General features: G+C 42.7%; 1 protein-coding gene across 2 annotated transcripts; it reads right to left on the bottom strand.

Annotated features, from left to right (window-relative positions):
- Positions 1 to 29,618: 29,618 nt before the first annotated feature.
- On the bottom strand, positions 29,619 to 71,548 carry LOC311130609 (phospholipid phosphatase 2-like). Of its 2 annotated transcripts, none has more exons than XM_084163392.1 (6): positions 71,125 to 71,548; positions 35,791 to 35,942; positions 35,352 to 35,614; positions 35,056 to 35,113; positions 32,111 to 32,287; positions 29,619 to 31,750 (listed from the first exon to the last, which is right to left on the bottom strand). In XM_084163392.1, the coding sequence occupies exons 1-6, from the start codon at positions 71,180 to 71,182 to the stop codon at positions 31,601 to 31,603; spliced, it is 858 nt and encodes a 285-aa protein (XP_084019518.1). In that variant the 5' UTR covers positions 71,183 to 71,548; the 3' UTR covers positions 29,619 to 31,600. The 2 variants fall into 2 exon arrangements, with proteins under 2 accessions (XP_084019518.1, XP_084019519.1); XM_084163393.1 differs by having other exon boundaries at positions 71,441 to 71,477.
- Positions 71,549 to 72,089: the final 541 nt, after the last annotated feature.

Raw genomic sequence — 72,089 nt, 5'->3', positions numbered from 1 at the left:
ATATATTGGCACCCTTGCACTTTACAATGGACTGCAATGGAGCATAATGTTCCGTTTTGTATTATTTTCAAATGGATGAATGGCTATTTTTACCCTGTAGGCACATGTAACTTACCACAGGTTAGATAAATTACACAGTAAACGAGAATCATTGCCTCTAACCAAATTATTTTTATTTTTCTATAATTTAGTCCAGGCCAATTTTTTATTTTGAAGTGAAAATTTAAAAAAAATTGTTTTTATTTAATTATTGTTTGTCCTGTGCAGTTGTAAATAAAAAAATACACGTGTAAACACCAAAGGTGTGTTCAATTTCAACTTATTTTAGAATAAATAGTGAATTATGCAAGGGTGCCAATATATTTGACTGCATCTGTAGCTCACATCACGTTTTCAACATCAAACTAGGCTGTTTTAGTACATCCCTCTCAAATGAATACAAATGATAAAATGAGATATCATATTGAACCAATGGGTGCTGGGTACCCCCCAATGCCCGCCACCCCCTCCCTCTCCTATTGTAGGACAGCATGGGGATGGCTTCTGCCCAGCATGGGGGTGAGTGACAGAGAGACAAGGCCACAGTGTTGTTGTGAGCCTCCCCCCAGCAGACAAGCCTGGTGTCAGCACAGAGACGGCACAGTGATTTATTGGTCTCTCCTCCCCTGGGAACCTCCCCCCATCCCCCCCTCCTCTCTCTCCTCCTGACCTCTGGGGGGAAAGAAGGGGTAATTACCCACATCAGCAGCCACACACACACACACACACGTTCATGCTGACACACACATACAGAGACACACGTTCATGCACTCATTAACACAAATCACAAAACACACACACACCTGACACAGGCTCAGGCACATTAACACCCGCAGGCATGTGTATCTGGGAACTTAGGAATTACACTGCTCTCCTTTCATGTTGCAGTCCCCACTCAACAGTCCCTCACATTTCTGATGCAGTACTGTATGTCCATACTACACTAGCAATTGAAACAGTAAACCACATCCACATCAATGACTTAGTTACATAAAGTCTAATGGTATGTTAGAGTGATAGAATGTAGGCTTTTTTTAAATATACTTGTTCGTTGTTCTTTGTGGATGTGAACACAAACAGCAGACATTGCTCAACCAAAAACAAGCTACGCATTTTCTCTTTGGAATAAACCATGTGCCACCATAAAAATACGATTCCCTTAGCTTAACAACACAATATTTATGTAATATGACTATGAAAATGTAGGCCTATTAAGATCTTTGAAGTGGTCATTGTCAATATCTGACATACTGTATTGCTCTCTTGAGCTCTCATGATGGCAATATTCTCTGTTTCTCTTGTTCTCTGTATGAACAAGATACCAGTGTATTTTTTCACATTGTAGCTTACCTTAATACAGTCCAGTGCGAAACAGTACCTTGGCATGAGCAATTCATATTGAATTCTAACACACTCTGCAGGAGGAGGATAACATTGACTTGCAAATTACATCAGCTTCACCCTACTCTGTCATTCATTACACACAGTAGTAGGCTTAGAGTGGGACCTGTTCTTTTCACACACCTAGAAAAACCTGTTCATGGCCATTCCCACCAATTGTGGTTTTAGGCTTATATTTGTCAAACCAATACAGTATCTCTTTATCTATGCACGTAGGCTACATTTAATATGTTTTTTGTCTACTAGCTACAGTAACAAGCAGATGAAAACACATTTGAAGATATAACATTTTCATTGCATTACCATTTGTCAAAGCTCCCAAATCATTCTGTTTTCACCTTGGTCACCACATGAGCATTCTTAGAAAGGAAGTCTGTCTTTGATGATGAGCAAAGGTTGCCGCCTCCCGTTCATTTGTGGCATTGCAATTGCATTGAAATGGAGGGGAAATGGTTTGTCAGCCACCGATAAATATTGGTTGGCTGGGTCTAACTACCCGCGCCCGCGCTGGGTAAGCGAATATAATAATCCGAAACAGATTTTTACATCTACATCATGTCCACATTTGATCAATACTATCATAGATCATCTTTATATTTCCTAATTTCGGTACACATGCGCAGCAAGGTTCTATGGTGTAATGGTTAGCACTCTGGACTTTGAATCCAGCGATCCGAGTTCAAATCTCGGTAGAACCTTCTTTTATGGAAAACGGCAACTTTGAATTTCCATGTGACGTGAAATATTATTAGAAGGCTAAACCATTGTTTTAAATACTATCCAGTTAGTAGATATCAGTTTGGTGTATGGTACACTATCCAAACACTGAATTATTCGATTGCTTGTTTTATATCTGTAAAGTTGTCTTATTTGTGATGTATAGAACCAAAGTATAAAAGCAAATTAAGTATAGCAGCACAAGTTTTAAAATCCATGCAACAAGCAGAATACCCATTCATTCTAATATGAAAATGTGACAGTTTTGCCGTTTCTCTGCTTCCCCTGCCTCAACAATATAGTACTTCCTAGCCAATACACACGAATACAACGAAAACGTATTATTTACTGGTGCTCACTATTATGCAAACCACATTTCTCAAACTGGCACCATGGGAAAATAATATATAAAGTATTGCAGTTATATATAAGACTGCAGTTATAAAGGTTTCCCACAAGGAGTCAGTATATTACAGCTGATAGAGGATAGTCTTCATTAGGCACAGGGCTTTGTTCACGGTCATCATACACACACAGCAGTGAATGTAAGAGAATGAACGAGAGAGATTAATACCCCAACCCAACCTCCTCTTTTACGCTGCTGCTACTCTGTTTATTATTTATGCATAGTCACTTTAACTCTACCCACATGTACATATTACCTCAATTACCTCGAATAACCGGTGCCCCCCCACATTGACTCTGTACCGGTACCCCCTGTATATAACCTCCCTACTGTTATTTAATTTTACTGCTGCTCTTTAATTTTTTCTTAAAAATTGCATTGTTGGTTAAGGGCTTGTAAGTAAACATTGCACTGTAAGGTCTACACATGTTGTATTCGGAGCATGTGGCAAATACAATTTAATGTACTCACAGCAGTAACCCTTACCTTAGCCCTAACCCTAGCTTCATTCCCCCAGCTCCGTTCGAGACTATCCTATCAACAGGACCTGAAGAACTGTAATATCCTATGTTTCTCGGAAACTTGGCTGAACAAGTACATCGATAAAATACAACTAGCTGGTTTTGCTATGCATTGGCAGGACAGAATGGCAGCGTCCGGTAAGCTCAAGGGGGGTGGTGTGTGTCTCTTTGTTAACAACAGCTGGTGTGCGATCTCTAATATTAAGGAAGTCTCCAGGTTCTACATGCCTGAGTTAGAATACCTCATGATAAACTGTGTAGACCATACTATTTACCAAGAGAGCTTTCATCTATATTTTTCGTTGCTGTCCACCACAAACCGATGCTGGTACTAAGACCACACTCAACAAGCTGTATAGGGCCATAAGTGAACAAGAAAATGCGCAACCAGAGGCAGCGCTCCTAGGGGCCGGTGATTTTAATGCAGGAAACCTGAAATCCATTTTACCTAATTTCTACCAGCATGTCACCGGTGCAACAGAGGTGAAAAAACTCACCTTTACTCCACACACAGAGTCGCAAACAAAACTCTCCCTCGCCCTCCATTTGGCAAATCTGACCATAACTCTATCCTCCTGATTCCTGCTTACAAGCAAAAAATCACACAGGAAGTAACAGTGGTCCCATGAAGCGGATGCTAAGCTACGGGACTGTTTTGCTAGCTCAGACTGGAATATGTTCCGGGACTCATCCGATGGCATTGAGGAGTTTACCACATCAGTCACCGGCTTCATTAATAAGTGCATAGATGACCTCGTCCCCACAGTGATCGTATGTACATATCCCAACCAGAAACCATGGATTTACAGGCAACATCCTCACTGAGCTAAAGGCTAGAGCTGCCTCTTTCAAGGAGCGGGACACAAACCTGGGCGCGTATAAGAAATCCCAATATGCCCTCTGATGAACCATGAAACAGGCAAAGCATCAATACAGGACTAAGATCGAATCCTACTACACCGGCTTTGACACTCATTGGATGTGGCAGGGCTTGCAAACTATCATGGATTACAAAGGGGAACTCATCCGCAAGCTGCCCAGTGACGCGAGCCTACCAGATGAGCTAAATGCCTTCTATGCTCGCTTTGAGGCAAACAACACTGAACCCTGCGTAAGAGCACCAGCTGTTTCCCGGACGACTGTGTGATCACGCTCTCTGTAGCCGATGTGAGTAAGACCTTTAAACCTCAATTACCTCGTACCCCTGCATATAGACTCGGTACTGATACCCCGTGAATATAGCCAAGTTATCTTTACTCATTGTTATTTATTTATTATTTATTATGTTTTACTTTTCTATTATTTCTCTATTTTATTTGATATTTTCCGTGTACAGTTATCGCCACACAGGGAGGATTGTTGGAAGAAAACAATGTTGGTTTGTTGGAAGAAAACAATGTCCTAAACATGATTTCATCATGTCCATTCTTGCATATAAACATAATTAATTAGAGAGTGATCTAATGTATTCACATAGATTTGGGGTTTGTCGTTGCATTTTCCTTGCCATTCAGAAAAATCATTAACTAAACTATTACATCTTGACACTGGCATCCTGAGCCCAATTAGGGGGTCCTGCTGGCTGCTGCCTAGTAGTTCTCACCCAGTTGTCTCCTCCACAGTGTATCCATTCAGTGTGAATCCAACCTGGCACAGGAGCTGGACAATAAAGAACAACTACGTAGAAATATGGTAATGTCCTTTCACTCACTGTTTTCTGTTGTCTACTAAAACCAATAAATCCACACAGATACTAATAAATGAGCTGAGTCTTCTTGTCCCTCATCTTGATATCTAACTCCTCTCTGGACCCATGACGATCCTGGAGGTCAGGGGTGTCCCTTCTGACTGGACAAACCCAGTTCTGTGGACCCAAAGGGGCCCAAATATTAGTCCAAGTGAATCTGTATCAGTCAGCAATATTTCACATCCTTAATACGCAGAATGAATAATAACAAAAACAGACTAATGAAAATAATCAGTGGTAACCAGAGATTATCTGCTCGGCTGGGGAATGGATGGGGTCAGATCGGGTGATGAGAAAGTCAGTGTTATGATGTTGGACTAAACTCTTAAGTACAGTATCTCTCTCTGGCTGATGAAGGTCATTTTGACCTAAACGCCACCATCTTTATCTAAGGAGTACAGTATCTCTCTATTGAGAGAGTATCGTGTATCAAGCCTTTTGTTCACACTCAGCGGGCCTAGATGCGTACAATATTTTAGGAAGCACCTCTTCTCTATTATGGGAACTGGTCATGCTTAACAGAAACTGCAAACTACTTTGCTCTCTCAAGTATTTCTTCTTGGTGAGTTTGTAGTGTCTCGTTGAATATATACAGTTGAAGTCGGAAGTTTACATGCACATAGGTTGTAGTCATTAAAACTAGTTTTAAAACCACTCCATAAATGTCTTGTTAACAAACTATAGTTTTGGCAAGTCAGTTAGGACATATACTTTGTGCATGACACAAGTCATTTTTCAAAAAATTGTTTACAGACAGATTATTTCACTTATAATTCACTGTATCACAATTCCAGTGGGTCAGAAGTTTACATACACTAAGTTGACTGTGCCTTTAAACAGCTTGGAAAATTCCAGAAAATGATGTCATGGCTTTAGAAGCTTCTGATAGGCTAATTGACATCATTTGAGTCAATTGGAGGTGTACCTGTGGATGTATTTCAAGGCCTACCTTCAAACTCAGTGCCTCTTTGCTTGACATCATGGGAAAATCAAAAGAAATCAGCCAAGACCTCAGAAAAAATATTGTAGACCTCCACAAGTCTGGTTCATCCTTGGGAGCAATTTCCAAACACCTGAAGGTACCACGTTCATCTGTACAAACAATAGTACGCAAGTATAAACACCATGGGACCACGCAGCCGTCATACCGCTCAGGTTCTGTCTCCTAGAGATGAACGTACTTTGGTGCGAAAAGTGCAAATCAATCCCAGAACAACAGCAAAGGACCCTGTGAAGATGCTGGGTAAAACTATATCTATATCCACAGTAAAACGAGTCCTATATCGACATAACCTGAAAGGCCCTCAGCAAGGAAGAAGCCACTGCTCCAAAACCGCCATAAAAAAACCAGACTACGGTTTGCAACTGCACATGGGGACAAAGATCATACTTTTTGGAGAAATGTCCTCTGGTTTGATGAAACAAAAATAGAACTGTTTGGCCATAATGACCATCGTTATGTTTGGAGGAAAAAGGGGGTTGCTTGCAAGCCGAAGAACACCATCCCAAACATGAAGCATGGGGGTGGCAGCATCATGCTGTGGGGGTGCTTTGCTGCAGGAGGGACTGGTGCACTTCACAAAATAGATGGCATCATGAGGAAGGAAAATTATGTGGATATATTGAAGCAACATCTCAAGACATCAGTCAGGAAGTTAAAGATTGGTCGCAAATGGGTCTTCCAAATGGACAATGACCCCAAGCATACTTCCAAAGTTGTGGCAAAATGGCTTAAGGACAACAAAGTCAAGGTATTGGAGTGGCCATCACAAAGCCCTGACCTCAATTCTATAGATAATTTGTGGGCAGAACTGTAAAAGTGTGTGCGAGCAAGGAGGCCTACAAACCTGACTCAGTTACACCAGCTCTGCCAACTTATTGTGGGAAGCTTGTGGAAGGCTACCCAAAACGTTTGACCCAAGTTAAACAATTTAAAGGCAATTCTACCAAATACTAATTGAGTGTATGTAAACTTCTGATCCACTGGGAATGTGATGAAATAAATAAAAGCTGAAATAAATCATTCTCTCTACTATTATTCGGACATTTCACATTCTTAAAATAAAGTGGTGATCCTAACTGACCTAAGACAGGGCATTTTTACTAGGATTAAATGTCAGGAATTTTGAAAAACTGAGTTTTTGGCTAAGGTGTATGTAAACTTCTGACTTCAACTGTACTGCTGTTATTGACAAAGGAAGTCTGTTCACTCAATTGTCTTCCCAGTCTCTCTGTAACACTAGCCAGAACGTCTGCCTCAGGACAGCCACATAGAAAGCTATGATAACTATCCTTTCTGGCTCCATTCATCATCACTTTAATGAGGAAACAATCACTGTATTAAGTTACTCTACTCTTCCACTAATCCATCCTCTACCTTTTTCTATTCTTTAACTTCCATTTTCCTATGTGTTTTGTCTCCCAAATGTATTGTCTCCCTCTCCCTCTATGTGCCTCTCATCCTCTCTCCAAGCCTTTCTCCTTTTCCTCTGGGGTGCCAGAGCATGGGCACTGAACTACCCTACACTCTGCAGCCAACACACTCTGCAGCCAACACATTAGGTTTCCTCTCTCCCCTCCAGATTTCTGTCACAGGAAGGGACCTTGTATTTTCCAGGGGATCCCAGGTGGCTGTGCAGATTGCAGTAGACCCAGGCCTCCTGGTTCCCCATGTGGTCCCTCACTCACTCTGGAAGTGGAACAGGCCCACTGCACCAGCTCAATAGAAACCAATAGAAACCCAGTAGATGTGATCCAGGCCTTTGCTACATGGAATTAGTCAAATATGGACAGAAGTAGCTAGTAAAGTCAACCATGATTTTGCCTACTGAGTTGTGGGGTTTGTGATTCTGTCCAGGGGCATTTCCTGTTAAATCCAGGGCAAAGTGTGATACTGCACCACAACCCACTGGGATTGACTATGATGTGTTAAGCAATATGATTTAGAAACAAGTCATACCATGGACTTTGGATTGTATGCAAGTTGTTAAAAGCTGATATTTTTAGACAGATCACTACTTTACTGAATATTGAGTAAGTGCTGAGTTTGTGTATTTGAATGATGGCATTCAATGAATGCTTACCCGTATGTCATTCCTCTCACCTCTCCTGCCCCAAAAGATAATTCTTCATAAAGCCAATCTAAATATAGTGTGACTTAAAGATAAACACATCTACATGATAAAATCTAGGTGGGTAAGTTCTCCTTTTCACCCATTTGGCAGAGACATACATCATGTCCCCACAGGATGAGATGGCTGAGATATGTATCATTCCCATACTGTATATCATCAGTATATCATTCACATGATGTTTGTGTACATTATTCTACATATAAACACATAGACAGCAACAGATCTGCTCATCATCATGTGGGATCAACAAATTAGGTATTATCCCATTAACCTGTGTATCCTTCCCTGTGAAATGACATAATCCCATTTCGAAACAGGGCTCTCTGCTGTATCCCTGCAGAGCCCCTGGATGTCTGTCACACATGGCCCTCGCCGCCGCAGGTCTCAGGTGCTGAACGTCTGCTTACCTCTCTGTGTCTGAGACGGTTGTTCCCAGTGACCCCGTAAGTCATCCACAGCTTTATAGATTTACGGGTGACAGCACACCCCACTGTGAAATAATAGTGCTTGGAGCCGCAGTCGAAGCGACAGTAACAGAGTGTGTATAAATATATTGTCAGGGCTGGGATACCTAGTCAGTTGCACAACTGAATGCATTCAACCAAAATGTGTCTTCCGCATTTAGCCCAACCCCTCTGAAGCAGAGAGGTGCAGGGGGCTGCCTTAATCAACATCATCAGCACCCATGGAGCAGTTGTTGTGGGTTAACTGCCTTGCTCAAGTGCAGAACAGCAGCTTTTTCCACCTTGCCGGCTCGGGGATTCAAACCAACGACCTTTCAGTTACTGGCCCAAAGCGCTTAACTGCTAGGCTACCTGCCGCCCCTGGGTGCCAGACGTCAGTGCAGCATTGACCAGTCAGGCCCCGGGCCTGGAGCACAACGCCTGTCCAAAGAGAACATGAACCTAGACTGAGACTGCTGCAGAACCCCTCTCAGACTGTTTACACCCTCTCTCTCTCTCTCTCTCTCTCTCTCTCTCTCTCTCTCTCTCTCTCTCTCTCTCTCTCTCTCTCTCTCTCTCTCTCTCTCTCTCTCTCTCTCTCTCTCTCTCTCTCTCTCTCTCTCTCTCTCTCTCTCTCTCTCTCTCTCTCTCTCTCTCTCTCTCTCTCTCTCTCTCTCTCTCTCTCTCTCTCTCTCTCTCTCACACTAGGCCTGCTTGCTTGCCTGCAGACCGTTGCATGGTTTACTCTCCTTTCTCTGCTCTTCTCTTTTCCATTTTTGCTTCAGGGGAAGGAGAAAACTCTCGCTTGCTACATTAGGGGACAGTTTGTATCTGAAATGGATGGTTTGTAAAGGGAAAGTCTGCAAATGCAATGAATGCTTCTGTAAAGCCTAGATATGAATTGAAAATACAAATGGGTCCCATGAGAATCAAAACATGGGTTAGTTTGCCCTATAAACTATGGAATAGATGGCTCCTGAAGTTTGGATGCATTCAGCTGTTTTACAGTCAAACCCAACTGGACGTGATAATAGGCTAAAGGATGTGATTACGCTCCATCACAGATGACTGAAATTCATTGAAGCTTCCTGAAATAGATGCAGTGAAATGGTTCAAAACCTGTTAATTAACATACTTGATAAAGAGCCATGTGGCTTTTCTGTTATGATAGTACATTTCTACTCTATTTCACTGGAGGTTTGATCAACTACTATTTGAGAAGGTCCGGTCACACACATTTCCTAGGTGGCAAAGGTACGGATTGATATTGTCTTAATCGGCCCCTCCCACCACCTCGCGACCCATGTGACCACAAACTGTTCACATCCCTCTTGTTGGCGAAAATAACATTTTGCAGTTTTTAAGCAAATTTCCTACAATCCTACACATTTTGCCATGGGGTGGCAAGAACATTTTGCAGTTTTAAAGCTAATTTCCTGCAATTCTAGAAATTTTGACATGTCTTATGTGTGTTTATATGATACCTGAGTGAGTCAACAAAATCAATGGGGGCCCCCAATGGCACATAATCCGGCCGTGATGAGTACAAGATTTAGATAGCTGGTTAGCCTAATTTACCTACCTAGCTAACATGGGCTAGTTAATCAACTGGACATTTCTGACAGGTTATAAATAGCTCTCTAATCTGTCAGTGAATGACATAACAAGAGGAAAACTGCCCATGCAATACCAAATTTCAAAATTGCACCTTGAGCGTGCTACTATTTTATTTTAAATTAAGTCGGGACCCGTGGTCCGTATTGACCTCGTTCTGGGTCCGGATCCGGACTGTGGTCCTCCTGTTGAGTATGGCTGGTTTAGAGAGTTGCAGAATGGAGTTATATGACAAATCGGTTTAAGGTCCAATGCAGCCGTTTTTTAAAAATCTCAATCTCAAATTATTTCAACTAAAATGGTCAAAAATAAACAAAAATAGCTTTTTAGCAAAGAGCAATTTCTCAAGCAATAATTTTGCTAGGACTGTCTTGGAGTGGTCTGAGTGGGGAGGGGAAACCTGAAAACTATCTGTTATTGGCAGAGAGGTTTGGAACTCTCTTTCTTATTGGTCTATTAACTAATTTACCCCCTGGTAATGTCACCAGGCAGCCAAAACTCCATCCCACCAAAACATGCTGAAATTTCAGGCGGTCTTTTCAAACAGCTCGTACACTAAAGGGGCATTATTATAATTCTCACAATTTCACAGTATTATTACAACCTCATAATGTGGAAATATATATAAAACACAGGAAAATCACGTTTCTGACTGCACTGGGCCTGTAATAATTGGATGATGGACCTAAAACTTGGTCAAATGGTTTGGAGAGAGAATACCCTTACAAAAAAAGATTGCAGTTTTGAAACTGCAGTAAAAGTGCAGTAACTGCAGTCGACTGTGGTATTTTGGATGCAGTAATTTCAGAATAACTGCACTTATACTCCACTCTAACTACAGTTTTTACTACAGTGTACTGCAGTTATACTGCACTCTGACTGCAATCTTTTTTCATAAGGGTAATACAATTTTATTGGATTAGAATACAATTTCAAGAGGATTTAAAGTATTGCCATCCATTACCAATGAACACAGAACATAACATAACAGTGAAAGGCTGCTATGGGGACAAGGCCACATGAGGGTGATGTCTTAGTGAGAGCCAGCAGTGAGACAGAGAGCTGCCTATAATAGTAGGTGGAAAACAACAGTGACTCAAGCAGTGGCAGCTCATTTTGTGGAGACATTGTAATTGGTAGAATGTGGAGCCAAGCTAAAAATGCCTCTATTGGATACAGCTTGAGAGAAGAAAGGATTTAACCATGACACCTATTGTCTACAGTTGGTGGTACATTCATTCTTAAATTTTTTGTATGTATTTATTTTTCCCAATTTGACCCCTTTTTCTCAAATTTCGTGGTATCCAATCCATAGTTACGACCTTGTCTGATCGCAGAAACTTCCAACGGGCATGCCCCGTCAAGCTCTGCTGCTTCTTATCACACTGTTCGCTTTACTCTTTTCACACCACTTCGAAACTGAAGTGACTTTTTCGTAGCAGGTTAGGAGAACTTATGCTGCATGTTAGGATAATTAACATAGCAGGTTAGGAGACTGAGGTTAAGGTTAGAAAAAGGTTTAGGGTAAGGGTTAGCAAAAATGCTCTCCTTACCCACATGACAAAATATTACAATTTACTATAGAATGCTACAGTTCTTACTATAGAATTCTGTAGTAAACTGTAGTATACTGTAGAATACTATACTACACACTGTAGTATCCCTCGATAATGTGTAGTACTTACTATAGAATGTTGTAGTACACTGTAGAACGCTATCGTAAATACTACAGTATTATCCACACAAAAACCACTGTAGTAAATACTACAGTAATGTCCGCACAAACACTACAGTCCGCAAAAACACAACACTTTTCTAACCATAGTAAATACTACTGTATTTAATCTGCCCATTCCCCTCCCCCATATCGCAATTTGTGCCACCCATAAGTGAGAAACCCTACATGCCAAGTATAGACTATATACAGTGAGGGAAAAAAGTATTTGATCCCCTGCTGATTTTGTACGTTTGCCCACTGACAAAGAAATGACCAGTCTATAATTTTAATGGTAGGTTTATTTGAAAAGTGAGAGACAGAATAACAACAAGAAAATCCAGAAAAACGCATGTAAAAAAGTTATAAATTGATTTGCATTTTAATGAGGGAAATAAGTATTTGACCCCTCTGCAAAACATGACTTAGTACTTGGTGGCAAAACCCTTGTTGGCAATCACAGAGGTCAGACGTTTCTTGTAGTTGGCCACCAGGGTTGCACACATCTCAGGAGGGATTTTGTCCCACTCCTCTTTGCAGATCTTCTCCAAGTCATTAAGGTTTCGAGGCTGACGTTTGGCGACTCAAACCTTCAGCTCCCTCCACAGATTTTCTATGGGATTAAGGTCTGGAGACTAGGCCACTCCAGGACTTTAATGTGCTTCTTCTTGAGCCACTCCTTTGTTGCCTTGGCCGTGTGTTTTGGGTCATTGTCATGCTGGAATACCCATCCACGACCCATTTTCAATGCCCTGGCTGAGGGAAGGAGGTTCTCACCCAAGATTTGACGGTACATGGCCCCGTCCATCATCCCTTTGATGCGGTGAGGTTGTCCTGTCCCCTTAGCAGAGAAACACCCCCAAAGCATAATGTTTCCACCTCCATGTTTGACGGTGGTGATGGTGTTCTTGGGGTCATAGGCAGCATTCCTCCTCCTCCAAACACGGCGAGTTGAGTTGATGCTAAAGAGCTTGATTTTGGTCTCATCTGACCACAACACTTTCACCCAGTTCTCCACTGAATCATTCAGATGTTCATTGGCAAACTTCAGACAGGCATGTATATGTGCTTTCTTGAGCAGGGGGACCTTGCGGGCGCTGCAGGATTTCAGTCCTTCACGGCGTAGTGTGTTACCAATTGTTTTCTTGGTGACTATGGTCCCAGCTGCCTTGAGATCATTGACAAGATCCTCCCGTGTAGTTCTGGGATGATTCCTCACCGTTCTCATGATCATTGCAACTCCACGAGGTGAGATCTTGCATGGAGCCCCAGGCCGAGGGAGATTGACAGTTCTTTTGTGTGTCTTCCATTTGCGAATAATCACACCAACTGTTGTCACCTACTTACCAAGCTGTTTGGCGATGGTCTTGTAGCCCATTCCAGCCAAATAAACCTACCAATAAAATTATAGACTGATCATGTCTTTGTCAGTGGGCAAACGTACAAAATCAGCAGGGGATCAAATACTTTTTTCCCTCGCTGTATTGTGTTCCCTACGGGTTATAGGAAAGTGCTGAACTATCTGGTCAGACCCAGTCTTACGGAAAATGTGCTCTTTAGTATTTCTCCAGTCTGTTTCCTGAAGGAGAAGCCTCCACTTCTATGTCAAAGATAATAAAACAAAAACACTATAGTAAATACTACAGTAATGTCTGCAAAAACACTACAGTAAATACTATAGTATACTACAGTATATTACAGGTAGGTAAGTTAGGCTAACCAGCTATCTAAATCTTGTAGCTATCATGGTCGGATTATGTGCCCATGGGTGCCTCGACCCCCAGGGAGCCCCCATTGATTTTGTGGACTCTCTCAGGTATCATATAAACACACATAAAACATGTCAAAATGTTTAGAATTGTAGGAAATTTGCTTAAACAAGAGGAATGTGAACAGTTTGGGGTCGCATGAGTTGCGAGGTGGTGGTAGGGGCCGATAAAGACAATATCAATCCGTACCTTTGCCACCTAGGAAATGTGTGTGACCGTGTTAACCCTTGCAAGGCTGCCGGCCCAGACGGCATCCCTAGCCGCGTCCTCAGAGCATGCGCAGACCAGCTGGCTGGAGTGTTTACGGACATATTCAATCTCTCCCTATCCCAGTCTGCTGTCTCCACTTGCTTCAAGATGTCCACCATTGTTTCTGTACCCAAGAAAGCAAAGGTAACTTAACTAAATGACTATCGCTCCGTAGCACTCACTTCTGTCATCATGAAGTGCTTTGAGATCATTTCACCTCTACCTTACCTGACACCCTAGACCCACTTCAATTTGCTTACCGCCCCAATAGATCCACAGACGATGCAATCGCCAGCGCACTGCACACTGCCCTATCCCATCTGGACAAGAGGAATACCTATGTCAGAATGCTGTTCATTGACTATGGCTCAGCCTTCAACACCATAGTAACATCCAAGCTCATCATTAAGCTTGGGGCCCTGGGTCTGAACCCCGCCCTGAGCACCTGGGTCCTGGACTTCCTGACGGGCCGCCCCCAGGTGGTGAAGGTAGGAAACAACACCTCCACTTCGCTGATCCTCAACACAGGGGCCCCACAAGGGTGCGTGCTCAGCCCCCTCCTGTACTCCCTGTTCACCCATGACTGCGTGGCCACCCACGCTTCCAACTCAATCATCAAGTTTGCAGACGACACAACAGTAGTAGGCCTGATTACCAACAATGACTAGACACCCTACAGGGAGGAGGTGAGGGCCCTGGCAGAGTGGGGCCAGGAAATTAACCTCTCTCTCAACGTCAACAAAACGAAGGAGCTGATCGTGGACTTCAGGAAACAGTAGAGGGAGCACGCCCCTATCCACATCGACGGGACCGCAGTGGAGAAGGTGGAAGCTTCAAGTTCCTCGACGTACACATCACTGACAATCTGAAATGGTCTACCCACACAGAGAGTGTGGTGAAGCAGGCGCAACAGTGCCTCTTCAACCTCAGGAGGCTGAAGAAATTTGGCTTGGACCCTAAGACCCTCAGAAACTCTTACAGATGCACAATTGAGAGCATCCTGTCGGGCTGTATCACCGCAGGGCTCTCTAGAGGGTGGTACGGTCTGCCCAAAGCATCACCAGGGGCACATTGCCTGCCCTCCAGGACACCTACAGCACCCGATGTCACAGGAAGGCCAAAAAGATAATCAAGGACATCAACCACCCGAGCCACGGCCTGTTCACCCCGCTATCATCCAGAAGGCGAAGTCAGTACAGGTGCATCAAAGCTGGGACTGAGAGACTGAAAAACAGCTTCTATCTCAAGGCCATTAGACTCTTAAATAGCCATCACTAGCCGGCTACCACCCGGCTACTCAACCCTGCACGTAGAGTCTGCTGCCCTACTGTATATACATAGACATGGAATCACTGGCCACTTTAATAATGGAAGACTAGTCACTTTAATAATGTTGACATACTGCTTTACTCATCTCATATGTATACAGTGGGGGAAAAAGTATTTAGTCAGCCACCAATTGTGCAAGGGGGGTGTTCTTTGGATGCAACTCAGCATTCTTTGTCCTCCAAACACGACGAGTTGAGTTTTTACCAAAAAGTTCTATTTTGGTTTCATCTGACCATATGACATTCTCCCAATCCTCTTCTGGATCATCCAAATGCACTCTAGCAAACTTCAGACGGGCCTGGACATGTACTGGCTTAAGCAGGGGGACACATCTTGCACTGCAGGATTTGAGTCCCTGGCGGCATAGTGTGTTACTGATGGTAGGCTTTGTTACTTTGGTCCCAGCTCTCTGCAGGTCATTCACTAGGTCCCCCCGTGTGGTTCTGGGATTTTTGCTCACCGTTCTTGTGATCATTTTGACCCCACGGGGTGAGATCTTGCGTGGAGCCCCAGATCGAGGGAGATTATCAGTGGTCTTGTATGTCTTCCATTTCCTAATAATTGCTCCCACAGTTGATTTCTTCAAACCAAGCTGCTTACCTATTGCAGATTCAGTCTTCCCAGCCTGGTGCAGGTCTACAATTTTGTTTCTGGTGTCCTTTGACAGCTCTTTGGTCTTGGCCATAGTGGAGTTTGGAGTGTGACTGTTTGAGGTTGTGGACAGGTGTCTTTTATACTGATAACAAGTTCAAACAGGTGCCATTAATACAGGTAACGAGTGGAGGACAGAGGTGCCTCTTAAAGAAGAAGTTACAGGTCTGTGAGAGCCAGAAATCTTGCTTGTTTGTAGGTGACCAAATACTTATTTTCCACCATAATTTGCAAATAAATTCATTAAAAATCCTACAATGTGATTTTCTGGATTTTTTTCCCTCAATTTGTCTGTCATAGTTGACGTGTACCTATGATGAAAATTACAGGCCTCTCTCATCTTTTTAAGTGGGAGAACTTGCACAATTGGTGGCTGACTAAATAATTTTCCCCCCCACTGTATGTGTATGTGACCAATACAATTTGATTTCATTTGATTTGATTTTTGACCAGTCCTATAAAATATATATAAATACATTTAAAATATATTTTCCTTTATTATTTTCCCCTAACCCTACCACCCCTGCCCTAATTGGAGTAAACTAATGGACAACAAGACTTGTAAATATATACTATATACATTTGACAGACACAGTATATTTTACAATAGTTATCTTTTGTTTGTTTTTAGTCCCATCCTTCAGCTACCCTCAACCCCTCCCATCTATCTCTGAAGACCATCCAGTTTTGATTTCTATTTGCCATATATTTTTCTACTGTGCTGTTTCACAAAAGTTCTGAACCTATGTACATTTTACGGACACAGTATATTTTACATTAGTTATCTCATTTTATATTAGTTATCTACTATAGTATATATTACAGTTTTCTTTTACTACATTATTTATTTTATAGTTAACTGTAAATAAGACAGTAACTACAGTAAATACTACAGTATTCACTGTAGTGTTTCCACAAAAACACTACAGTGAATACTACAGTAATGTCCGCAAAAACACTAGTGAATACTACAGTATTTATACCATAGTATACTATAGTATTTTTTCATGTGGGACCCTGCTATGAAAATCACTTTGTATCGAAGTGGCGATATGAAAAGAGTGTTTCCCACGCCAACGCGTCGGAGGAAGCGCTCGCTCGACTGTCGACCTCAGCCTGCTTGCAGGCGCCTGACCCGCCACAAGGAGTCGCTAGAGCGCGATGAGACAAGGAAACCCTTGCCGGCTATCCCTCCCCCACCCCGGACGGCGATGGGCCAATGTGCGTCGCTCTATGGGACTACCGGCCACACTCCAGGACCTTGAGATGCTTCTTATGGAGCCACTCCTTAGTTGCCCTGGCTGTGTGTTTCGGGTCGTTGTCATGCTGGAAGACCCAGCCACGACCCAATAAAATGCAAATGAATTACTTAAAAATCATACAATGTGACTTTCTGGATTTTTGTTTTACATTCCGTCTCTCACAGTTGAAATGTACCTATGATAAAAATTACAGACCTCTACGTGCTTTGTAAGTAAGAAAACCTGCAAAATCGGCAGTGTATCAAATACTTGTTCTCCCCACTGTACCTTTCTAGCTAATAGGCCATGTTAGAGTTGACACCTCTTCCAATTATGTGGGAAAGTCAAAATACTAAATAAATTGACTCTGATCAGGGTAAACACTGAAATGTTTTATTGTTACCCTAATACAGTGGCCTGAAACGCCACATTATGCTGGCTTGTAAAGTGATGTTTAATTCCTATTGGAATCCAGCCACTCTGGCTATTAGGGTAACAATAAAACATTTCAGTGTTTACCCTACTCAGAGTCAATTTATTTAGTATTATGCTATGAGTCAGAATACATTTGTAATGACACTGGTAGGAGTAAACAACAATTGTAATTTTGATTCACCCGCAACCTGCATTCAGAATGACCGCCAGGGTTATTAGTAAGATTAATAAAAGAGACTACCTAAACCATCTAAACTGGAACAACCAGTGATGGGCATGGTTCTGAGTGATTTACTCTACACAGAGTGAAAATGACACAATCACCCTCAACTCTGGTAATTAACACCACCCCGGGGTTCTTATAAATTACTGTGTTAATTCCACTCTTTGCAGAGTTAATTTATCTCTTTCAGTAAAATAATAGAAAATCTGCTGTAATGACTCTCCATTATTTCATGTGTATCAGAAGTGAGGGAAGAAAGCAAGATCAGTAAGGAGTACTATAACTTCTATCAGTAAGTCAGACTACTGTCTGTGAAATGTTTGAAAGGGCACTGGTCTAACGGTCCTACTAAGATACCCTTTGAACTGGGCCATTTGATCAATACGGTCCTGTTTCAGTCTGATAGAAGCTAGTAGTTACTGAGTGTGTGTTGACAGTGTGAGAAGCACTCAATGACTTTCTCAAAAAGCAGTTTTCCTCGTCTTAAGCACTCAAACCATGAACTGCACGCATGGACATAAACAGAGACATAGCCCAATGAAAGCCGCAAAATAACAGCGTAGGCCAAGGCGAAGAGAGACAATATGAGGCTGCACTCTAACATGCTCCAGTGTTTGCCCATGCATTCCAGCTTGGGACCACATGGTCATCACAGTGTGTGTGAGTCTGACCAGAATGAGGTGTTCCGCAGGGTGCAGCCACAGTCCCAAACACTGCAGCCAGAGCCGATTCTCTATCTCAGATTTCTTTACTGCTTCCACAGCAGAGGTTTCTCTAACCCAGTGGTTCCCAAACTAGGGTTCATATGAAAATGGGGTTGAAGGGAGAATTTACTAAATCCTGAAAAAAATACATATACAGTGCATCGGAAAGTATTCAGACCCCTTGACTTTTTCCACAGTTTGTTACATTACAGCCTTATTCTAAAATTGATTAAATAAAAACATTTCCTTACCAATCTACACACAATACCCCATAATGACACAGCGAAAACAGGGTTTTAGAAATTCTTGCACATTTATTACAAATAAAAACAGAAATACCTTATTGACATAAGTATTCAGACCCATTGCTAGGAGACTCGAAATTGAGCTCAGGTGCATCCTGTTTCCATTGATCATCCTTGAGATGTTTCTACAACTTGATTGGAGTCCACCAATTGGTAAATTAAATTGATTGGACATGATTTGGAAAGGCACACACCTGTCTGTATAAGGTCCCACAGCTGACAGTGCATGTCAGAGCAAAAACCAAGCGATGAGGTCGAAGGAATTGTCCGTAGAGCTCAGAGACAGGATTGTGTCCAGACACAGATCTGGGGAAGGGTACCAAAACATTTCTGCAGCATTGAAGGTCCCCAAGAACATAGTGGCCTCCATCATTCTTAAATGGAAGAAGTTTGGAACCACCAAGACTCTTCCTAGAGCTGGTCGCCTGGCCAAACTGAGCATTCGGGGGAGAAGGGCCTTGGTCAGGGAGGTGACCAAGAACCCGATGGTCACTCTGATGGGATAACCTTCCAGAAAGACAACCATCTCTGCAGCAGTCCACCAATCAGGCCTTTATGGTAGATTGGCCAGACGGAAGCCACTACTCAGTAAAAGGCACATGACAGCCCGCTTGGAGTTTGCCAAAAGGCACCTAAAGACTCTCAGACCATGAGAAACAAGATTCTCTGGTCTGATGAAACTAAGATTGAACTCTTTGGCCTGAATGCCAAGCGTCATGTCTGGAGGAAACCTGACACCATCCCTATGGTGAAGCATGGTGGTGAGAGCATTGCTGTGGGAATGTTTTTCAGCGGCAGGGACTGGGAGACTAGTCAGGATCGAGGGAAAGATGAATGGAGCAAAGTACAGAGAGATCCTTGATGAAAACCTGCTCCAGAGTGCTCAGGACCTCAGACTGTGGTGACGGTTCACCTTCCAACAAGAAAACGACCCTAAGCATACAACATAGGAGTGGCTTCGGGACAAGTCTCTGAATGTTCTTGAGTGGACCAGCCAGAGCCCGGACTTGAACTTGATCGAACATCTCTGGAGAGACCTGAAAATAGCTGTACAGCAACGCTCCCCATCCAACCTGACAGAGCTTGAGAGGATCTGCAGAGAAGAATGGGAGAAACTCCCCAAATACAGGTGTGCCAAGCTTGTAGTGTCATACACAAGAAGACTCAATGCTGTAATCGCTGCCAAAGGTGCTTCAACAAAGTACTGAGTAAAGGGTCTGAATACTTATGTAAATGTGATATTTCAGTTTTTCTTTTTTATACATTAGCAAAAATTTCTAAAAACCTGTTTTTACTTCTCATTATGGGGTATTGTGTGTAGATTGATGAGGGGAAAAAACGATTTAATCAATTTTAGAATAAGGCTGTAATGTAACAAAATGTGGAAAAGTCAAGGAGTCTGAATACCTTCCGAATGCAGTACCAGCCCAAAGTTTGGACACACCTTCTCATTCACAGGTTTTTCTTTACTTTTACTATTTTCTACATTGTAGAATAATAGTGAAGACATCAAAATTATGAAATAACACATATGGAATCATGTAGTAACCAAAAAAAAGTGTTAAACAAAAGAAAACATATTTTATATTTGAGATTCTTCAAATAGCCACCCTTTGCCTTTATGACAGCTTTGCACACTCTTGGCATTCTCTCAAACAGCTTCACCTGGAATGCTTTTCCAACAGTCTTGAAGGAGTTCCCACATATGCTGAGCACTTGTTGGCTGCTTTTCCTTCACTCTGCGGTCCGACTCATCCCAAACCATCTCAATTGGGTTGAGGTCGGGGGATTGTGGAGGCCAGGTCATCTGATGCAGCATTCCATCAAATCAAATCAAATCACATTTTATTTGCCACATGTGCCGAATACAACAGGTGCAGACATTACAGTGAAATGCTTACTTACAAGCCTTTAACCAAGAATGCAGTTAAGAAAATAAAACATTAAAATAAAATAAAATAATTTAAAAAAGTGTTAAGAAAAAAAATATAAAAGCAAATAATTAAAGAGCAGAAGTGAAATAAAATAACAGTAGGGAGGCTATATACAGTGGGTACCGGTACAAAGTCAATGTGCGGGGGCACCGGTTAGTCGAGGTAATTGAGGTAATATGTACATGTGGGTAGAGTTAAAGTGACTATGCATAAATAATAAACAGAGTAGCAGCAGCGTAAAAGAGGGGGATGGGGTGGGTGTGGGGGGGGGGGGGGGGGGGGGGCAATGCAAATAGTCTGGGTAGCCATGATTAGCTGTTCAGGAGTCTTATGGCTTGAGGTTAGAAGCTGTTAAGAAGCCTTTTGGACCTAGACTTGGCGCTCCGGTACCGCTTGCCGTGCGGTAGCAGAGAGAACAGCCTATGACTAGGGTGGCTGGAGTCTTTGATAATTTTTAGGGCCTTCCTCTGACACCGCCTGGTATAGAGGTCCTGGATGGCAGGAAGCTTGGCCACAGGGATGTACTGGGCCGTACGCACTACCCTCTGTAGCGTCATACCCATATCACTTTCCTTCTTGGTAAAATAGCCCTTACACAGTCTGGAGGTGTGTTTGGTCATTGTCCTGTTGAAAAACAAATTAAAGTCACACTAAGCCCAAACCAGATGGGATGGCATATCGCTGCAGAATGCTGTGGCAGCCATGCTGGTTAAGTGTGCCTTGAATTCTAAATAAAGCACCCCCACACCATAACACCTCCTCCTCCATGCTTTATGGTGGGAACTACACATGCAGAGATCATCCGTTCACCCACACCGTGTCTCACAAAGACATCGCGGTTTGAACCAAAAATCTTCAATTTGGACTCCAGACCAAAGGACACATTTCCACCGGTCTAATGTCCATTGCTCGTGTTTCTTGGCCCAAGCAGATCTCTTCTTCTCATTAGTGTCCTTTAGTCGTGGTTTCTTTGCAGCAATTCGACCACGAAGGCCTGATTCAGGTCCTCTGTAGCTCAGCTGGTAGAGCACGGCGCTTGTAACGCCAAGGTAGTGGGTTCGATCCCCGGGACCACCCATACTCAAAAAATATATGCATGCATGACTGTAAGTCGCTTTGGATAAAAACGTCTGCTAAATGGCATATTATTATTATTATTCACACAGTCCCCTCTGAACAGCTGATGTTGAGATGTGTCTGTGACTTGAACTCTGTGAAGCATTTATTTGGGCTGCAATTTCTGAAGCTGGTAACTCTAATGAACTTATCCTCTGCAGCAGAGGTAACTCTGGGTCTTCCATTCCTGTGGCGGTCCTCATGAGAGCCAGTTTCATCATAGCGCTTGATGGTTTTTGCGACTGCACTTGAAGAAACGTTCAAAGTTTTTGAACTTTTCCGTATTGACTGACCTTCATGTCTTAAAGTAATGATGGACTGTCATTTTTCTTTGCTTATTTGAGCTGTTCTTGCTGTAATATGGACTTGGTCTTTTACCAAATAGGGCTATCTTCTAAAAGTGTACACAGAGAGACATTTGAGCGGCGAGAAAATGGAAGTTGTGCAAATTGCCCGGGATCTACTAGATTTGATGTACCTAGCAACACATAAAATAGGCGAGATACAGAGACAGAGAAGATGCCCGCTACAGGTTCACAATGGTGGATGTAGGGGCATACGGCCGAGAAAGCAATGCTGGAGGGTTTCAAGAGAGTTCTTTTGGGTCAAAACTGCTGCAGACGACCCTCGATTTACCACCACCAGCTGTCCTGCCAGGTACCACAAAGCTAAGTCCTTATGTTTTCCATGCTTCATGTGCCGAACAAGCCAGCAGCAACATTTCTGGAGTAGCCTTTCCACCGGCATCTCCACTGCAGCCCTTGTTTCTTTTCTTTGCCTTGACGAACTTTTCGTGAATCCTACCCCACTTTTTTTTTTAAGTGGTTGGGTCGGACCCCAGTGTCTCCGCAATCGCCCTCAATGAATGGGCATTTACATGCCAGTTTTTATATAATGCATGGCTAGAATTGTAGTGATGAAGGTACTTCTGTACCTCATCGGTCAATCGATGCTCGAAGTTGTCGTTCGCCATGTTGAGTTTCGGGCTGAATCAAAAATAAGAACAACTTGAGTCACCCCTACAGTTGACCAATCATGGACGAAGGCCAGCTGAACCTTGGCTGGCCTAGAGAAAAAATGCTGTGTGCCCGAACAGCCGACAAAGCCGAACACAAAAACGAACAAAAACGTCACAAAATGTCATCATAATGTGTGCACAAACTGTTTCGGTTGGGAAGCATGCGGCCGCCTTTATGCTCTCCCAATGTGCGTGAGCTGTGAGGTCCGAGATGCCCATGCATTGACTTTTGTTTGCTATACAGTGGCTTGCGAAAGTATTCACCCCCCTTGGCATTTTTCCTATTTTGTTGCCTTACAACCTGGAATTAAAATGGATTTTTGGGGGGTTTGTTTCATTTGATTTACACAACATGCCTACCACTTTGAAAATGCAAAATATTTGTTATTGTGAAAAAAAAAAAAAAAAAAACTTGAGCGTGCATAACTATTCACCCCCCCAAAGTCAATACTTTGTTGAGCCACCTTTTGCAGCAATTACAGCTGCAAATCTCTTGGGGTAAGTCTCTACAAGCTTGGCACATCTAGCCACAGGATTTTTCCCCATTCTTCAAGGCAAAACTCCTCCAGCTCCTTCAAGTTGGATAGGTTCCGCTGGTGTACAGCAATCTTTAAGTCATACCACAGATTCTCAATTGGATTGAGGTCTGGGCTTTGACTAGGCCATTCCAAGACATTTAAATGTTTCCTCTTAAACCACTTGAGTGTTGCTTTAGCAGTATGCTTAGGGTCATTGTCCTGCTGGAAGGTGAACCTCCGTCCTAGTCTCAAATCTCTGGAAGACTGAAACAGGTTTCCCTCAAGAATTTCCCTGTATTTAGCGCCATCCATCATTCGTTCAATTCTGACCAGTTTCCCAGTCCCTGCCGATGAAAAACATCCCAACAGCATGATGCTGCCACCACCGTGCTTCACTGTGGGGATGGTGTTCTCGGGGTGATGAGAGGTGTTGGGTTTGCGCCAGACATAGCGTTTCCCTTGATGGCCAAAAGCTCAATTTTAGTCTTCTTCCATATGTTTGGAGAGTCTCCCACATGCCTTTTGGCGAACACCAAACGTGTTTGCTTATTTCTTTCTTTAAGCAATGGCTTTTTTTCTGGCCACTCATCCATAAAGCCCAGCTCTGTGGAGTGTATGGCTTAAAGTGGTCCTATGGACAGATACCCCAATCTCCGCTGTGGAGCTTTGCAGGTCCTTCAGGGTTATCTTTGGTCTCTTTGTTGCCTCTGATTAATGCCCTCCTTGCCTGGTCTGTGAGTTTTGGTGGGCGGCCCTCTCTTGGTAGGTTTGTTGTGGTGCCATATTCTTTCTATTTTTTAATAATGGATTTAATGGTGCTCCGTGGGATGTTCAAAGTTTCTGATATTTTTTTAGAACCCAACCCTGATCTGTACTTCTCCACAACTTTGTCCCTGACCTGTTTGGAGCACTCCTTGGTCTTCATGGTGCCGCTTGCTTGGTGGTGCTCCTTGCTTAGTGGTGTTGCAGACTCTGGGGCCTTTCAGAACAGGTGTATATATACTGAGATCATGTGACACTTAGATTGCACACAGGTGGACTTTATTTAACTAATTATGTGATTCCTGAAGGTAATTGGTTGCACCAGATCTTATTTAGGGGCTTCATAGCAAAGGGGGTGAATACATATGCACGCACCACTTTTCCGTTATTTATTTTTTAGAATTTTTTGAAACAAGTTATTTTTTTCATTTCACTTCATGTCCATTACATGAAATCCAAATTAAATTCAATTTAAATTTGTCACGATCGTTTACGAACGAGAAGGACCAAGGCGCAGCGTGATATGCATTCATATTTATTTACAGCTAAACACACGACAAAACAACAAACGAAACGTGAAGTCCAAGGTAGCATACAAACAACATACCTTACACAGAACAAGATCCCACAACTAACAGGTGTCAAAAGGCTGCCTAAGTATGGTCCCCAATCAGAGACAACGAGCTACAGCTGCCTCTGATTGGGAACCACACCGGCCAACATAGATCTACACATTCTAGATCTCAACATAGACAATCAACATAGCACAACACGACACAGAAAATACACACCCTGACTCAACAAATGAGAGTCCTCAGAGTCAGGGCGTGACAGTACCCCCCCCCAAAGGTGCGGACTCCGACCGCGCCACCTAAACATAACAGGGTAGGGGCCGGGTGGGCCTTCCACCTCGGAGGCGGATCCGGCTCCGGTTGTGACCACCACTTACTCTCCACTTCCCCGTTGCGCCCCTGGTCTGGTCTGGACCTCGGCGCGCTGCTTCCCCTCTCCTTCCTCCCACGAAGTACCAAGCCCTGTCTGGACCCTGGTGTGGGAGACCCCGAACCTGGAGAGGGGCTGACGTCTGGGTCTGGACTGGAACTGCTGACTGGAGCTGGACCCGACGACGGTGGATCGAACTGCTCTGGCTCCGGAGTGGAGCCGCTGACCGGAGCTGGACTGGACCCCGGTGGAGCGGATTGCTCTGGCTCCGGAGTGGAGCAGCTGACCGGTGCCGGATCAGGCACCGGTGGAACAGGCACGGGCCATGCCGGACTGGACACACGCACCACTGGCTTGGTGCGGGGAGCAGGAACGGGCCGGACCTGGCTGATGACGCGCACCTCTGGCTTGGTGCGGGGAGCAGGAACGGGCCGGACTGGGCTGACGACGCGCACCACTGGCTTGGTGCGGGGAGCAGAAACGGGCCATACCGGACTGGCGACGCGCACCACTGGCCTGGTGCGGGGAGCAGGAACAGGCCGTGCCGGGCCGGGCTGGCGACGCGCACCACTGACTTGGTGCGAGGGACAGGAACAGGTCGGACCGGGCTGGCGACGCACACCACTGGCTTGGTGCGAGGGGCAGGAACAGGCCGGGCCGGGCTGGCGACGCGCACCACTGTCTTGGTGCGAGGGGCAGGAACAGGCCGGACCGGGCTGGCGACGCGCACCACTGGCTTGATGAGAGGAGCAGAAACGGGCCGAACCATACTGGGAACACGCACCACTGGCTTAGTGCGGGAAGCAGGAACGGGCCAGACCGGACTGGCGACACGCACCACTTGATTGGTGCGAGGAGCGGGACTGGGTTCCTTCATTAACCCCCGCTCCTTCTGCTGCCTAACCAGCTCCTCTCGCCGTGCCTCTACACTTTCCTTCTGCTCCCTCTGAACCAATGGCCCCCCTAATCTGGTGGCCTCCTCTGCTAAACAGCGGAACCGCTCTATCGCGGCCTCCCGCTGCCTCGTCGTCCACGGCGTGAGCCCCCCCCCAACATTTTTTGGGGGATTGTCTCTCCCCCGTGATCATGGCCTCCATCCCTCTTGCCAGACTCTCGCTCATCTCCTCCCAAGTCCATCCTCTCTCCTCGTCACGCTGCTTGATCCAGGATTGGTGGGATCTTCTGTCACGATCGTTTACGAACGAGAAGGACCAAGGCGCAGCGTGATATGCATTCATATTTATTTACGGCTAAACACACGACAAAACAACAAACGAAACGTGAAGTCCAAGGTAGCATACAAACAACATACCTTACACGGAACAAGATCCCACAACTAACAGGTGTCAAAAGGCTGCCTAAGTATGGTCCCCAATTAGAGACAACGAGCTACAGCTGCCTCTGATTGGGAACCACACCGGCCAACATAGATCTACACATTCTAGATCTCAACATAGACAATCAACATAGCACAACACGACACAGAAAATACACACCCTGACTCAACAAATGAGAGTGCTCAGAGTCAGGGCGTGACAAAATTACAGGTTGTAATGCAACAAAATAGGAAAAATGCCAAGGGGGATGAATACTTTTGCAAGGCACTGTACATGTCGTGGGATGCTATTCACAAGGACATATTGTTCTGTCTCACGATTCCCGAGCATGAAACGGCACAGGGGATATTCAGTGTGCTGCGTGGCTATATTGATGAAAAATAGATTCCATGGGATCGAATGGTGGGCTTTTGCACAGATGGGGCTCCATCTATGGCAGGGTGGCCGGCAGGCCTCTGCACTCTAACTGTCCCACACGAGTGATGACTGCTCACCTCCAACGCTTGGAAGAGCACTTTGACTGTGTTCCTGGCTCAGTTGACATGCAGGTAAGTGAAATCGAACAGCAGATCGAGCTGTCATTTGACCGAATGCATTCACGGGTCACTACAGAGGAGTTTTGGTTCCTGACTCAAAGGGAATACCTTGCCGTCTCCCTCTCAGCATTAATGCAGCTTTCAAAACAACTGGGAACTGGGAACTCGGAAATCTCTGACTTCCAAGTTCAGTGCGTTCAAGACAACTGGGAGCTCTGAAAAAAATGGGGAAAATCGTTTTTGAATGGTCATCCAACTCGGAATTCCAACTCGGGGCTCGGGCCTCTTTCTAGAGCTCCGACTTTCCAACTTGAAGATCACTGACGTCATGATTTGACCTCGTATTTTTCGGAGTTCCCAGTTCTCTTGAAAGCACCATAAAACTCATGGTACCCTTCGCCAGCTCAAATCTGTGTGAAGCCGGATTCAGTGCTCTCGTCTGCATTAAAACCAAATATCGATCCAGGTTGGATATGTCAGCAGAGATGAGATGCGCACTGTCGACCACGCCCCCTGACTTTGAGAACCTCCAACATGACATGCATCATTACATTTTAGTAGACGCTCTTATCCAGAGCGACTTACAGTTAGTGAGTGCATACATTTTTCACACTGGCCCCCCGTGGGAATCAAACCCACAACCCTGGCGTTGCAAGCGCCATGCTCTACCAACTGAGCTACAGGAGGCCCTTCTCATTAGTGGTGGTGAGATAAGATACATTATGTCAGACTAATTTGCAATTGACTGTCATAGCCCCATATTAAAAGTATGTGATGGTGAGTTGAGAAGACAATCAGAAATACTGTTAAAACGTTTTTCAATTGCCTGCCATATTTGAAGATATCAAAATGAGGTCATGGGCCAAAAAAGTTTGGGAACCACCGCTCATTTGAGGAGACACTTTTCACCATGTCCTGAGCCATTCACAGAATCCCAACTCCTGGACCATTAGTGCCTTTGGAGCTAAGATGGGTTTTAAGGAATTGTGTGAATTGCTGTGTTATTAGTCATGAATTACTATTATGATGCCTGCATTTTGGATTAATATTGATATTTTTATAATAAATGCACACCTGCAAGGTTAGCACAGTCATATTTGTCGAGACGTTACCTCCAGTCAGATCTGTGAATGTTCTTATTACAATGCTGAATAAGGGGTTGAAATGTCGTAGCACTTCAGCTACAGGTCGGTAGCCTCTCACTCATTGCTCGGAAACACAAAACAAGTTACAATTTAATTAATTAATATAAATTTAATATGCCATTTAGTAGACGCTTTTATCCAAAGCGACTTACAGTCATGCGTGCATACATTTTTTTTTTGTGTATGGGTGGTCCCGGGGATCGAACCCACTACCTTGGCGTTACAAGCGCCGTGCTCTACCAGCTGAGCTACAGAGGACCACTGTATATACATAAGCAGGACTTTCGAAATAAGTTACTAATATTGTTTTAAATGAGGGGTGACTGTGGTGTTCAATTGAGCTGCCAATAAGACTTGCAAAAATGTTTATTTAAATATAAATGTGTGTGTTCATTTTTATTGAGACGTCCCATTCTACAGTCCTTCTCCATGAGGGGGTAGGGGAGTCTTGCTCAACCTCTCCCAATCCCTGGCACTTGTTTTTAATTAGTCTTGTTGAAAAGCCAGGGCTAAGTCAAGGGGGTTTTGTACTGAACTTGTAAAGCAGGACAGAGCTGGGGCTATGAATCAGCCACGCGACAGGATGTCTCCAAGTAAGAACCACGTAAATCATGGATCTGCCCAGTTGAGCTATATTCACACCATGCATAGCATCCCATGCGAAGCTTTGGGCTCTCATACACTAATCACGCACAAATCAAACGGATAACCTCATATTGCTACTGCTATGTCAAAATGGTCAGAAAATGTCAGTTGAAGTGTCCTAAGGTGTCCTGTGAATAGTTAGCATCTCCAAAGCTGTACTCCATCACAAACAAAGATAACAGAAACCCAACAGACATTCATGATTGTGACGTCCCTATTCATCTCATTAATGTACACAGGATAAACTGCCTACAATGGCTAGTGAAAATACTAATGGCCAAGTGCACACAAACAGCGAAGAGGACACGGAATAATCTCTAAACAGACACTCCTCACACAAGAATAGGAAATCAGACAGGAGAACCATGGTAGTAGCAGAACTACTGGAATTCCCTTACTCGTGGAAGGAAGGATGTCAGGCTCATAGGGATTTTATTTCTATGGTCAGGCTTTTCCCTCTCCAAACAATAGACCCATTAAAGCAGATACCAATCTTTTATCAATGGATGAAAAGGAGTTACTATCTGTGAATTAAACCAAAAGTTACATTAATTTTTCTATGTCAATTTCTGAGTGAGACCTGCCACCTCGTATGTTCGTGCAGAGGGATTGGAATAATCAAGAAGAGAACAGCTGGCAATCATGATTACTATAAACAAGCTAGCTGGAACATGTCCAGACTAGATGGCAATGATTTTCTACCCTCCTCATCACGATCTACAAATCACTCAGAAACAATGTGACATCAGTCACAAGCCCCACTACCTATCCCATACTTGTGAAATATGTGTTGCAAGAGTGAAACCAGCGTGGCATCTAATTATTTGATTACCTAATGACCGAATGAGTTCATTGGAATGCAAACGTATTTAATGTGGAATGGAATGTATGACAAATGATGTGTCAAGATTATGCATTGTATTAAGATTAAACCTTGATGAACGCTACCATGAGACCTTCCTGACAGGTCACAGTTTGTTTAACAGCTGTTTAGTTAATATGAAAATATGACATTGAAACATCTTCATGTATATTTGGTATTTATTTAGAATCCTTTTGTGTATACATAAACAGCTATGGGTAGATGAACAGAACAGCATAATGTTTGACATACAGAGAATGGCCAACCAGGATCTATTCTAAGGCAGCAATCCTCTAATGGAAATAGTTTGATTACATATGGAACACACACACACAACACCCAGAACAAGGCTAACCCAGAACATTGCCTTTTATGATGGAAACCTGGAGGTGACTCAAACACCATAACATTTTCATACTATTGTTTCATGGCTAAATTTGGGCTGGGGGATTCAGTAATACACAGGTGAGACATTAAACAACAACAACACTCCACTGAAGCTGCTCCAGGTGGTTCTCATTTCTAGAATTCAAAGCAGTCTTTAAAAGTCTGGAAGTCCATAGGGACCGTGTCTCCGCAGGAGGCCCTTGCCATTCCACTGTCACAGGTCACTTCTCAGAGTCGGCTCTCTGAGCCTCACAATCACTACCAGGTGAGCCTCTCTCTGCCAGAGCTGACTGATATGTCGTCAGTCCTCCTGTGCCAAGCAGGGCCAGGCCGGACATAGTCACTGTACAGGAGCAGTTCTTCACAAATTAGCTCCATCAGTCCACACAGGAAAGGAAAAATCTTTGAACTTTGCACAGAACAGCATTACCAGCTTGCAACAAACGACTCGAATGGTAAGCTGTATCATTACAACCCTTAAAGGCTCATGCTAAGGCATCTGGTTCGTGTTGTGAACTTGGAATCGGATCTATTTGTGGCAATCTTAAAGGGCACTAGTCCAAGAAGGCACTGGTTTGATATGGGCCACAGAACATTATGTACATGTGAGAAAAATAACAACATACTTATATGCATATTTACACACATTCTCCATGCAGTATGAAAAATGTCACAATATTAGCAGATACAGTATTTGTGGCTCATAGTGGCTAGCAGGGGTGATCGTGATTGCAAAATACCTGAACAGCGCTAGCTTAATAGACATTTCCAACCTTGAGAATAAAGTAATCTATAATTAAGCAATAACGCACGAGGGGGTGTGGTATATGGCCAAAATACCACGGCTAAGGGCTGTTCTTATGCACGATGCAACGCGGCGTGCCTGGATACAGCCCTTAGCCGTGATATATTGGCCATATACCACAAACCCCCGAGGTGCCTTATTGCTATTATAAACTGGTTACCAACATAATTAGAACATTAAAAATAAATGTTTTGTCATACCCGTGGTATACCACGGCTTTCAGCCAATCAGCATTCAGGGCTCGAACCACCCAGTTTATAATAGAAAATAAATTAAAAGGCCCTTCCTAATACCTTCAATTCTTATCAATGGAGCAATGTTACGGTTAAATCAGTGATTTCTTTATAAATTATATATAAAAATATAGAGAGGCCAGAATGTCCATAGCTAAAAGCTGAATTTCTCATTTCCAAATTCTAAAATCTTTATGCCAAACGTTTGCAGTGATTGTTTGTGATCTAGTGGTATATCACTCTTGAACATCCAAGGAAAGCTTACACAATCAACATCAACATTTCTAATTCTCTGCAGTCCATTTCACATAAGTGAAACATTCAACATATCAATCCAAAACTCCCACTGAAATTCAGATTACTCATACGACTAAGGTGCACGAAAATGGGACTAATCTAGACATCTCCGAGAACGGTCTCTTTCTTTCTTTGTAATCTGAATGTTTGGTACTCTCTCCTAATCTATTGTGTAAAAGAAAGTTTCAAAAAAACATATACAAAATTTTTTGTGAACATCAACCATGATAAACATTCATGATAAAAAAAAGTCCTCTCCCATTCATGGGGAGAGGGAGTCATGTCTTCGGAAGAGGGCTGGTGCACCCAGGCCATAGAGGGTTCTGGCATTGTGTGCTGCCCCCTCAGTCAGCCCAGTGGTTTGTGGGAGTTTGTGGTGAGAGTGGTTGACATAGTCTGGGGGCCCCTGGGTTGGCCCCTCTCACACAGGCCCTGGGTAGCTGTAATGATTGTTGTGCTCTGCACCTGCCATCTGCAGGCTGGGTTTGTGCTCCAGTTCCTCGCTCTCAGCCGTCTCTGGGCTGGAGCAGCGGGGAGGACGCTGCTTGAAGAAGTCTGATACGTAGCGCACCTGTAAGGAGAAGAGGAGGGAAATAGTGTTGTTCAGACAAAGTGAGAGGACCAAGGGCAGATCTGGAAAGTGTGATTGTATATGTCTGGTTGTGGAGGGCACCATGCAGCTGCTCCACATCTGAGAGGAACACACAGAGCGCTGCATAACCCCTCCAGCTCTCTAACCAGGCCAGAGACATCATAAAACATTGGGTCTGGGAGGGTCCCTAATTGCACACAGAAGTCTGAAATACGAATCTTGGCTTCGCTTTCCAATATGAATCACCCACGTCTCTGAGACTTCCAAAAGGCGTTGCTGAAAGAGGTTAAATCAAAACAGGGAAGTAGGAACAATAAAAAGCCAGCAGGCAACACTCACGTTGAGGATGGCAATGAGAGCGCCTTGGAGGAAGCCCACAAGAACATCGCTCCAGTGGTGTTTGTAATCAGACACGCGGGTGTAGCCCACGTACACCGCAAAGGCCACCAGGAAGAACTGGATTGTGGGTCGGAGGAGTCTTGCCCACTTCGCCCTCAGCCTCGCCTGGACATACAACTAGAGTGAAAGAGAAGGAGGAGATATTTTAGTTCTCTCATTAGTAGAGCTGTTTCTGTAGACAATTTGCCTTTACTGCTGATTGAGGTCATTAGTGGTTTAACCATCTTACCAAATAAGGCAATGTTATTTGACTGTAAACTGGCCCCAGTTACACTAAGTCTACCATCATGCCTCAATGAATGTCTGAAACACAGCATTTGTTAGTAAATGTTTATTTCATGTAAACAGTGTGCGAGTCCATTCTACAAGTGGCTATGTAGTATGAAAATGTATGCACTCACTAACTGTAAGTCGCTCTGGATAAGAGCGTCTGCTAAATGTCTAAAAATGTATTTTTTTTAATGAAAGCATGTTGTTTAGCTATTTCACAATGCCAGCCATCACATCATCAGTACATGTCGTCAAATAAAAATGTAAATGGCAAGAATGTATCTTTAAATCAACTCCCAAGCAAAAACTGAAATACGGTATGCTTAGAATCGCATAAAGCGTGAAAAGGTGTTGAATGCTGATCTAATTTATGCCTACGGACTGAAAACCCTTTTCACAGAAGAGGAGAGCTGCTGCCAGAATGTCTATCTGGCACATTCATTCCTTTGGGCTGCTACCAGGCTCCTCCTGTAGTAGGTGTGTAAGTTGGCATCCATGCATGCCCCCCTATCACACATACACTCAATCTCAGCATTCAACACTGTAGGACACTTGTAGGGAGCTGGAGATATGAATCACGCATACTAGGGAATATCAAAGGGCCTGTGACATGACTAAACAAAGCAGAGGGAATGAATGACTAATTGTTTTGATTGGCATTGAGGACCGGCCGTCTGCTCGAGGCGCCTGCCTGCTCTGTCTGTCGGTCCATAGCTCCATACACAATGACAAGGCCCAGGGCAGTTGAACTGGATAACTAGAAACAGAACACAGGCCTTCATCTCCGGTCAATAACAGTCCAGTCCAGCAGGGCATTAGCCTGTGTGTCCAAATTCCTCAGCTTAACCTTTGCCTTGCCCTTATATGAGCACAATCCCTCTCTGTGAATCCTGTCCTATTCTGCCTTTCATATACAGTGGGGAAAAAAAGTATTTAGTCAGCCACCAATTGTGCAAGTTCTCCCACTTAAAAAGATGAGAGAGGCCTGTAATTTTCATCATAGGTACACGTCAACTATGACAGACAAAATGAGATTTTTTTTCTCCAGAAAATCACATTGTAGGATTTTTAATGAATTTATTTGCAAATGATGGTGGAAAATAAGTATTTGGTCAATAACAAAAGTTTCTCAATACTTTGTTATATACCCTTTGTTGGCAATGACACAGGTCAAACGTTTTCTGTAAGTCTTCACAAGGTTTTCACACACTGTTGCTGGTATTTTGGCCCATTCCTCCATGCAGATCTCCTCTAGAGCAGTGATGTTTTGGGGCTGTCGCTGGGCAACACAGACTTTCAACTCCCTCCAAAGATTTTCTATGGGGTTGAGATCTGGAGACTGGCTAGGCCACTCCAGGACCTTGAAATGCTTCTTACAAAGCCACTCCTTCGTTGCCCGGGCGGTGTGTTTGGGATCATTGTCATGCTGAAAGACCCAGCCACGTTTCATCTTCAATGCCCTTGCTGATGGAAGGAGGTTTTCACTCAAAATCTCACGATACATGGCCCCATTCATTCTTTCCTTTACACGGATCAGTCATCCTGGTCCCTTTGCAGAAAAACAGCCCCAAAGCATGATGTTTCCACCCCCATGCTTCACAGTAGGTATGGTGTTCTTTGGATGCAACTCAGCATTCTTTGTCCTCCAAACACGACGAGTTGAGTTTTTACCAAAAAGTTCTATTTTGGTTTCATCTGACCATATGACATTCTCCCAATCCTCTTCTGGATCATCCAAATGCACTCTAGCAAACTTCAGACAGGCCTGGACATGTACTGGCTTAAGCAGGGGGACACGTCTGGCACTGCAGGATGTGAGTCCCTGGCGGCGTAGTGTGTTACTGATGGTAGGCTTTGTTACTTTGGTCCCAGCTCTCTGCAGGTCATTCACTAGGTCCCCCCGTGTGGTTCTGGGATTTTTGCTCACCGTTCTTGTGATCATTTTGACCCCACGGTGTGAGATCTTGCGTGGAGCCCCAGATCGAGGGAGATTATCAGTGGTCTTGTATGTCTTCCATTTCCTAATAATTGCTCCCACAGTTGATTTCTTCAAACCAAGCTGCTTACCTATTGCAGATTGAGTCTTCCCAGCCTGGTGCAGGTCTACAATTTTGTTTCTGGTGTCCTTTGACAGCTCTTTGGTCTTGGCCATAGTGGAGTTTGGAGTGTGACTGTTTGAGGTTGTGGACAGGTGTCTTTTATACTGATAACAAGTTCAAACAGGTGCCATTAATACAGGTAACGAGTGGAGGACAGAGGAGCCTCTTAAAGAAGAAGTTACAGGTCTATGAGAGCCAGAAATCTTGCTTGTTTGTAGGTGACCAAATACTTATTTTCCACCATAATTTGCAAATAAATTCATAAAAAATCCTACAATGTGATTTTCTGGAAAAAAAAATCTCAATTTGTCTGTCATAGTTGACATGTACCTATGATGAAAAGTACAGGCCTCTCTCATCTTTTTAAGTGGGAGAACTTGCACAATTGGTGGCTGACTAAATACTTTTTTCCCCCCACTGTATTCCCCATTACTCCTGTTTCAAATGGAGAGGCATTGCATCAGTTGACTATATTTGAGACTGCTGATTATGAGGGTGTGTGTGTAGTTTACTCACTGCTAGAAACAGCATACAGTACATCCCAAAGGATGAGTGGCCCGAGTAGAAGGACAACCTGGAAAATAGAAAGAAAACAAATATGTTGTTAAAACCTTTTTCTGTCATGGCTGTGTGGAGGCTACAGTTGATCTATTCAGTGTGTTTCTACCATAGCATAAAGCAGTAGTCACCAACCCTGGTTCTAGTGAGCTGCAGCATATGCAGGCATTGGTTCCAGTACAGCACTAACCACTGGCATTGAGCAATGCCCACATCAACAATATTTCCCTGACACCCTCTACCTCAGTAACTACCTGGACTCAGTGACGTCCCGAGGATTGCCGGTGCAGTTGATCTCCAGCACGTAGCCTTTGCAGACCTTGGGGTTGCAGACGGCCATGAAGTTGGGCCGAGGGCGTCCTATGGTGAACTTGGCCAGGTCCGTCAGTGATTGGCTGACAGCTGCCCCGAACAGGAAGGTACCCAGCACCTTGTAGAGTGCCGCCACGTACCCATTGAACTCGGAGTTAGAGTGGATCCTCTTACTATAGACAAGGTAAGCCTCTCCTGATGATATCTATGGGAAGAGAGAAAGATGATTAAATTACATCCAACACTCCAATATGATATCTGGTTTGGTCCACTGGCTGCTTATAGAAACGCCTGTTTGTGAGACTGGTCTGGGAATCAGTGTAGACAGACGTTATTTAGCTCACCTATGTGTCAGAGAGGAAAGTATAGGGAGGGACTTACAATGATGACAGTGCAGGAGATGGTGACTGCAGCCAGCAAGCCGTGGGTGATGGTGTCAGGTTTGAGGGGGTACTTGATGTCCTCATCGTCACAGTACACACCCCTCTGGTAGGGCCGGAACACAATGGACATGATGAGGAAGGGCAGAGCGGCTATGAGAAGAGAAAAATGACAGGCAACTCGTTAATTCACTTCAACTGAGAGAATTTTATAATGCTCGCAACACTGATATGCTCCCATTGATGACATCATTTCATACACTTTTTTTCCATCCAGCACCTGAACCAGCAGGATGTGAATTTCATTTTCTTATTTTCTTCTTTCATTAATTCACTTCAACTACCAACATTGACTTTTCCTATAATAAAAGGTGATAAAGTACACCGGGAATAATTGATGATAATGCTGTTGATCCAAGCTAATATACAAAGATTTTATGGCAGCATTCCATCTGTGAAATAACAGATATTTTCAATTTCCAGAAAACCAGACATTACATCACTATTCAATCTGGGAGGTGAAATGTTTCTTCAAGGTTTTCTGAGTAGCTTTTTTCCTCCTTTCCTGAAGACCTGTTTCAGTGGAACAATGCTATCCTGTAAATATACCATATTCATAGCCCAGAAAGGCACAGCATACCGAAGCAGAGCTCAGCACACATTGATGTAGGTTGTGAAATGTCATAGTACATCTGCACAGTAAGGGATTAAAAAACAAACAGTAGACTCAGATGTACACACACACACCCTTCCCAGTGCACCTCCTTAGAAGACTGACTGATGTGGTGGTGTGCACAAACGAGCCCAATATAGCCGCTCAAGGTTACTGAGTGGATGGAAAATGTCCTTGAGACGTTCGTAAATGTCTTCAAAACCACACACACTCAGGACATGTCTGATGCCTGATGCAAAGCCACAAACACACCATGAGGAAGGCATTACACGTTCGTTACTGCAGTTCCTGTTGATAAACTTAATGGATAATGCTCTTCCTTGTCTGCAAATGAAAACAGATATGTAAAAAAATACCTCATTGGCACAACTGTTAGGAATGTGTTTTTTCTCTTCTCCTACAAGCCTGGAGCTCTTGTGTGTAAAACCAGGAGTGGAGCTAAGACCTAGGGCATATGTGTGAACTCTCTCCCCACCCTGAAACCCTCCAGTCAGCTCCCCTGCCCAGCATGCAGGCAGCCTTGGGCGTATGGAAATGCCATGAGGCTGCATAATAAATGAAAGAAAAATACATACACTGAAAAATGTTGTTTCAAAAGTATAAATTTCTCTTTCAACCCCATCCCGCCTCCCTTCTGAAGCACGTCTGTTAATGACATCATTCCAGGTCAGTTTCCAGGCTGAGTAACAGATAGAGAGCCAGGAGAACGATGCCACACTGAGAAACGAACTGATGAAAATAATGATGTTGGATCTTAGACAGTGCTAGTAAAGCTGAGGCTCTAATGGGCAGGGTTTCTCTGCTCTCTGAAGACATCTGTCTAGCTTATGGCTGTACAACTCTAGTCTTTAAGCATTGCAGTCCTTTTCATTTGTCCCTGGCAGGCTGGCAATCATAGATTGGTTTGCCGCCAAGAGGTCAACACACTTGCACCGCAAGGAATGTTCTGGACAAACTCCATTTAAGGTGGTGAGGACACATTCACTTGGACAAGGAATAAGCTTGAAGAAGAATATGATATATCTATCTACCTCTATGTAATGTCTGGTCTGGTTGACATGACTAATACCTCACGAGATGAGGAACGGCATTGTCTGGTTACATTTGCATGGCTACGCAGAAAATGTGCCTACTAACTAACTGACACCTTCCTCCTCTAAACAAAGAGAGACATTGGCTGTGTGGAGGATGCCAAGGACAACAGTAAACACTAGAGCCTTTGTGTTCCTCGGAGAATGAACAAATGGCTACAGGATAAAGACGTATCAGTGTACACTGTGTCAGACCGTCTAACCTTGCTAGTAGGTTTCAGACAAGACAAAACACACAATGAGACAGACATTGGAGAGAGAAACCTCAACTGGAGATACAAGCTGAGATTCACACAAGCTACAGTGCCTTCAGAAACCTTTTCCACATTTTGTTGTGTTACAGCCTGAAAATGGATTACATGGAGATTGTGTCACTGATCTACACACAATACCCCATAATGTCAAAGTGGAATTGTTTTTAGAAATATTTACAAATTAATAAAAAATGAAAAACTGAAATGTCTTGAGTCAATTCAATCCTTTTGTTATGGCAAGCCTAAATAAGTTCAGGAGTAAAGATATGCTTAACAAGTCACATAATAAGTTGCATGGACTCCCTCTGTGTGCAATAATAGTGTTTAACATGATTTTTAAATGACTAACCCATCTCTGTACCCCACACATACAATTATTTGTAAGGTCCCGCAGTCGAGTAGTACATTTCAAGCACAGATTCAACCACAAAGACCAGGGAGGTTTTCCAATGGGTCGCAAAGAAGGGCACCTTCTTGTTATTTATATGGGGGATACAATCTTCCCAGCTCTGCAGATTTTGCTGTGAAGAGACATAATCATTAGATCATTTGTTTTGGTTCTGTCCATTTGTAGCTTGTTTTTGGACACAGGTCCAGGAATGGCTAAAGGATTGCAATATTTACCTGGAGCTAACCTTGCAGATAGCATTACTGGGTGATCTGAAAAGTCATAGTCAATCGATCAATAATATAATAATACTTTTAGCAAAAATGTTTATTTTTAATTCACAATCTGTAGAAGCAATGAGAATAGAAAGGTTCAGAACTTTTGTAAAACATCACAGTACGGTTGAAATATATATGGCAAATAGAAATCCTATATGGATGGTGTTAAGAGATAGATGGGAGGTATTGAATGGAGTTGAAGGATGGGACTAATAACAAATAACAACAAGATAACTAATAATGTAAGCATACTGTGTCCATAATAAGTATATAGGTTGTATGTTGGGAGCTATTGGGAAAGAGCACAGTTAGAAAGATATGGCATATAGAAGCAAACCGGATGGACATCATGAAAATGATCGGAGAGGTTGAGAGTAGAAGAAGTTCAGGAGCAAAAACAAAAAAAAACAAATAAAATAGAATTATTGTAAAATTGACTGTGTCCATAAGGTGTAGATAGTAAGTATAGGCTGGAAGTAGAGGCCTGGGCATTGTTGTTCACTAATTTACTCCAAGTAGGGAAAGGATGGCGGGGTTGAAAAGTAATAAAGGGGAGTATATATATAAAAAACATGGGGGATTGGAAGTGATGCAGACAATTACATTGATAGAAGTTACAATCTATCTGCAATATTAAGCTGATCGACCCCCATAAAAAAAAAAAATATATATAAGGGCACCTACTGGTAGATCGGTAAAAAAAAAAGCAGATATTGAATATCCCTTTGAGCATGGTACAGTTAATAATTACACTTTGGATGGTGTATCAATACACCCAGTCACTACAAAGATACAGGCGTCCTTCCTAACTCAGTTGCTGTAGAGGAAGGAAACCGCTCAGGGATTTCACCATGAGGCCAATGGGGACTTTAAAACAGTTACAGAGTTTAATGACTATGATAGGAGAAAACTGAGGATGGATCAACAACATTGTAGTTACTCCACAATACTAACATAAATGACAGAGTGAAAAGAAGGAAGCCTGTACAGAATAAAAATATTCCAAAACATGCATCCTGTTTATATTAAGGCACTAAAGTAATATGGCAAAGAAATGAACTTTTTCTCCTGAATACAAAGCGTTATATTTGGGGCAAATCCATCACAACACATCACTGAGTAACACTCTTTATATTTTCAAGCATGGTGGTGGCTGCATCATGTTATGAGTATGCGTGTCATCGGCAAGGACTAGGGAGTTTTTTAGGATAAAAAGAAACGGAATAGAGCTAAGCACAGGCAAAATCCTAGAGGAAAACCTGGTTCAGTCTGCTTTCCAACAGACACTGGGAGATTCACCTTTCAGCAGGACAATTACCTACAACACAATGCCAAATATACACCGGAGTTGCTTACCAGGACGACGTTGAATGTTCTTGAGTGGCCTAGTTACAGTTTTGACTTAAATTGGCTTGAAGATCTATGGCAAGACTTGAAAATGGCTGTCGAGCAATGATAAACAACCAACTTGACTTGAAGAATTTCTAAAGAATAATGGGCAAATATTGTACAATCCAGGTGTGCAAAGCTCTTAGAGACTTACCCAGAATGACTCACAGCTGTAATCGCTGCCAAAGGTGATTCTAAACATGTATTGACTCAGGGGATTAAATACTTATCTAACCAAGATATATTAATGAAAGGTTAGGATTTTTCTTCCTCTGACATTACAGAGTATTGTGTAGATCGTTGACAAAAAATGACAATTTAATCAATTTTAATCCCACTTTGTAACAACAATGTGGAAAAAGTCAAGGGGTGTGAATAGTTTATAAAGGCACTGTACATCTACAAAAGGGTCTGTTGCGTTGCTAGCCTTCTGATATTAGTTCAAGAGGAATTTATGTTTTTACATGTAAATACAAGCACCCACCATTATGAGCACCACAGATCAGACGGCGTCACCACCAAACAGGTGCCACTTAACTAGCACATATTCCATATAGGAACAAAGTGGCAACCCTTCGTTCCCAACCAGCACCAACCATTATCGTGTGTGTTTGTCAACACCAGCAGCTGTAACCCACCTGCCAGCCTCTCCATGTTTCCCACCAGTACAGGGCTGTTGTGGCAGTGTTTACACAGTGGTAGAAGGCTTTGTGAGGGAATAGAACCCCAGAATAAAAGTCTCAGTGCCCCCAGGCCCTCAGCACCTCCATCCTGTCTGGTGGTGCCATAAGACAATGTGGCCATCCATAACATCCTGGGGGGATGCAGGGACATTGTGGGACAAGTGTGATGAGGCTTTTGGATGGCAATTCATTGACCCTACATCCTGTCTCCAGCTGGCACGGGAAAAGTCAGACAGAATCACACCAGAATGTCAAGGAACAAATGTCTCTGGCTTCCTTTTCCTCCTCCAAGTCCACACAGTGCTGGAAGTGAATCACAGAAAGAGTGGAGGAGAGGAGGTTTGTGTTTCTTAGCTATTGTGACTATTCCTCCATCTCCGCCAGATCCAGTGTCCACAATAACATATGTTTGGTTTCTGGAGGAATATTTTGCCATTGTTTTGTTCCAAACATCTGAGCTGAGTGTAACTTAATCAGGATAGGCTGATGAGCTCTCTGGAGGACACTAACTATCATCACCATTTCACTTCTGAGTTCATCATACAAGTCACTTTGAATGTTTCTACATATTATTGATCTTTCATAATGTAACTTGCTTGGGATTAGCACCAGCTGTCAAATTCTCTGTAACATATTCAGAAAAACAATATTTACCGGGAATATACATAGCCATAAATGTCTAATAAAAATAAACTTGAGGGCTACTGTGTGCAAGGCTGTCATTACTGTACAGTGGGAAATGTTTTAGACAGAATTACATGAACTCTGTCTCCACACACACACACAGCCATTAAATACAAAATCCTATTTGGTAGGTATGTTCACATTTTGCAGGCAATTGAAAACAGAATGGAAATGCTGGCAAACTCAAGGCTTATTGACGCCTGTATCCAGTTTACCTAGCCCATATGAGTAAACTTAGAATACATACACCAAGTATTGTGAGCCTGAACACTGGTCTGGACCCCCAGCATGGTGGAAGTCATTTTTAAATGGTTTGTTTGTGCTTGATGCTGTGTAACAAACACCCTGCAGCAATTGCACTGCTTTTAACACAATCTTACAGAGTAGTCGGTCAGGACCATTAGTAGTGGCTAAGTGGGAGAAAAATGTGATGCAAATTATGAAAGTAAATGTCAGTTGAAATACTGGTTCCTGTAAGCTGATAGATGGAGGGAATGTCAAAGATGGCGGGAATGTCAATTTAAAATAGATAAAAGGAGTAAAAATATAGTTTCAGGGCAGAGCACATTAACACATAGGAGGGGAGAGAGTCAGAGTTGAATCTGAGACAAGCAATCATAACTCAAATCTTTGTGCAAAACTCTTCCATTAATATCAATGCATGAAAGTTGCATATAGGCTATCTCAAGTTTGGATCTAGCACTTCATTCGATAAAGAGGCAACCATCATTTCCTTCACGCTGCCATTAGAGTAGGTTGGGTATAAATCCCTGAATGCTTTGCCATGGTGAATGGTGTAGGCAGTGCACCTGGCCTAAAATGACCCCCTCCAGGATTCTTAGGCTGTGTACATCTTTATTTTTGTACACATAACGCTGCATTTATACTGCAGACACATCACTTTAACAGATGAGACAAATCTAAAAGTCAATATGAAAATCTAGTCTGGTGTTGTAAAGTAGGGGTGTCCAATAAACCTCTACATAGGATATCTGACAGACTTCCAAGCCTCTGAGCCCCAAAAACATGCACACAGACAGACACAAACAAACACAGCCACACTGACAGGCAAAAATAGACAAAGAAATAGGTCTCCAGAATACCACAAGAACATTTCACCGCCCAAATTGACAGTGCTCAAGAACTGCATCTTTACAGGAGGAAAGAAGGGAACTATGTATTTTAACCGACCAAATGAAAGTCCTTACGGGAAAAGGTAGAATAATAGATGAAAGCAGGTTTGAAGGGGAGTGTATTCGCTCCATGAGGACCATGAAACACCTGACTCTACAGTTGGAAGGAAATTAGGCCCTGCTGGGAATGCTGCCTGTGAAAGATCTCCTATTTGAGCCCATAATTAGGCCTTTTGAAGTCACAGGAAGCAGAAGTTCACATTTCCTGCCTCAGATTAAGGAACCCCATTTGAACAGCTTTTAGTCACACTTTGAGAAGCTAACACTCCCTTTTCTCCTCTACCTTCCATTTACAATAATCTACAATGCTTCTCCTAAAATAGGGCCTTGGGGCACAGAAATACAAGAGAGAGGGGAGGCAAATGACTCTTGAAGACAAGTGAGGGTTTAGACACAAACACATGGAACAAAAGTTTAAGTTAAAGCTATCCAGCACCTGCTCAATGCCATTGGATATGCATAAGATATAGAGAGGGCTTAAGGTACCTGGCCTCTCTGAGCTGAGCAACATAAATTAATTCAATTCCATCACACCACTAATTCCTCTCCTCCTTTGTGCCCTCACTCTCTTATTCAGTCTCTCCATCCCATTCACTCTCGATCATTCCTTCAATCCAAGTGTCCTCCCACACTCTCACGCTCTGTAAATATAGAGGTCTGAATGGAGCCAGGCTTTTTTTAGACAGCTGATTACATGGGATGATTTGGGCTACAATCTTACTGGAAGCTGAGAGCCACTGAAATTCATCACATCCTCTCTCTCTCTCTGCAAAATGGAGGGCAGGGTTGGGGTCAATGCCCTTTCAATTCAGGAAGGGAATACAATTTCCAGCAAAAGAACCAAAGAGTCTTCATTGAAAAAACATGGCTCTTTTCAAATCTTGCATTGGAATTTAAATGTATGCCCTGAAATGAGTGAACTAATGGAGGGGTCAGAGCCTGGACTCAAACACCTGGATCATTGTACTACCAAACTCATCTGGACCACTGATTTAATTAGAAAAGCATCCTCCATCTGATACTTCACTGACACCGCACTATAGACCGGGCCTCTACCTGCCCTTTACTCTGTGGCACCTGCACTGCTTTATGGACGCAGTCGGACAAAATTATTAAAACATCCAGCCTGGGATTTTACTGTACTTTGTGCGATTATTTTAGGCCTAGCTGATTCATCTGATGTGATATTCCCATGTGTGACCTGACTGGTTCAGACTGGAGAGAATGCCTTCCTGCAGGGTCACAGCTGGGCCATGTGCTAGAACACTCTCTGCTTTATTTAGACTGGATGGTCTGTCTTTCCACACTGTGAGGGTCATCTTGTGACTCTTTCTCCAGCCGCTCTTCTCTGTCTCTCAATTCAGTGCCTCTACACTCTTTCTCCTTCCTCCAGTGCATCTCTATGCCCTTTCCTCTTCTGTCATCATGCCAATACTATCCTCTCGCTCTGTCTCTCCATTTCTCTCGTTCTTTTTTCACTCTCTTTCACACACTGTGTAGTGTGTGGACCAGGGCCCTTCTCCCAGCCCCACAGTCGACTCTGCTCTGTCCTCTCCACTGGCAGGCTAGACTGACTAATGTGGAAGGTATGTGCTGGGCGTAAAACCTCTGCATTTGGATCTGGAGTTCTAATTCACACGAGGAATGCCCAACTTCCCCAGTCAGTCACACCAAATCCTGCTACCCTTTGCTTTATAATGCCCCGGTTTCTCTCTCGCTCTCCTCATCATTTTACGCATTCTGAGCACCAAGTAGTGCGGATGGAGGGTAGTTAAATCTGGCCTGGGGAATAGTCAGACTTTTGTTAGATCAAACAAATAGATCAGAACACACATGTTTTGATTATATATCTGGGAGCTAAATATGTTAGTAGGCCCATGGTATAAAAAACGTTAAATCCCTAAAATGTAGATGTTTATATGGCCATATATTGTGAAATCTATGTTGCAATACTTCACCACACAAACCCATCTAAGGGTGTTCGTCCACCTCTTCTGTTTATTGAAATGTCTTCAGTTCCCATAACAGAACTGCCCTAGGATAACTATTTCCTGTGCTGTCACCAGTACATTTCTCAGTGAGTGGAAACAGTTTGAGAACTCATGACAATGCCTTTTCACATCCCAACTGGATGAGAATCCTGAATCCCCGGAGACAAGCTACATAGTTTCCTTTACAAGCCTCCTTCAACCACTTGAAACTCCAGGGCAGTCAGGTCAAAGAACATGGGAACATTTTATTGAGTCAAATATTTTTCCCAACATTTATTTAACATGAATAGATAAGCTTCCTTACAGATGGCACTAAGATTAAATGCTATAAAGTTCCCTTTATGGCATTCATCAAAGGAGAAGGCACACTGTGAGTTATTCACTGATAGCACAGCATTTCCTACACTCACTTCCTTGGTACTGCCAGGGATACTCTGCTTTACAATGCTGTGTCTTTGAGTAAGCGAGAAAAAAACATGACAAATCTCCCCAAGTCCCATGGTAAACCAGATGATTCCTCCTTGTGTCTCCTCAGTAACCGTGCCAAGTCCCTGGGGGTCCAGTAGTCTGTATGTGGAGACCTAACATGACTGAGTCATACACTCACTCATATCCTCTCTCCTCACAGCTGTCGCTGTGTTTAATTAGTGTACAACAGCAGAATAAAAATCACAGCAGGAAAAAAAACATAACCCTCTAGAGAGTGTGTGGTGAGATTAACCTCTGTCTTGCTGGGGAGGCAATTTAGTCATCATACATTGCTCAGAACACACTTTATTCAACAGAGTGCACAGAGTACAGCTATAAATGTAGACCATGTTATTCTGCTCTGCTGGCCTCTTTGAAGAGCTACCTATGAAAACTTCAGTCAGGGAGAAGTTAACCCCAGCCCTTCCTCTGTGCAATGAGCCAACACCCACTGTCTATTTGTGCTGAGTGTAGGTTTACACAGACAGAAGAGAGGGAGGGAGAGAAAGAGGGAGAGGGTGAGAGGGGTGGGAGTGAGGAGCCTATATTAAATGTCAAAATCAAGCCTAAAGTAGGGCAGATATTTGAGTATCCCCCAAAACAGGTAACTACAGATGACTTACTAGCCGCTGAGGCCATCTAGGACATAGCCAGAGAAAGAAATCTCTCTGAAGCATAGCGTCTTGTCTGAGGAACATCTAATTCCACAGTGAAATCCTGGCATGGGTGTTTCCTGGTTGTAAAGCAGGGGGCTTGAGGCCTTCAACTAGTGACTTTGAACCTGCCTCTTTGTCATTACTAATCACACACCTCACCTACCTTAAAAAGTCCAATGCAGCCGTTTTTTATCTCAATATCAAATAATTTCCGGGTAACAATGAAGTACCTTACTGTGATTTTTTTTTTTTACAATTTGAATTGAAAACAGAGAAGAAAAATGCTTCTTAGCAAAGAGCAATTTCTCAAGCAAGAATTTTGATAGGACTGTCTGGGAGTAGTCTGAGTGTGGAGAGGAAAACTGAAAACTAGCTGTTATTGGCAGAGAGGTTTGGAACTCTTTCTTTCGGGTCTATTAACTAATTTACCACCTGGTGATGTCACCAGGCAGGTCTTAACTCCATCCCACCTAAACAGGCTGAAATTTCAAGCAGCTTTTTCAAACAGTGCTTACACTAACAGGGCATTATCATAATTTTCACAGTATTATTCCAACCTCATAGTGTGGATATATATAAAACACAGGAAAATCTTGTTTTTGACTGCACTGGGCTTTTAAGAACACACCAGCTGTTGATAGTTTGACCTGGGCTAGGCACTGGGCAGGATAAGCAATTACCCACTTTATTGCTCTGTGATCACATCTAGCTTAGTGTAATGTCATTTAAATGTAATAACAGCCTACACTTATTGACACATGATGAATTGCAAACCTTAGTTTGAAATGGAACACTGAAGGTTCCAGAATATTCCTGAGTCCTGGTCTGAGAGCACACCTGCAGAGAGGCCATGCAGAGAGCTAACCCTGGGGAATGGATAGCACCTCTTTGTAGTTCTGGCTTGTTACCATTCATTCACACTTCACAGTAACCTTCTAATAATTAAACTACAGACCACACCACTGCACACTCCCTTTATATCAACTTCAACACACCATGGTAGTGATTCAGTTTTATTCTTAATTCTAACAATGTATTTCCTACGGGAAAGCCAGGAAAAACATTGTTATCATAGTATTGCTATGGAATTGGGGAGTGGAGTGCATTTCAATACATTTTTGTGGTGGAACTAAGGCCACACCATAACTGGTGTGTTCAGTGCCTAAAAACACTTATTTGTTAGGATCAGAAGAATGGATTTGACTTACTTCTCCTTTCTTTGGAGGGTGCATGGGGTGAGGTGGGTCATCTAAATTTGACCTAGAGATTTTAAGCCAAGGCTTGTGACATGGTGGGCTTTAGAGTTGATTGGGGAGCCAGCGAGACTCTCTCTATCTAGCAGTCGGTCTGATGTTCTCACTCCTGGAAAATCCCATGGTGGGATAGATCATATCCTGAAAGCCTGGAGATGCTGCCCTGGAGCAGGTCCCAACAACATTACCCATTCTGCGCTCTCCTCTCTAGGGCCCTATAAAATCCACGATGCAGAGAATTTGGACGTAATCACGCATTAAAACGGAATTCAACAATATAAAAAACATGTATTGAACTTAGTAGGGAATCAACTAAATGTATTGAAAATGAATTAATTTGGCCAAGTTTATCATAAGACATGAACAGAATGCATCAGTGATTTGTATTTCTTGCAACTTTCTGAAGAGGCAAGGATCATTTCCCTTGTCTGTGTGGTGAGCGTGACTACCAATTTGTGTAGCCGTTAGCGATGATGCTAACAAAAAGTATTCTGGTAGATGGAAAGGCTTTCCCAAAAACCTTCTCAATTAAATGTTAACTACAATGTAGCCTATGCTTACTGGCAGAATGATATAATTATTATTTGCATCAATCCAGTGGTTATTTGTTTTGCAAACTCTACCATCACAAAACACTGCTAAACAACAGCCTCTTGCACACAATAATTAAAGGGTAACTACAGCCCAAAACAGAAATTGATCAAATTCTTCCAATACCTTAAAAGTAGTCTCCTGATGTGGTCTAAGCATGGTTGTGGACTTAGAACATCCAATTTAGTTGTTTTTCTATTTATAAAAGTGTGATTTTGAAAATACTGGGGGAAATGGAAACCTTGAAAAACAAAACGTAATCAGGCAAAATATTAAACTGATTTTATAGGCCCCTACCTCACACCACACCACACACAAAAAAAAACAATGCAGGAATGTGCCGCCAAAGGCCAGACCATTACGAAATCATAGTCTGCCAATTGTAAGAGAAGTTATCAGTTTACAGTTATCATAGCCCCCCATCCAAGGGACTGATTGGGCCTGGATGACATGGGCAATGTGCTAAATAATAATGGGGAAGTCAGAGTGGATGATTGTTGGATGTTGACAATGACAACAATCTATGTATTTATTTAGCTTCACCTCAAATACAGTGCCTTCGGAAAGTATTCAGACCCCTTGACTTTTTCCACATTTTGTTACGTTACAGCCTTATTCTAAAATGGATAGAAAATATATTGAATTCTCACCAATCTACACACAATACCCCATAATGACAAAGCGAAAAAAGTTTTTTAGAAATGTTTGAAAATGTATTACAACTTTAAAAACAGAAAAACCTTATATACATACACTACCAGTCAATAGTTTGGACACACCTACTCATTCAAGGGTTTTTCTTTATTTTTACTATTTTCTACATTGTAGAATAAAATATATTTTATATTTGAGATTCTTCAAAAACCCACCCTTTGCCTTGATGACAGCTTTGCACACTCTTGGCATTCTCTCAACCAGCTTCATGAGGTAGTCAACTGGAATGCATTTCAATTAACAGGTGTGCCTTGTTAAAAGTTATTTTGTGGAATTTATTTAGTCTTAATGCGTTTGAGCCAATCAGTTGTGTTGTGACAAGGTGGGGGGGGGGTATACAGAAGTTAGCCCTATTTGGTAAAAGTCCATATTATGGCAAGAACAGCTCAAATAAGCAAAGAAAAACGACAGTCCATCATTACTTTAAGACATGAAGGTCAGTCAATACGGAAAATGTCAAGAACTTTGAAAGTTTCTTCAAGTGAAGTCACAAAAACCATCAAGCGCTATGATGAAACTGGCTCTCATGAGGACCGCCACAGGAATGGAAGACCCAGAGTTACCTCGGCTGCAGAGGATAAGTTCATTAGAGTTAACAGCCTCAGAAATTGCAGCCCAAATAAATGCTTCACAGAGTTCAAGTCACAGATACATCTCAACTTCAACTGTTCAGAGGGGACTGTGTGAATCAGGCCTTCATGGTCGAATTGCTGCAAAGAAACCACTACTAAAGGACACCAATAAGAAGAAGAGACTTGCTTGGGCCAAGAAACACTAGCAATGGACATTAGACCGGTGGAAATTTGTCCTTTGGTCTGGAGTCCAAATGTGAGATTTTTTGGTTCAAACCGCTGTGTCTTTGTGAGACGCGGTGTGGGTGAACGGATGATCTCCGCATGTGTAGTTCCCACTGTAAAGCATGGAGGAGGTGGTGTTATGGTGTGGGGGTGCATTGCTGGCGACACTGTCTGTGATTTATTTAGAATTCAAGTCACACTTAACCAGCATGGCTACCACAGCATTTTGCAGTGATACGCCATCCCATCTGGTTTGGGCTTAGTGGGACTATCATTTGTTTTTCAACAGGACAATGACTCAACACACCTCCAGGCAGTGTAAGGGCTATTTGACCAAGAAGGAGAGTGATGGAGTGCTGCATCAGATGACCTGGCCTCCACAATCCCCTGACCTCATCCCAAACCATCTCAATTGGGTTGAGTCGGATGGCAGAGTAAAGGAAAAGCAGCCAACAAGTGCTCAGCATATGTGGGAACTCCTTCAAGACTGTTGGAAAAGCATTCCAGGTGAAGCTGGTTGAGAGAATGCCAAGAGTGTGCAAAGCTATCATCAAGGAAAAGGGTGGCTACTTTGAAGAGTCTCAAATATAAAATATATTTTGATGTGTTTAACACTTTTCTGGTTACCACATGATTCTATATGTGTTATTTCATAGTTTTGATGTCTTCACTACTATTCTACAATGTAGAAAATAGTAAAAATAAAGAAAAACCCTTGAATGAGAAGGTGTGTCCAAACTTTTGACTGGTACTGTACGTATTCAGACCCTTTGCTATGAGACTCGAAATTGATATCAGGTGCATCCTGTTTCCATTGACTATCCCTGAGATGTTTCTACAACTTGATTGGAGTCCACCTGTGGTCAATTCAATTGATTGGACATGATTTGGAAAGGCACACACCTGTCTCTATAAGGTCACACAGTTGACAGTGCATGCCAGAGCAAAAACCAAGCCATGAGGTCGAAGGAATTGTCCGTAGAGCTCCGAGACAGGATTGTGTCAAGGCACAGATCTGGGGAAGGGTACCAACAAATGTCTGCAGCATTGAAGTTCCCCAAGAACACAGTGGCCTCAATCATTCTTAAATGGAAGAAGTTTGGAACCCTTCCTAGAGCTGGCCGCCGGCCAAACTGAGCAATCGGGGGAGAAGGGCCTTGGTCAGGGAGGTGACCAAGAACTCCAGAGTTCCCCTGTGGAGATGGGAGAACCTTCCAGAAGGACAACCATCTCTGCAGCACTCCACCAATCAGGCCTTTATGGTAGAGTGGCCAGACGGAAGCCACTCCTCAGTAAAAGCCACATAACAGCCCGCTTGGACTTTCTCTAACGACTCTCAGACCATGAGAAACAAGATTCTCTGACAAAAATAAACCTGCTCCAGAGCGCTCAGGACCTCAGACTGGGGTGAAGGTTCACCTTCCAACAGGACAACCACCCTAAGCACACAGCCAAGACAACACAGGAGTGGCTTCAGGACAAGTCTCTGAATGTCCTTGAGTGGCCCAGCCAGAGCCCGGACTTGAACCCGATCGAACATCTCTGGAGTGACCTGAAAATAGCTGTGCAGTGACGCTCCCCATCCAACCGGACAAATCTTGAGAAGATCTGCAGAGAAGAATGGGAGAAACTCCCCAAATACATGTGTGCCAAGCTTGTAGCGTTATACCCAAGAAGACTCGAGGCTGGAATGGCTGCCAAAGGTGCTTCAACAAAGTACTGAGTAAAGGGTCTGAATACTTATGTAAATGTGATATTTCTGTTTTTCTATAAACTAGCTAAAATGTCTAAAAACCTGTTTTTGCTTTGTCATTATGGGGTATGGTGTAGATTGATGAGGGCAAAACACTATTTAATCAATTTATGAATCATGTGGAAAAAGTCAAGGGGTCTGAATACTTTCCGAATGTATTGTAACTGGAACATTTGCACTGCCCTATAATTGATATTAATTTATTCATTGATACAACCTGCACTTTAAAATGGCCAGCCTGAGTTCATATTGAAGTAATTCAGTATTGAAGCAGCTGGCCTGTCAAGCACATACAGTGAGGGAAAAAAGTATTTGATCCCCTGCTGATTTTGTACATTTGCCCACTGACAAAGACAAGTCTATAATTTTAATGGTAGGTTTATTTGAAAAGTGAGAGACAGAATAACAACAAAAAAATCCAGAAAAACATATCAAAAATGTTATAAATTGATTTGCATTTTAATGTGGGAAATAAGTATTTGACCCCTCTGCAAAACATGACTTAGTACTTGGTGGCAAAACCCTTGTTGGCAATCACTGAGGTCAGACGTTTCTTGTAGTTGGCCACCAGGTTTGCACACATCTCAGGAGAGATTTTGTCCCACTCCTCTTTGCAGATCTTCTCCAAGTCATTAAGGTTTCGAGGCTGACGTTTGGCAACTCGAACCTTCAGCTCCCTCCACAGATTTTCTATGGGATTAAGGTCTGGAGACTGACTAGACCACTCCAGGACCTTAATGTGCTTCTTCTTGAGCCACTCCTTTGTTGCCTTGGCCGTGTGTTTTGGGTCATTGTCATGCTGGAATACCCATCCACGACAAATTTTCAATGCCCTGGCTGAGGGAAGGAGGTTCTCACCCAAGATTGGACGGTACATGGCCCCATCAATCATCCCTTTGATGCGGTGAAGTTGTCCTGTCCCCTTAGCAGAAAAACACCCCCAAAGCATAATGTTTCCACCTCCATGTTTGACGGTGGGGATGGTGTTCTTGGGGTCATAGGCAGCATTCCTCCTCCTCCAAACACGGCGAGATGAGTTGATTCCAAAGAGCTCCATTTTGGTCTCATCTGACCACAACCCTTTCACCCAGTTCTCCTCTGAATCATTCAGATGTTCATTGGCAAACTTCAGACGGGCATGTATATGTGCTTTCTTGAGCAGGGGGACCTTTGCGGGCGCTGCAGGATTTCAGTCCTTCACGGCGTAGTGTGTTACCAATTGTTTTCTTGGTGACTATGGTCCCAGCTTCCTTGAGATCATTGACAAGATCCTCCCGTGTAGTTCTGGGCTGATTCCTCACCGTTCTCATGATCATTGCAACTCCACGAGGTGAGAACTTGCATGGAGCCCCAAGCCGAGGGAGATTGACAGTTATTTTGTGTGTCTTCCATTTGCGAATAATCGCACCAACTGTTGTCACCTTCTCACCAAGCTGCTTGGCGATGGTCTTGTAGACCATTCCAGCCTTGTGTAGGTCTACAATCTTGTCCCTGACATCCTTGGAGAGCTCTTTGGTCTTGGCCATGGTGGAGAGTTTGGAATCTGATTGATTGATTGCTTCTGTGGACAGGTGTCTTTTATACAGGTAACAAACTGAGATTAGGAGCACTCCCTTTAAGTGTGTGCTCCTAATCTCAGCTCGTTACCTGTATAAAAGACACCTGGGAGCCAGAAATCTTTCTGATTGAGAGGGGGTCAAATACTTATTTCCCTCATTAAAATGCAAATCAATTTATAACATTTTTGACATGTGTTTTTCTGGATATTTTTGTTGTTATTCTGTCTCTCACTGTTCAAATAAACCTACCATTAAAATGATAGACTGATCATTTCTTTGTCAGTGGGCAAACGTACAAAATCAGCAGGGGATCAAATACTTTTTTCCCTCACTGTATACTAGAAAATGCATTGAATGTGGAAAAGAGGCACATTCTTTGAGAGATTTTGGGCAGACCAAATAGAGGAAAATAGGGATTAAGGGGGCACACACATGCATATCAAACTTCCATAAACAAACATTGAACTTTCTGAAACTCTGTCAAATCATGCAAACACAGTCAGTACAGCAGGAAAAGGCCAATCATGGGAATGAGAATTATCAGTGAACAATGCAAAACCAATAACAACGATAACAGCCGTGGTGTGTGGGTGTAATCTGAGTTTGACAGTTGTCAAACTCCAACATCAAGCGCGTCACTTGTCAAGGGATCACTACAATATAAACCCAGCTACCTGGGGCGTGAAATCTTTAACATTCTAGCAATGGAGTTTATTCGCGTTGGGTCTGAATATGCAAACCTAAATGCTGCGATCACAAAATTCGAAGATGAGAATTTTGTAGTTTTGCCACTGCGATTCAAAAACAGTGGAAAAAGTAAAGCGATTACATCCTACAAGGACTTTCAATCCTGATGTGAATTATTCAACAATACAGCTGGCTTGTATACACGGGGCAAATAATTATCTTTGAAATCCAAAAGAGTGTGTCGAATACAAGGTAATTCAATATCTGATGACTTGCTTGTGTTATCACTAGCGGGGATGTAGATGGTATAGGCCTATTCTCAGAACATGTTCTTTATAATCTGCTCCAAAAACCTATTATTGCCTGGTAATGGTTTACAATTTATTTTGTGTGTCTTTGAATATTTCTTACATGTATTTTAGATGTGTGGCCTGTATAGATTTTTATTGCCTGATAATGGTTCAATATTTATTGTATATAATATATAATATATACTTTTATTTGCCCATAGAAAGTCTTATGACCGAGTATGCTTTTTTAAAGAATGTCTTTGGTGGGGTAATTGGTATTACCGAGAATAAGTTGGTGTCCACGTCACCAACAAACTATCATGGTCCAAACACACCAAGACAGTCGTGAAGAGGGCACGACAACACCTTTTCCCCCTCAGGAGACTGAAAAGATTTGGCATGGGTCCCCAGATCCTCAAAAGGTTCTACAGCTGCACCATCGAGAGCATCCTGACCGGTTGCATCACCGCCTGGTATGGCAACTGCTCGGCATCTGACCACAGAGGGTAGTGCGTACGGCCCAGTACATCACTGGGGCCAAGCTTCCTGCCATCCAGGACCTATATACTAGGTGGTGTCAGAGGAAGGCCCAAAAAAATTGTCAACGACTCCAGTCACCCAAGTCATAGACTGTTCTCTATGCTACCGCACGGCAAGCGGTACCGGAGCGTCAAGTCTAGGACCAAAAGGCTCCTTAACAGCTTCTTCCCCCAAGCCATAAGACTGCTGAACAATTAATCAAATGGCCACCCGGACAGTGTTTTTACACTGCTGCTACTCGCTGTTTATTATCTATGCATAGTCACTTTATCTATGCAGACCCACTTCAATTTGCTTACCGCCCCAATAGATCCACAGACGATGCAATCGCCATCACACTGCACACTGTCCTATCCCATCTGGACAAGAGGAATACCTATGTAAGAATGCTGTTCATTGACTATAGCTCAGCCTTCAACACCATAGTACCCTCCAAGCTCATCATTAAGCTCGAGGCCCTGGGTCTGAACCCCGCCCTGTGCAACTGGGTCCTGGACTTCCTGATGGGCCGCCCCCAGGTGGTGAAGGTAGGAAACAACATCTCCACTTCGCTGATCCTCAACACTGGGGCCCCACAAGGGTGCGTGCTCAACCTCCTCATGTACTCCCTGTTCACCCATGACTGCGTGGCCAAGCACGCCTCCAACTCAATCATCGAGTTTGCAGACGACACAACAGTAGTAGGCCTGATTACCAACAATGACGAGACAGCCTACAGGGAGGAGGTGAGGGCTCTGGGAGTGTGGTGCCAGGAAAATAACCTCTCACTCAACGTCAACAAAACAAAACAAAGGAGATGATCGTGGACTTCAGGAAACAGCAGAGGGTGCACCCCCCTATCCACATCGACGGGACCGCAGTGGAGAAGGTGGAAAGCTTCAAGCTCCTTGGCGTACACATCACTGACAAACTGAAATGGTCTACCCACGCAGACAGTGTGGTGAAGAAGGCCCAACAGAGCCTCTTCAACCTCAGGAGGCTGAAGAAATTTGGCTTGGCACCTAAAACCCTCACAAACTTTTACAGATGCACAATTGAGAGCATCCTGTCGGGCTGTATCACCGCCTGGTACGGCAACTGCACCGCCCGCAACCGCAGGGCTCTCCAGAGGGTGGTGCGGTCTGCCGACCGCATTACAAACTACCCGCCCTCCAAGACACCTACAGCACCCGATGTCACAGGAAGGCCAAAAAGATCATCAAGGACATCAACCACCCGAGCCACTGCCTGTTCACCCCGCAATCATCCAGAAGGCGAGGTCAGTACAGGTCCATCAAAGCTGGGACCGAGAGAATGAAAAACAGCTTCAATCTCAAGGCCATCAGACTGTTAAATAGCCATCACTAGCACAGAGGCTGCTGCTGCCTATTGAAATCACTGGCCACTTTAAGAAATTGAACACTAGTCACTTTAATAATGTTTACATATCTTGCACTACCCATCTCATATGTATATACTGTATTCTATAATATTCTACTGTATCTTAGTCCATGCCGCTCTGTCATTGCTTGTCCATATATGTATACATTCTTAAATTCCATTCCTTACTAGATTTGTGTGTATTGGGTATATGTTGGGAAATTGTTAGATATTACTTGTTAGATATTACTGCACTGTCGGAGCTAGAAGCACAAGCATTTCGCTACAACCGCAATAACATCTGCTAAACACGTGTATGTGACAAATACAATTTGATTTGATTACCCCACCTACATGTACAAATTACCTCGACTAACCTGTACCCCCGCACATTGACTCGGTACCGGTACCCCCTGTATATAGCATCGTTATTGTTATTTTTTTGTGTTACTCCTACTTATTTTTTACCTTAGTTTATTTAGTAAATATTTTCTTAACTCTTTCTTGAACTGCATTGTTGGTTAAAGGCTTGCAAGTAAGCATTTCACGGTAAGGTCTACACCTGTTGTATTCTGCGCATGTGACAAATAAAATTTGATTTGAAGTATAAAAACTTTGGGAACCATGCCAAATCTGTAAGATTTATAGAAAGATTGTTCCATTTATATAGATCTGCATTCATAGTGTTGAGTAATGGAATAAACATATCTTTATACTGTATATTTGTTGTCACTTATTAAGCATCCTAAGCATTTAATATTTGTGTGGTCCACTTAAAGGATTGCTGTAGATGGTGAGTTATATATATATATATATATATATATATATATATATATATATATATATACACACACACAGTGGGGAAAAAAAGTATTTAGTCAGCCACCAATTGTGCAAGTTCTCCCACTTAAAAAGATGAGAGAGGCCTGAAATTTTCATCATAGGTACACGTCAACTATGACATACAAAATGAGGAAAAAAAATCCAGAAAATCACATTGTAGGATTTTTTATGAATTTATTTGCAAATTATGGTGGAAAATAAGTATTTGGTCAATAACAAAAGTTTCTCAATACTACATGTTATATACCCTTTGTTGGCAATGACACAGGTCAAACGTTTTCTGTAAGTCTTCACAAGGTTTTCACACACTGTTGCTGGTATTTTGGCCCATTCCTCCATGCAGATCTCCTCTAGAGCAGTGATGTTTTGGGGCTGTCGCTGGGCAACACAGACTTTCAACTCCCTCCAAAGATTTCTATGGGGTTGAGATCTGGAGACTGGCTAGGCCACTCCAGGACCTTGAAATGCTTCTTACGAAGCCACTCCTTCATTGCCCGGGCGGTGTGTTTGGGATCATTGTCATGCTGAAAGACCCAGTCACGTTTAATCTTCAATGCCCTTGCTGACGGAAGGAGGTTTTCACTCAAAATCTCACGATACATGGCCCCATTCATTCTTTCCTTTACACGGATCAGTCGTCCTGGTCCCTTTGCAGCACAACAGCCCCAAAGCATGATGTTTCCACCCCCATGCTTCACAGTAGGTATGGTGTTCTTTGGATGCAACTCAGCATTCTTTGTCCTCCAAACACGACGAGTTGAGTTTTTACCAAAAAGTTCTATTTTGGTTTCATCTGACCATATGACATTCTCCCAATCCTCTTCTGGATCATCCAAATGCACTCTAGCAAACTTCAGACGGGCCTGGACATGTACTGGCTTAAGCAGGGGGACACGTCTGGCACTGCAGAATTTGAGTCCCTGGCGGCGTAGTGTGTTACTGATGGTAGGCTTTGTTACTTTGGTCCCAGCTCTCTGCAGGTCATTCACTAGGTCCCCCTGTGTGCTTCTGGGATTTTTGCTCACCGTTCTTGTGATCATTTTGACCCCACGGCGTGAGATCTTGTGTGGAGCCCCAGATCGAGGGAGATTATCAGTGGTCTTGTATGTCTTCCATTTCCTAATAATTGCTCCCACAGTTGATTTCTTCAAACCAAGCTGCTTACCTATTGCAGATTCAGTCTTCCCAGCCTGGTGCAGGTCTACAATTTTGTTTCTGGTGTCCTTTGACAGCTCTTTGGTCTTGGCCATAGTGGAGTTTGGAGTGTGACTGTTTGAGGTTGTGGACAAGTGTCTTTTATACTGATAACAAGTTCAAACAGGTGCCATTAATACAGGTAACGAGTGGAGGACAGAGGAGCCTCTTAAAGAAGAAGTTACAGGTCTGTGAGAGCCAGAAATCTTGCTTGTTTGTAGGTGACCAAATACTTATTTTCCACCATAATTTGCAAATAAATTCATTAAAAATCCTACAATGTGATTTTCTGGATTTTTTTTCTCTCAATTTGTCTGTAATAGTTGACGTGTACCTATGATGAAAATTACAGGCCTCTCATCTTTTTAAGTGGGAGAACTTGCACAATTGGTGGCTGACTAAATACTTTTTTTCCCCACTGTGTGTATATATATATATATATATATATATATATACATACATACAGTGGGGGAAAAAAGTATTTAGTCAGCCACCAATTGTGCAAGTTCTCCCACTTAAAAAGATGAGAGAGGCCTGTAATTTTCATCATAGGTACACGTCAACTATGACAGAAAAATTGAGAAAAAAAATCCAGAAAATCACATTGTAGGATATTTCATGAATTTATTAGCAAATTATGGTGGAAAATAAGTATTTGGTCACCTACAAACAAGCAAGATTTCTGGCTCTCACAGACCTGTAACTTATTCTTTAAGAGGCTCCTCTGTCCTCCACTCGTTACCTGTATTAATGGCACCTGTTTGAACTTGTTATCAGTATAAAAGACACCTGTCCACAACCTCAAACAGTCACACTCCAAACTCCACTATGGCCAAGACCAAAGAGCTGTCAAAGGACACCAGAAACAAAATTGTAGACCTGCACCAGGCTGGGAAGACTGAATCTGCAATAGGTAAGCAGCTTGGTTTGAAGAAATCAACTGTGGGAGCAATTATTAGGAAATGGAAGACATACAAGACCACTGATAATCTCCCTCGATCTGGGGCTCCACGCAAGATCTCACCCTGTGGGGTCAAAATGATCACAAGAACGGTGAGCAAAAATCCCAGAACCACACGGGGGGACCTAGTGAATGACCTGCAGAGAGCTGGGACCAAAGTAACAAAGCCTACCATCAGTAACACACTACGCCGCCAGGGACTCAAATCCTGCAGTGCCAGACGTGTCCCCCTGCTTAAGCCAGTACATGTCCAGGCCCGTCTGAAGTTTGCTAGAGTGCATTTGGATGATCCAGAAGAGGATTGGGAGAATGTCATATGGTCAGATGAAACCAAAATATTACTTTTTGGTAAAAACTAAACTTGTCGTGTTTGGAGGACAAAGAATGCTGAGTTGCATCCAAAGAACACCATACCTACTGTGAAGCATGGGGGTGGAAACATCATGCTTTGGGGCTGTTTTTCTGCAAAGGGACCAGGACGACTGATCCGTGTAAAGGAAAGAATGAATGGGGCCATGTATCGTGAGATTTTGAGTGAAAACCTCCTTCCATCAGCAAGGGCATTGAAGATGAAACGTGGCTGGGTCTTTCAGCATGACAATGATCCCAAGCACACCGCCCGGGCAACGAAGGAGTGGCTTCGTAAGAAGCATTTCATGGTCCTGGAGTGGCCTAGCCAGTCTCCAGATCTCAACCCCATAGAAAATCTTTGGAGGGAGTTGAAAGTCCGTGTTGCCCAGCGACAGCCCCAAAACATCACTGCTCTAGAGGAGATCTGCATGGAGGAATGGGCCAAAATACCAGCAACAGTGTTTGAAAACCTTATGAAGACTTACAGAAAACGTTTGACCTGTGTCATTGCCAACAAAGGGTATATAACAAAGTATTGAGAAACTTTTGTTATTGACCAAATACTTATTTTCCACCATAATTTGCAAATAAATTCATAAAAATCATACAATGTGATTTTCTGGAATTTTTTTCCTCATTTTGACTGTCATAGTTGACGTGTACCTATGATGAAAATTACAGGCCTCTCATCTTTTTAAGGGGGAGAACCTGCACAATTGGTGGCTGACTAAATACTTTTTCCCCCCACTGTAGATATATATATATATATATATATATATATATATATATTATTATTCTTTTTTTTTCTATTGCCATTATTTAGTTTTTTTCCACATTCATTTTATATCCTGAGATTTTAGAGTATTCTGAACATATTTTTTAGCAAAGGGGGCATTGAGTTTACAATATTGGTCAGGTATATCAGGAGATCTGCAAAAAAGTTTAGTTTATATTCATGTTTACCAATAGTGATATCTGTTACGTATGGGTCCTGTCTAATTATTTTTGTAAGCGGTTCAATTGCTAGTGCAACAGGAGGGGGGAGAGAGGTCATTTCAGACTTGTGTCCCTTTCTAAAGCAATTTAATCAGATAAAGTATTTGTGTATATTTTTTGCTTTAGGACATTTATATAATATTTTTATTAAATTAATTATTTTAGCTTAAAAGTTGAAAGCTTCCAAAGTTTTGAATAGAAAAGGCCATTCAAGACGGTCAAAAGTTTTTTCGGCATCAATAGACATTATTGATAAATCTATATACAGCTCTGGAATAAATTAAGAGATCACTGCAAAATTATCAGTTTCTCTGGTTTTACTATTTATAGGTATGTGTTTGGGTAAAAATAACATTTTTGTTTTATTCTATAAACTACTGACAACATTTCTCCCAAATATTGTCATTTAGAGCATTTATTTGCAGAAAATGACAACTGGTCAAAATAACAAAAAAGATGCAGTGTTGTCAGACCTCGAATAATGCAAAGAAAATAAGTTCATGTTCATTTTTAAACAACACAATACTAATGTTTTAACTTAGGAAGAGTTCAGAAATCAATATTTGGTGGAATAACACTGATTTTCAATCACAGCTTTCATGCGTCTTTGCATGCTCTCCACCAGTCTTTCACATTGATGTTGGGTGACTTTATGCCACTCCTGGTGCATAAATTCAAGCAGCTCGGCTTTGTTTGATGGATTGTGACCATCCATCTTCCTCTTGATCACATTCCAGAAGTTTTCAATGGGGTTCAGGTCTGGAGATTGGGCTGGCCATGACAGGGTCTTGATCTGGTGGTCCTCCATTCACACCTTGATTGACCTGGCTGGGGAACATTGTCAGAGCAAAAGGAAGCAAGTTTTCTTCCAGGACAACCTTGTACGTGGCTTGATTCATGCGTCCTTCACAAAGACAAATCTGCCCGATTCCAGCCTTGCTGAAGCACCCCCAGATCATCACCGATCCTCCACCAAATTTCACAGTGGGTGCGAGACACTGTGGCTTGTAGGCCTCTCCAGGTCTCCGTCTAACCATTAGACGACCAGGTGTTGGGAAAAGCTGAAAATTGGACTCATCAGAGAAGATGACCTTACTCCAGTCCTCTATGGTCCAATCCTTATGGTCTTTTGCAAACCTCAGCCTGGCTCTTCTTTGCTTCTCATTGATGAAGGGCTTTTTTCTAGCTTTGCACGACATCAGCCCTGCCCCTAGGAGCCTGTTTCGAACCGTCCTCGCCGTGCACTTCACCCCAGCTGCCGTTTGCCATTCTTTTTGTAGGTCACTTGATGTCATCCTACGGTTGTTGAGTGACATTCGAATGAGTTGGCGGTCATCCCGGTCAGTAGAGAGTAGTTTTCGCCCTCTGCCGGTCTGTAGCTTTGTTGTCCCCAATGTCTGCTGCTTGACCTTGTTCTTATGAACTGCCGTCTTTGAAATTTTAAGGATGGAAGCAACCTGACGCTCACTGTATCCCTCTGCCAGTAAAGCCAGAATTGAACCCTTCTTTTCCTCACTCAAAACTTTTTTTTTCAACTCTTTTGGCATGGTCAATAGTTATTTTTTTAATTAATATTACTTTTGAGGTACTATTAGCACTGTTTTTGCCATCCAGCTGGTTCTATTGCAAGAGGATAGTGATGTCCACAGCAGTGGTTTTTATACTTTTCCTCGTTAAATAAGATTTGGTTCAGGTGATCACCTAATCAGTACCTAATTCCGTAGAATGAGGTGTGCCTGTGTTGGAATTCAACAGACACTGGAATGGAATGGCTGTCATACATGTAGAGATGCTGATTTAAGAATAATTTGCAGTGGTCTCAATTTTTTCCAGAGCTGTATATTTTTTGTGCGTATTGTATTAAACTGAAACAAGTTATTGTATGTGTAAGTGTCTATTTTTAATAAACCCTGTTTGATTTATATGTATCAAGTCTGGTAAGACGTTTGCCATTCTATTGCTTACAAGCTTTGTTATTATTTTATTGTCACAATGTATTAAACTTATGGGTCTACAATCAGTAGGGGACTCTCCAGATCTTCCTGGTTTTAACATAATTGAAATAATCGTTTGATACATGGAACTAGGAAGTATTGAATTGAGTGACATTTGTGTTGTCATTTGTGTAAATAGGGGAAAGCAATCCATTCTTGGTGCTTTTCTCTGCGCTAATGTTTTAACAGTATCTAATATTTATTTTTGGGTGATCTCTTTTTAGTGATTATTTTTTGTCTGCTGATAATTGCTTCAGGGTTGTTGAGTCTAAAAAGGCTACAGGATCCGTCCAACTGTTGTTTAATTCTGATTTATATAAAAGTTAATAGAAGCTTTTGAAATTGTCATTAATCATCTTGTTATTTGTAATTACCGCATTTGTAGCTTTATCTTTTAAAATCGTAACTGGTTAAGTCAAATAAAATCTGATCTGTGAATTAATTTGTAGTGTATTAGTTGATGATTTAAACTTCGGGAGGACATTGGGATATTGTTCCAGACTCTTTTCCAATCTGTAGTTTGTTTGCAGTCTTTAAGATCTGTGTTTCATACCGTAACTATTCCCATTGTAGATTTTTTAATATAGATTAGATACAAAACTTCCACTTGTGTTCTGGCTACCTAAAAAGTGGCTGGAATGGGAGTGGTTGACTCCATAAGTGCGCATAGCGGTTCTTAACAGTAAATAAATAAATACAAATGACGAACCAGGTAAATTATAATTATTTTTTTTAGGTCATGAAGGGATAATAAACCTTCATCATTCATTATGTCTGAAACTTTATGAATTCCTTGTTCAGACCATTGTTTAAAAATAATAAGTTTCCCTCTCAAAAGGTAGGGTAATTTCTAAATATTGGTGTTTGGGTATGCCATTGCACTTCCCAATTACCCAGTTTTTTGATTTGTTGCCAGGTCTGTATTGAGTGGGCAATGATTGGTCCAAACTGAGTACAGCAAAACTTAGAGGATATAAGGCAGAGAATGGTACATCTTTCAATGTAAATGGTGACACAATATTTTCCTCTATGTCCAACCAAGGAATACATTTATTTTGATCAAACCATTTCTTAAGTGGGCGGAGAACTAGAGACAAAGCATGTAACTTGAAGTTGGGTAAACCTAGATCTCCAAAACCTTTGGGTTGCTTGATCGTAGTCATTTTAAATTCTGGGACGTTTGCCTTGCCATATAAAATTCAAGACTCAACTTTGAATATTTTCCCAGTACCCTAATGGCGTGGGCAAAGGAAGCATGCTAACAAATAAATCTAGGCTAGGCAAGACATTCATTTTCACTATCGAAATTCAACTTCATAACGTTTTAATGTTAGATTAAACAATCTGTTGAGATCTGCTGTAATTGCAGTTGTGACTTGTTTGTAGTCCTTCAAACAGAGGGTAAAATGTCAATGCCCAGGTATTTAAAATGGATCACAATTGGCATCTTCGATTCTATATTGAGATTGAACATTGCTTTGTTAAGTGGGAGCAGAGATGATTTAGTGAGGTTGATCTTATAACTTTATATACAGTCGTGGTCAAAGGTTTTGAGAATGACACAAATACTAATTTTCACAAAGTCTGCTGCCTCAGTTTTGATGATGGCAATTTGCATATACTACAGAATGTCATGAAGAGTGATCAGATTAATTGCAATTAATTGCAAAGTCCCTCTTTGCCATGAAAATGAACTTAATCCCCCAAAAACATTTCCACTGCATTTCAGCCCTGCCACAAAAGGACCAGCTGCCATCATGTCAGTGATTCTCTCGTTAACACAGGTGAGAGCGTTGACGAGGACAAGGCTGGAGATCACTCTGTCATGCTGATTGAGTTAGAATAACAGACTGGAAGCTTTAAAAGGAGGGTGGTGCTTGAAATCATTGTTCTTCCTCTGTTAACCATGGTTACCTGCAAGGAAACCCGTGCCGTCATCATTGCTTTGCACAAAAAGGGCTTCACAGGCAAGGATATTGCTGCTAGTAAGATTGCACCTAAATCAACCATTTATCGGATCATCAAGAACTTCAAGGAGAGAGGTTCAATTGTTGTGAAGAAGGCGTCAGGACGCCCAAGAAAGTCCAGCAAGCGCCAGGATAATCTCCTAAAGTTGATTCAGCTGCGGGATCAGGGCACCACCAGTGCAGAGCTTGCTCAGGAATGGCAGCAGGCAGGCGTGAGTGCATCTGCACGCACAGTGAGGCAAAGACCTTTGGAGGATGGCCTGGTGTCAAGAAGGGCAGCAAAGAAGCCACTTATCTCCAGGAAAAACATCAGGGACAGACTGATATTCTGCAAAAGGTACAGGGATTGGACTGCTGAGGACTGGGGTAAAGTCATTTTCTCTGATTAATCCCCTTTCCGATTGTTTGGGGCATCCGGAAAACACCTTGTCCAGAGAAGACAAGGTGAGCGCTACCATCAGTCCTGTGTCATGCCAACAGTAAAGCATCCTGAGACCATTCATGTGTGGGGTTGCTTCTCAGCCAAGGGAGCGGGCTCACTCACAATTTTGCCTAAGAACACAGCCATGAATAAAGAATGGTACCAACTCATCCTCCGAGAGCAACTTCTCCCAACCACCAAGAACAGTTTGGTGATGACCAATTACTTTCCAGCATGATGGCGCCCAAGAAAGAAACTGATTAAACAGCATGATCATTACATAGGCGCACCTTGTGCTGGGGACAATAAAAGGCCAATCTAAAATGTGCAGTTTTGTCACACAACACAATGCCATAGATTTCTCAAGTTTTGAGGAAGCATGCAATTGGCATGCTGACTGTAGGAATGTCCACCAGAGCTGTTGCCAGAGAATTAAATGTTAACCATCGCAAATATGTGATTGGAACAGTAGCAACAGAACGTATAATGCAACAAGCGTGTGTAAACAGCATTGTTGTCTGAAAAGCATCTAAACAATGTTTTCTACTGATGGGAAATAAAGGTCTTCACAACTTTATTCCTCAATTTCACTTTTTATTGTAAAAGATAAATGCGAACTTCATCATCCAAGCATCACACAGAACACATCCAAACTCATTCCATAAAATCAGTCTAAATGACAGGTTGCGCTGACAAAAAACAAAACATAAGTTGTCGACCTAACAGCTAGACTTGTTTACAATGTACCACATCTCTGGTGAGCACAAGGGAGAAATGTAATATTGTTTAGAAAAGAGATGCGTGTCAGCTAAGCGAACAGCAGCTAAATTCTTTATGATGGGGGTTCATTTCATTTATGGGGGGTTTTCAAGTCCATGGGGGATAGAAATGGGGGAATGTATCGTGGGGGATATGATGCAGAAAATATTACTATGATGGGCGATTTATCAATAAATGGGAGGCAAACACAGGAGAAGTTTATAAGCTAAATAAAAATAAAACTCCTGGAAAGGGGGGTCTGAGCTGGCAACAATGTGGTACTGTAGTTACAATCTGATGCCGCGTTCAAAACAACTGGGAACTGGGAACTCGGAAATCTCAGACTTCCGTGCGTTGAAGACAACTGGTAACTCTGAAAAAAACGAGCTCCGACTGGGTAAAATAGTTTTTAATGGTCATCCGACTCGGAATTCCAACTCGGGAACACAGGCCTCTTTCTAGAGCTCTGACTTTCCGACCTGAAGATCACTGCCATCATGATTTGACCGCGTATTTTTCTCATCATAAATCAGTATAACCTTAAAAAAACTGGTGACCAAGAACCCGATGGTCACTCTGACAGAGTGGACAACCATCTCTGCAGCCCTCCACCAATCAGGCCTTTAAGGTAGAGTGGCCAGACGGAAGCCACTCCTCAGTAAAAGGCACATGACAGCCTGCTTGGAGTTTGCCAAAAGGCACCTAAAGACTCTCAGACCATGAGAAACAAAGATTCTCTGGTCTGATGAAACCAAGATTGAACTCTTTGGCCTGAATGCCAAGCGTCACGTCTGGAGTAAACCTGGCACCATCCCTACGGTGAAGCATGGTGGTGGCAGCATCATGCCGTGAGCATGTTTTTCAGTGGCAGGAACTGGGAGACTAGTCAGGGTCGAGGCAAAGATGAACGGAGCAAAGTAATAATATAATAATAATATAATAATAATAATAATAATAATAATAATAATATGCCATTTAGCAGACGCTTTTATCCAAAGCGACTTACAGTCATGCGTGCATACATTTTTGTGTATGGGTGGTCCCGGGGATCGAACCCACTACCTTGGCGTTACAAGCGCCGTGCTCTACCAGCTGAGCTACAGAGATATCCTTGATGAAAACCTGCTCCAGAGTGCTCAGGACCAGGTACATCTTCGAACAGGACAACGACCCTAAGCACACAGCCAAGACAACGCAGGAGTGGCTTCGGGACAAGTCTCAATGTCCTTGAGTGGCCCAGCCAGAGCCCGGTCTTGAACCCGATCGAACATCTCTGGAGAGACCTGAAAATAGCTGTGCAGCGACGCTCCCCATCCAACCTGACAGAGCTTGAGAGGATCTGCAGAGAAGAATGAGAGAAACTCCCCAAATACAGGTGTGCCAAGCTTGTAGCGTCATACCCAAGAAGACTCGATGCTGTAATCGCTGCCAAAGGTGCTTAAACAAAGTACTGAGTAAAGGGTCTGAATACTTATGTAAATGTGATATTTCCTATATGTGATATTTCCGATATTTCATAAATTAGCAAAAATGTCTAAAAACCTGTTTTCGCTTTGTCATTATGGGGTATTGTGTGTAGCATGATGAGAAAAAAACACAATTTAATCCATTTTAGAATAAGGCTGTAACGTAACAAAATGTGGAAAAGGTCAAGGGGGCTGAATACTTTCCGAAGTCACTGTACATACGGTATGCTACAGTATAAATTACAACACGATATACAGAAAATAAGGCACTTACTTTGATAGGAACGCACACATGTCCAAAGTTATTATTTGTAAGGAAAACAACAAAGGCAATGCGGACACCAGCCAAGGGGAAAAAGTTTGTGCAAGGCCTGTTCTGACTAGAGATGCACAAATGTCTTCATACTTGATCTGGGGAAACACTGGGGAAGTGCTGGGGCTCTCGTCTAAATGAAAAGTTCGTCCGGCTCAGTAAAGCCTCAAACATAAATTGTCCGCAACAGTGAAATGGGCTACTTCTTATGTGAATTAATGAGGAGGCGGAACACACCTCAATTCAAACTGTTGTTAGAAAATAAAACTTGTTAGAAAATAATTTGAAATTGACAAGTTGAAACATTGCCTATAGATAATTAGCAGGTAGCGTGTCTTGGTTTGAGGGCAGTGCGGGTTAACAGTCCTGTTGCGTAACAATCACATTTTGGAACAGTGAATGCATTCGGACATCACGCGCATAAAGAAAAGCTCACGCTGGGGCGAACATTAGAGGTACGTGGAACTCACACGTGAAAAAAGCCCTTTTGTGGGGAAAAACTCATTCTGATTTGCTGGGCCTTGCTCCCCAGTGGGTGGGCCAGGCTCCCAAGTGGGTAGGCCTATGATGTGTCCCTGCCCAGTCATGTGAAAGCCATAGATTAGGGCCTAATGAATTTATTTCAATTGACTGATTTCCTTATATGAACTGTAACTCAGTAAAATCGTTGAAATTGTTGCATGTTACGTTTATATTTTTGTTCAGCACAGATGCACTAACTGTGATGAAAGTAATATGTAATCTATCCTTAAATGACCATTGATATTGCGTTATAGGTCTGAATAATTTGAATATGTTTGGAGGAGTGCATCTTTGGTAACCGGACAAGAGGCGCTCTTTGGAAATGGGGATGGATACAAGCCGAATGGAGTAGCCTTTGAAATCACTGCAACACTTAACAAAGAGCTGCAGTTCGTTTCAGAACGGTTGGCAAGGAATAAGTTAGTCCTAAATATTTCAAAACCTAAAAGCATTGTATTTGGGACAAATCATTCACTAAACCTCAACTAAATCTTGTAATAAATAATGTGGAAATTGAACAAGTTGAAGAGACTAAAACTGCTTGGAGTAACCCTGGATTATAAACTGTCATGGTCAAAACATGTTGATACAACAGTAGCTAAAATGGGGAGAAGTCAACAAGGCAGGTCCTACAGGCTCTAGTTTTGACACACCTGAACTACTATTCAGTCCTGTGGTCAGGTGCCACAAAGAGGGACCTTGGAAAATTACAATTGGCTCAGAACAGGGCAGCACGGCTGGCCCTTTCCGCACATCCAAAATAATAACAGGAGCTGGCAAAAATAATGTACAATAGCCTACATAGATAAAAAGGAGATGCCCCCAAACTTCTTTTAATAAAGCTTTGGTGATTAAGATTTATTTCTAAGCGGTCTCATGAGCCAAAACATTTATGATAGCCTTGACTCTTGGCGAATGCATTGGGCAGGACAAAAAAACCCAGCCTTCATTAAGAGGGGAGGCTATGCTTGGTTTTTAATCAAAAAAGTTTTATGTTTCTAAATATGAGATTTACGGGCACAAAAAGTAAATATCTCTTGTTCCATGTACATATGGGCACTGTGCATCACGGCTGGATAGGCTGCGCTTCCGCTGTCAAAATCCATGCCATAACCAACCGCATTCCCGCTAAGACCAGCTTTTGGTTGGTCTTAAAATATCCCCACCAGCGCTGCCTGAAATTGGCACTTCGGTGCACGTTTTTAAAGACCCACCTCAGACATTGCCACCCATCCCACCTCAGCGCAAGCGAGCTCATTCAAGACAGGTAAACCCGAGAAGCCGGTGTTTGGAGGATACATTGGCACGGGTGTTCGCAGAGGGGCGGCAAACCGTGCCATTATCACTTTTACAGAACGGGTTACCAACATATTCAAATAATGATTGACATATTTTCACTAAAAACTTAATTTTTATATATTTATTCATACTACAGTGGGGAAAAAAGTATTTAGTCAGCCACCAATTGCGCAAGTTCTCCCACTTAAAAAGATGAGAGGCCTGTAATTTTCATCATAGGTACACGTCAACTATGACAGACAAATTGAGAGAGAAAAATTCCAGAAAATCACATTGTAGGATTTTTTATGAATTTATTTGCAAATTATGGTGGGAAATAAGTATTTGGTCACCTACAAACAAGCAAGATTTCTGGCTCTCACAGACCTGTAACTTCTTCTTTAAGAGGCTCCTCTGTCCTCCACTCGTTACCTGTATTAATGGCACCTGTTTGAACTTGTTATCAGTATAAAAGACACCTGTCCACAACCTCAAACAGTCACACTCCAAACTCCACTATGGCCAAGACCAAAGAGCTGTCAAAGGACACCGGAAACAAAATTGTAGACCTGCACCAGGCTGGGAAGACTGAATCTGCAATAGGTAAGCAGCTTGGTTTGAAGAAATCAACTGTGGGAGCAATTATTAGGAAATGGAAGACATACAAGACCACTGATAATCTCCCTCGATCTGGGGCTCCACGCAAGATCTCACCCCGTGGGGTCAAAAAGATCACAAGAACGGTGAGCAAAAATCCCAGAACCACACGGGGGGACCTAGTGAATGACCTGCAGAGAGCTGGGACCAAAGTAACAAAGCCTACCATCAGTAACACACTACGCCGCCAGGGACTCAAATCCTGCAGTGCCAGATGTGTCCCCCTGCTTAAGCCAGTACATGTCCAGGCCCGTCTGAAGTTTGCTAGAGTGCATTTGGATGATCCAGAAGAGGATTGGGAGAATGTCATATGGTCAGATGAAACCAAAATAGAACTTTTTGGTAAAAACTCAACTCGTCGTGTTTGGAGGACAAAGAATGCTGAGTTGCATCCAAAGAACACCATACCTACTGTGAAGCATGGGGGTGGAAACATCATGCTTTGGGGCTGTTTTTCTGCAAAGGGACCAGGACGACTGATCCGTGTAAAGGAAAGAATGAATGGGGCCATGTATCGTGAGATTTTGAGTGAAAACCTCCTTCCATCAGCAAGGGCATTGAAGATGAAACGTGGCTGGGTCTTTCAGCATGACAATGATCCCAAACACACCGCCCGGGCAACGAAGGAGTGGCTTCGTAAGAAGCATTTCAAGGTCCTGGAGTGGCCTAGCCAGTCTCCAGATCTCAACCCCATAGAAATCTTTGGAGGGAGTTGAAAGTCTGTGTTGCCCAGCGACAGCCCCAAAACATCACTGCTCTAGAGGAGATCTGCATGGAGGAATGGGCCAAAATACCAGCAACAGTGTGTGAAAACCTTGTGAAGACTTACAGAAAACGTTTGACCTGTGTCATTGCCAACAAAAGGTATATAACAAAGTATTGAGAAACTTTAGTTATTGACCAAATACTTTTTTCCACCATAATTTGCAAATAAATTCATTAAAAATCCTACAATGTGATTTTCTGGAGAAAAAAAAATCTCATTTTGTCTGTCATAGTTGACGTGTACCTATGATGAAAATTACAGGCCTCTCTCATATTTTTAAGTGGGAGAACTTGCACAATTGGTGGCTGACTAAATACTTTTTTTCCCCCACTGTATTTCATCCTTCCACAAGATATATTCCTGACACAAATCTAGGGTTGCTACTCAAGGAGGCTGATCGTTCGTTCTATCGGTTCCGTTGCCAGAGACGCGACCCAGTCGTTCAGTCTTTTTGTTCTGCATCTATGGACGCAACCCAGTCGTTCGTTCTAAAATGTTCCATTGCCATACTGGCTGCCAACATTCTTATCCCTTGCTTGCTAGCTAGCCAACTACGGCTAACTTACAGTCACATCAAACAGTGCAGCCAGAATAACAACGAAGTAGCTGCACTTGCATTTGTTTAAGCTGTTTATTTGGATACATCCTTAACAATGAGCTAATGATGCATGACTTCACCTGGCATAGAACATGTGCTCTCTCGTCAGGACACTGTTGTTCGAGAGCTAGCCAACAACACACCTAACACAATCACTTCAAAATAAAGCTGGAAAGACTTCAAACTAGTTGCACTTCGTTTCGTTTACCTGTTTTATATTGATAGTTCTTTGTATATATATCCATAACAATTATGCCGATTCATGATTTCGACTGGCTGAGAAAAGCTGCCTGCCTGTCTGTCTCATCCCGACATGTTCATCACTATAGGACAGCTGGAGATCGAATTTGAATATTGAAACAATGTTGTAAATGTCAGAAACCTACAGCAAGGTTTATACAAATCTCCGATATTGAAAACAAAATGTTAGTCTAAAAGAAATGTGAGACAATGTCTAGATGCTTTTTATAGTGGAGATCAAGTTTATAAATTGCCTGGCTGGGCTGATGAGAGAGTGGATTGCGCGGTCAGATGGAACAGAGTAAATAGGCATTTTAACGTCATAGATTTAGCTGGTGGTAACTTGTGGAATAGACACCTGCTGGAATGCAGTTTTAACCCACTAGCATTCATGATTAGACCACCCGTTGTATAATTGACAATAAAAGAATGGTCTCTTGGAAACATTTCTTGCACATCACTGGTACGTTCCTATGAAAACGTTAGGTAATGACCTGAGACTCTTAAAGGAAAGTGCTCTAAAGTTGTGTGAACGTTTATTGTTAGCTGGGTGGATAACCTTTCTATTTTACATAAATTGGTACTTAATCAGTCCAAAACTCAAATCACTATACTATCGAGGCACATACATAGGTCTGGCTTGTGTAGGCTATAGAATCGTTTCTATGTTCAAGCACAGTGTGAAATTGATGCACTGTAGCTACTGTAGGCTACTTACCTACTACCACGCACAGCACGTCCACCAAGACATACATCTTCTTTTTTCTCAAATCCATAATTGTTCTTCTGTTGATAGAGGCTGCCAGTTGATCAGACACGTGTTTGGAAACTTAGTTTACGAGTGCTGACATCGAGTCCGCTGAGTAAAAAAACGTATGCAAACAGCCAACCTGTATTGCGAGTTCTTCCGGAATTTAAGCTACTTTCCTACCTGCCCACAGATGTTGACACCTATATGTGCAATTTTGAAGTCCCAAATATGTCTTCCAAACTCACACTAGTCATCTCAATCGGCGACAGTGTTAAAATCTTACCCTCATATGTTGGTTGTAATGACAGGCTTGAAAAAGGAACCTTAGTTTTACAGTAGTTGAGGCGTCCGACAAGCCAACACAACCCTCCACGCCACAGATCCCTCCTTCCCACTTCCTTGCAGTTTTTTACTCCCACAATCTGACGTCGAATAGTAGTCCTACATTTTCTGTGCCAAGTTTGAAAGTAAGAATTCACACTGACAGCAATAATAAAAGAAAGCTGAGCAGAAGTCAGCCTTGCTGGTGGTAAAGCAGTTCGTTTGTCAGAGTAGCTTACAGTGGACAGCAGGTGATTTGTGTGGAGGCGGATGTACTTCACTGTATACTGTGTATTGATTGATAAATGTGCCATACAACTTTGGGGATATTTAAGAGCATTTCCATAGATCAGTGTAAATTTACTGGGAATTTTGGGGAAACCCATGGCACTACATTCATATTGACACGTGTGATAAATATTTTTTTATATCTTTAATGAGTCGTTATAGGATAATGCCTTGAGAGCATTCAAGGCAAGTAATAACTTACTGAATATATCACGCCAAACATGGCATTAACAATATCTTATATTCAATCATGACATAACCTAAATCTATCCACTCTAGCCAGTAGGCTAACGTTACAGACCTCAGCAGGCACCCATTGGAGC

This window comes from Coregonus lavaretus (assembly GCF_964263955.1).
Source record: "Coregonus lavaretus genome assembly, chromosome: 6".
Lineage (NCBI taxonomy): Eukaryota > Metazoa > Chordata > Actinopteri > Salmoniformes > Salmonidae > Coregonus > Coregonus lavaretus.
This window is presented reverse-complemented; position numbering and strand designations above follow the sequence as displayed.

Bases quoted from the DNA above. Each gene is read 5' to 3' on its own strand.
- LOC311130609 (XM_084163392.1), bottom strand. From the start codon at position 71,182: ATGGATTTGAGAAAAAAGAAGATGTATGTCTTGGTGGACGTGCTGTGC. The intron at 35,943-71,124 runs GTAAGTAGCCTA...CTCTTCTCATAG, and splicing joins CGTGCTGTGCGTGGTAGTAG to CCGCTCTGCCCTTCCTCATC. The intron at 35,615-35,790 runs GTAAGTCCCTCC...CTCTTCCCATAG, and splicing joins TCTCCTGCACTGTCATCATT to ATATCATCAGGAGAGGCTTA.